General features: G+C 39.6%; 1 protein-coding gene across 2 annotated transcripts; it reads left to right on the forward strand.

The window, feature by feature from the left end:
• Positions 1 to 32,637: 32,637 nt before the first annotated feature.
• Positions 32,638 to 60,328, forward strand: LOC129761773 (dorsal-ventral patterning protein Sog). 2 transcript variants are annotated; one of them, XM_055759532.1, is made up of 9 exons: positions 32,638 to 33,841; positions 33,898 to 34,408; positions 48,613 to 48,716; positions 48,951 to 49,083; positions 52,836 to 52,898; positions 52,966 to 54,786; positions 54,857 to 55,113; positions 55,194 to 55,397; positions 58,097 to 60,328. In XM_055759532.1, exons 2-9 carry the CDS (start codon positions 34,276 to 34,278, stop codon positions 58,283 to 58,285), a joined length of 2,904 nt encoding a protein of 967 aa, XP_055615507.1. In that variant the 5' UTR covers positions 32,638 to 33,841; positions 33,898 to 34,275; the 3' UTR covers positions 58,286 to 60,328. The 2 variants fall into 2 exon arrangements, with proteins under 2 accessions (XP_055615507.1, XP_055615506.1); XM_055759531.1 differs by having other exon boundaries at positions 32,638 to 34,408.
• The last annotated feature ends 10,706 nt before the right edge of the window (positions 60,329 to 71,034 follow it).

Raw genomic sequence — 71,034 nt, forward strand, 5'->3', positions numbered from 1 at the left:
TCTATGCTTCCTAGAAAAAACCACCATCTCTGTTTTCTCCGTGGAGAATTCGATCCCTAGCCCAACGGCCCAGGTTGAAAAATTGTTCAAAGTATCTTGTAAGGGTCCTTGCAGGTCGGATTCGTTTGATCTACGACAGACACCACTCCGTCATCTGCAAGTTGTCTTAGGCTGCAATTTTGTGTAAGACAATTGTCGATGTCGCTTACATAGAAGTTGTACAAAAGGGGGCTTAAACATGAGCCCTGGGGGAGGCCCATGTAGGAGACCCGATTTACTGTCGAATCCCCGTGAGAAAAGTTCAACTGTTTCTCACAAAGCAAGTTATATAACATATTATTCAACAGAGGCAGCAGACCCCGAGAGTGTAATTTGTCTGACAAAACCTCTATTGAAACAGAATCAAAGGCCCCCTTTATGTCCAAGAATACTGAAGCCATTTGTTTTCTTTTCGGCGTAAGCCATTTGAATTTCTGAAGAAAGCAACGCAAGACAATCATTCGTCCCCTTGCCCCTGCGGAACCCATATTGTGTATCTGAGAGTAGGCCATTCGTTTCAACCCATCGATCAAGGCGAAACAAGATCATTTTCTCCAACAATTTCCGTATACAAGACAGCATTGCTATTGGGCGGTACGAATTGAAGTCGGACGCGGGTTTTCCGGGTTTTTGAATAGCTATAACTCGTACTTGTCTCCAATCATCTGGAACAATATTATGCTCCAGAAACCGATTGAATAAATTCAACAAGCGATGTTTCGCCACATCAGGGAGGTTTTTTAACAAGTCGAACTTAATTCTATCCGTTCCTGGAGCCGAATTGTTACAAGAAAAGAGAGCAAGAGAGAATTCTACCATCGAAAACTCGGAATCAAGATCGCACCTATCTAGTGGTATATCTCGAACAATTTTTGCACAGGAACGGAATCGGGACAAACCTTCCGTGCAAAATTAAAAATCCATCGATGTGAATATTTTTCGCTTTCATTCGATGAAGAGCGATTTCTCATGTTTCGAGCCACTTTCCATAATTTTTTCATTGACGTTTCTCGTGACAAACCTCCCACGAAATTTCGCCAATAAGCACGTTTTTTCCCTTTGATCAAGTTTTTAAATTGATTTTCAAGGTCCAAATACGATTGAAAATTTTCAATGGTTCCACGTTTCCGAAAAGCTTTGAATGCGTTCGATTTATCCTGATAAAGCTTGGAACATTGGCTATCCCACCATGGATTGGGAGGCCTTCGACGAATAGTGAAGCCTGGGATGGGTTTCGTTTGAGCGCGAACCGCGCTGTCATATATCAAACGAGAAAGGAAGTTATACTCCTCCAATGGAGGCAAACCATCTCTGGAATTGATGGCTAGAGCAATCGCGTCCGCATATTTTTTCCAGTCAATGTGTCTTGTGAGGTCATATGCCATGTTTATAGATTCAGAAGAATTCGACCCAATGGTGATGGAAATTTTGATTGGCAAGTGATCACTACCGTTGGGGTTCTGGATTACATTCCACTTGCAATCTAACGATAGTGAATTCGAGCAAAGCGAGAGGTCAAGAGCACTTGGGTTAGCAGGAGGTTTAGGTACACGTGTTGTTTCCCCAGTGTTCAAAACGGTCATATTGAAGCTGTTACAAAGGTCATATATCAACGATGAATGATTGTCGTCGTACTGTTCCCCCCAGGCAGTTCCGTGAGAGTTGAAGTCTCCCAAGATCAATCGTGGCTCAGGAAGGAGTGAGCACATGTCAACAAGTTGATTGCGGCTAACCGCAGCTCTCGGAGGCCAATACAAGCTGACAATACAGAGGTCTTTGCCTCTGATGTTTGCATGACAAGCAACAGCTTCGATCCCTCCAATAGGTTGAAGGTCAATTTGAAAAAATGAGTGGCACTTATTGATACCCAATAGCACCCCTCCGTATCTGTCATCACGGTCCAAGCGTATGATATTCAAATCGTGGAAAGAGAGATCATCTCGCGAAGAAAGCCAAGTTTCGGACAGAGCAAAAACATCACAATTGAACTTATGAATTAAAAATTTGAATGTATCCAATTTAGGGATAAGACTACGACAATTCCACTGTAAAACAGTGATATCTCCGACCTCTCTATTTAAATTAGACATCAAGAGAGATAATCATTGCAAGGAGGGGCCATGTTTGCATCAATTGTTGCAAAATTGTCTTTAATACTGGAAGCATTGAAACGACAATGGTTCTGATGGAGTCGGAAACATTAAAACACTTGAAGATTTGGTCCAAAAGGTCAGACAACTTTATAAATCCCGATTGGGAAGTTGAACTGGACGGAAAAACAGGGACAGTTGGGGTTTTTGATGTCCCCTCGAGTGCTGGGTCGTTCGAAGGTGAACTATTCCCACGGAAGCCAGGAGGAACCTGATTTTGCTTGTCCTCTGCACTCGATTTTTTAGGCAAGCTAACTGGGGGTATCACCGGAGGGGCTTGTCCTTGAACTTTGGGAGTGGTCACATTTTTGCGCCGGGGATTCCCTTGGAAAATGAACGATGTGCCCCCGTTAGCTGTGTCCGCTTCTATTTCGTCAACGGGCAACGTGGCGAAGACATTTTGTGTGTTGATTAGTTGTTGTTGTTGGGCCAGTGGAGAAGCGCCCTTTAAAATATCCGTAAAAGTGCGTTTCGAGCGTTCCTTCAAAGAGCGCTTCTGTTTCTCCCAGCGACTCTTGTAAGTTTCACAAACTGAGAGCTCGTGTGGGGATCCCCCGCAATATGGACATTTATGCTCAGTCGCACTGCAGGATTTCCCCTCATGTTGCTCTCCGCAAGTGGCACAGCGCTCCTTGTTGGCACAATAATCTGAAGTGTGACCAACTGAATTGCATTTTTGGCAAGTCATGGGCTTTGGCACGAAGAGTCGCACAGGCAATCTCAATTTGCCCACCATGACGTAGTCAGGTAGAGCGGAACCAGCAAAAGTTACTCGAAACGAGTCTGACGGCGTGAATTTAGTTTTTCCCTCTTCATGGGATACTTTTCCTAGTTGGCGGCTGTCCAAAATTTTAACACCCACCAACGGGAGTCTTTTAAATTTACCAACTCTTTCTTTTATCATTTCGCACGTCAGACCAGTTTCAGTTACCACCCCCGAGATTTCTACGTCATGGGAGGGCACGTAGACGCGATACTCTAGGGAGAATCTCTCGTCGATCACAATTGCATTCGCGTGTTTCCGATCACTCACGACAACACGCAGTTTGTTCGGTCTAACCTTAGAGATTTCGACCACGGAGGAATATAATCTTGCCAGATCTTTCGAAACCTGAATGACATTAATTGACTTTCCTTTTGGTTTAGGCCGGAAAAAAACAACCCATGGACCAGCTCATCGTCTGGATAGACCTGGACACGAGGAGAGGAAACAACTGAGGGGGAGGACGAGGTCGATTGTTGAACGGGAGCGGGATCAGTAGGGCTGGGAGGCAAGTTCGGTAGTAGAGCGGAAGCTGGAGCGGGAGATTGAGGGGGCGAAGAGGAAAAGTTTGCCAATTTTCTTGAGGGGGGCTTGTTAAGGTAGATTACCTCTTTCTCTGAAGAGACATCTTCTGAGGGGGGAACGCGTTTAAGCGACTTCCCAGCCCCCATTGTAGCTAGTGAGGAGGAAACAGTAGTTTCAATCTCCATGTCAACATGACCTTCTGCCATTACGGCAGATATAAAATAATATAATTTTTATTTTTTTTTTGTATTTCTAAACCTAATATATATTATACCTAAATCGCACACCAATGCGAATGAAATGAAACGGTGTCCCAATCGAACCGCGTGGCAATCGCTCGGCACAGATGCAACGGTATATCGCACCACAACACGATGATGGAATCGATGACGATGCTAAAGCACACACAGCGATGATACGGCACACGCACCGCGTCCGCCATGGAGGACTTCTTCCTCACGCTGGTAGTGATTGCTGCTCTCCTCACTCGCGCAATAAAGAGAACCCCGTTAGGGCGAAATAACTTCACCAGCCACGAACTGATAACGGTATAATCTCCACTCTACAATAGACGCGAACAAATTTGCGACCGATGTCTTCGGACTGCGCGAGCTGAATGAATCTAACTTTTTCGCAAATGAAATTTTTTACATTTAACGACTTTTTCGTAAACAAATCAAAGAAGTCTATTTTGGCTTCGAATTGATATGTTGGATATCTGAATTGGTACAGTAGTTCAAAAGAAATGATTTTTTTTAAAGTCATTTTTGGGAAAAGTGGGAAAAATTATCGGTTAACTTTGAAAAATCATAACTCAAAAGCGAAAAAAACACCTCTTTGATAGTTGGGTATGTTATATAAAAAAAACTCTAATCTTCAAAGAAAACATATTAAACTCTTGGTATCTAAACCATGTAAACTATAAAAAACAAACACAATCAATAATTAATAAAACAAAATCCATTTTTTCCTCATATGACAAATTTTATGCCAACTCGACAGGCCGTTGGCAGCACCATCTCAGATATCAGCAAAACGTTGTGGTTGTAAACACATGGGTCTTCTAAGCGACTCTCATTTGTTTCCATGGAAAATATCAAGCAATGAAAATAAATATTTTGAAAATTTTAATTAATTTTCCCAAAAACGTATTTTTTAAAAATTCTGAAAAAATTGATATGAATAGCCCATTCAATTTCCAGCAAGTCACCCAAACATACTTGTTTTTCTTTGAAAAAATACTATTAATGTTTAATTCCTTAAATTTGTATGCATAAATTATCGCGATTTACACACTCAGCTAACTTGTTTCTATTCAGACACATGTCAAACGCGAGACTTCACACACAAAAATGTGACATTATTTTTTCAGGGCTCTCCATACAAAAATGCCCTATATTCCAGAAACTATAAAAGATAGAAAGTTTCGTCTTCGCCGAAAGTTCATATTGTAATGAGATCTAAATCTTTGTCGAATACTCTATATTGCCATCTTGATTTTAAACAAAATTAGGATTAGTTGTAATTTTTTCGAAGAAAACATGAAATAGTAGTTGTTAGAAAAACTTTTTCCCTGTAAAAGTGCCCATCTTCCGATGTATGCATGACTTGTTGGAAATTGTAAGGGCTATTCATATATTTATTTGTGAGAATTTTAAAAAAATACGTTTTTGAGAAAAAATGATTTTAATTTGTCATATATTGTTTTTCAGAAAAATGTATTTTTTATGAAAATTCTTACATTTCATCGTTTGGCCTGAATTTTTCCTACATTTCATCGTTTGACCTGAATTTTGTAGGTATTATAGTTTTTGAGTTATAATTTTCTGTAAAAAATCAAGAACAAATTTTTGGCCCTTTCAAAAAAGTAGTCTAATTCTTTTTCGAATATTTCAAGTTACTTAAAAGACTTATGTGTTTACACCCACAACGTGTCGCTACTACCTTAGATGGTGCTGCTAACTCCTAAGACGGGTGGACATGAAATGACAAAAAAGTCATATGTAATATTTTTCCGAGCTCATTGGCTTCAATTCTATATATCGATCATCTGAATTGGTCCGGAGGTTCAAATGGATATGGAATTGGAAAAATGGATAAAAATATAAACCACCCTAAAATGGAAATGGGCACGCTAATGGAAAATTAAAAAATACGGATCTAATATTTAGCGATAAGGAACAAAACAACCACTTTTCTCGAAAATCTTATAACCACGATATCGGTTTGCCATGGAATGGCTGTTATGATATATTCTTTCCTTGATGATTTATAGACTTCATTGATTTATTGACTGGATGTTTAGTTGTAAGGCAATTAGTCTCTCCTCTGCGTATATGGGTGGCGTGAACCAAATGCATGAATGTACTTTATAGGGGATGTGAGGTCATAGTGGTTACCCTTAGGAATATGCCCATTTTCTGCGTCCACATACCGCTTCAATCCGATTCGATTTGAAAAATCGAACATTTTTATGACCTGCAGATGAACTGGCTAAATTATAAATCATTATTGAAATATTCGATACAAGTATGAAATAAATTTTGCCTATTCACCTAGAGCCGTAACTGAAGTGTTCTCATACATGCAAAAACGTAGTAAGAAACACATAACGTTTCACATAATGAGGCTCGGTTTAGTTGGTGTGGCATATTTTTTCAGGGTCAAAACCACAAAAGAGACCTCTTTAAGGGGAGAATGTGGTAAGGTATATCATCTTTAGTGAACAGAACAAAGTAAGTTGTTATTCATCACTGACCACTTTTCCCCCAAACATGAAAGTAATTTTTACGCGAATCAATCGCTTAGATGAAACAAAATATCTGTTCACCTCACCTAGAATATATGAACAGTCTTCCAAACTGTTGATTTGTCGAAGATATCAGGTCGAATAAGCTAAATTTCACGAGAAATTTCTTAAATACGATGCGCACAAAACTATGTTATTTATATTTGACATGCGACAGCTTTACTGAAGTACGGGGTGACTTGAAAGTCATGATGATCTTCAAACATAAGGTGACTATCAATACGGCATCTCTAGTCAATAGTTATATTACCAAACAAGCAGGTGACCACTTTGCGTTGAAAAGTTTGAAAGTTCATCATTCGTATGTAAAAAAACTGAAATTCCTTCACTTTTCCATTACTTCGAAGAAGATAATAAGCAACGCCGCTATTTTTCCATTGCACTACCCAAAAAAGAAACGAACTGTAGATGGAATGGAATGTAGAAGACCAATGTGATTTTCATCATTTAGCTAAAGAGCATATTCAACACATTCACCGCAAAGAGCCATAAGCGATGAGATATCTATCGAAAGATACGTAATGACCAATTTCCTGTAATTCATTCATGCATTCGTCTAGCTCTAGAGAGAAACAAGGGAGACGGTATGACTCCATCAAGCATGTTTGAAGGCCCTCCCCGCATATCTCTGCCTGATCAACGCTACCAATACCAGGCATATAATGAAAAACACAGATACAGAAAAGAAAGCAAGCATCTACTATCAACGAATTCATGTTTGGCGTTATTGGCGATCAAATATTTACTTTCGGAAGGAACCAATTTTGTGTGGCTCCAGCGATGAAGTTCTCGTGGGTCTTCATCGTTGCAGGTTGATAGGATTGATGGGGTTTCCCGAGTATTTGCATAGAAATATATTCTTCATAATGATTTATTTCGCCAGCCCGACGAGCTTTCGAGTGTTCACCAGAAAGTCAAAACCGAAATGGTTCTAATTTACCTATGTAAACAGCGAAAATGTGTGTGGCCGGAGACTACCCGTTTGTTGTCCGCATTTCGTTGGTCACTTATCATCGGCGTCGTCGTCGTAAACAGTGACCATCAATGGGTCCATACATTAAAACCCCCCAGGGATTTACCGCCTTCTTCACTCGGGATACCAATTTGACTAATCAAATAACGAGCAGTTGAATTTGAATAATGAGTTGTTTGCTGGATGAATGGTATTTCGCCGCTGAGCAAGCGTCTCTGTTTAGCGTTGATTTTCGTTGGTAATTCACACATATCTCGGGTTGTAGTATAACGAAACCTAATTTCATTTCATCTTTCCTACCATGCCATTTTTGTTTGTGATAAAATATGCGGACACGTTCCAGGGATATAATTCACGACTACGAAGCTGAAAGAACCGGCATGGAACAATATGATGTTGGATTTCGAGAATAAAAATTTTAGATTAACATTACCCTCTCTGCATCAAATAAATGTTCTGTGTATTTCAGGCGTGATAAACACACTCTATATTTATAGATAACATCCAAAAACCATGTGATTATGAAAGCAAACTATCAATTAATTAGGTGTAAGCATAATTATATCAAATGGCAGGGTTTATTACGAAGTTTGGAAAACTTTGAAGTAGCAGTGACGACTTTTTATTCGATAATCAATGAAGTTATAGAGGACAAGTTTATATTGAAACATCTGAGGTGGGTCGAGATCGTGATTTCTTTACACTTCTTTCAAAGTTTCCATGTGATGTTTGGGTCAGACAACTAACTCTTACTAAAGGATGCCCAACAACAACAAATATGCTGGAATTTGACACAATCGCTTCGAATGCAATGGATAATGGTAATCAAGTTTAATCTGGTAATCAATACGCTGACTCTAGTATAGCTTTTGATCGTGTTGATATACCTTGAATCTTAAAACCTTAAAAAAGAGGGATAGAAGTCAAGCTATTGAAATGGCTCGAATCATATTTAATTAACCGTATGCGAATAGTTAGATATAATGAAAAAACATCGAAACCAATATTTGTTACATCTGGAGTTTCTCAAGGCTCTCATTTGGAACCACTTTTGACCATTTCATTTGTTGATGATGTTCGCGTGTATTAAGGCACTTATCTACCCGGATGATATGAAGCTGTATATGGAAATAAAAAATCGAAAAGACTCTCAAACATTCAAAAATGAAGTTCACATCTGTTACATGAAATTAAGAAAATCGAAAAAATGTTTTCGATGCCAAATGACTTAAAAATACATAAAACGTCGAGATATGGCGTTATCTCGAAAAAAAAATTGGGACCAGAAAATCAGGGGCTTTGAAGCACCCCTAAATCATGAAGCTGAAATTTTGCACAGGTCATTTTTATGGGCCAATAAACAATACATGCATGAACGGCTCATTAAATTCGATTATTCATTTTTTTTCCATACCTTCATTGCCACTCAGGCTCCCAGGAGGTCAATTTTCGACCAAACTTTTTTTTTCGAGATGATTTTTGAGTCATTTGGCATCGAAAAAAATCTATTTTCCAAATTTCATGTTCCATTTCCCTTATTATGTGACGTAATTTGATTGTGATGCGATTTTTGATTAATTTTTGATCTGTTCTGATGGCATAGGATGAACGAGCAGGGAGAGCAAATTTCACAAAACAACATCTTACGTAATGGACGTTTAGCATAATGAGAGTCACATGCACATGCCTTCCTTCTTGTAAAAAAAACAGATTTCCAAAAAACCGAAAAATATTTTAATCAAAAACAGTCGGTCCCCATGCAGTGCTAGCTTTATAATAGTAATTTTGCTTTAGAACTACAAATCATGTACTTAGAAGCTCTGTATCGTATCGCCAAATATTCGTATGTATTCGTATCGCCAAATATTTAAATTTATAAAAACATACTCATCTCGAAAGAAATCGTAGATTGAAGTGTATTGCTGTTCTCATATATTGCACATAAAAATTATAACTAAATAGTCAAAACTCATAGACTTAATTGTTGATTACAAGTATTTCTCAATAGTGTATTTATCTTCAGGAATCAAGGGACAAAGCTTCTTGACGATGTTCACTTACCTCACCTGCTCATATTCTCTTTCGGATGAATTGTCTTGGCGGCTAGGACAACCTCGATTTCTTATCCTCGTTAAGTGGGGACTTCGCCCCATTACGTTGACCTCAAAATAAATTTCGAAAAACGAAAACGAGAAAATAAATCTATATAAATAAAATGTGGAAAAAAATGGAAAGTCAATCTGTTCGTAGGCGGAAAACCGGATATCCGTTTCATCTCTAGTATATACAGTGAAAAGAAATCGGAGACTGTATACAATCGAGCGCCCAACTCTTCTTAATTTGGCTGCAATATCGATATACACAATTCCTGGTGAATTTTCAACCAAAATCTTCAAAAATCACGATTTTTACACCACTGTACATGTAATAGTCACTTAAACTTCACCTTAACGTTGAAAGGTTACATTTCTTCTTGAAATAAGTCATATTTGAAATATATAACAAATTTTTTTTCCAAACTGTATATAATCGAGTCCTAAATTGTTCATAATCGAATCACAAATAATCGAGTCTGTATGAAATCGAGTCCGACCTGTATGAGTTTTCCACAGCAATTATGAATTTTTTGACTCAAGTATAACTCTTGAAAAGGGAGTATCGATTTTAGTTAGAGAAATCTTTAATAGTTTATACCTCAAAAACTATGAGTCGTACCGAATTAGTATCTTAGAAAGAGTTATAGAGTATTAATGTTAAAACGTTTCAAAAAATATACACTGAGAGAAAAAAAAGTATGTGGATTAAAATAAAAAAGCTCTCTATCAATCTCCTTTTAAATGCAGCCATACCCGAGATATTTGAAAAAAAAAATCTAATTCATTGTCTTTTTTAATTTAATTTTTTTTAAAGTTGCCGTATGTATTTTTTAATTTTTTTTTTGTTTCATATAAAATTAATGGTAAAATGGTAAAACTATTTTTGACGTACTTTGTGGAGAATTTTTGTTAATTTTCGAATTTTTGTATGCTTACAATCATTTTTAGCCACAAATTATGAATATGAATTGATAGTTTTACCATCTTGGACTCATTTTTTGAATTTTCTACATGATTTCTATAAATACAGATACATATACATTAGATATTGCAAATTAAAGTCTATTTGTAAATAAAAGAGAGCACTAGTTTTTTTCTCAGTGTATACTTTTTTCACATTTTAACGTCAATACTCTACAACTCTCTCTAATACACTAATTCGGTACCACTCATAGTTTTTGATTTATAAATTATCAAAGGTTTCTCTTACTAAAATCGATACGCCCTTTTCAAAAGTTACACAAAAAATTTCTAATTGCTGTGGAAAACTCACATTCGCTGAACCCAAACGGAATACAAACTTTCATTCGAATCAAAAATACATGTTTTTAAAATTTGCATTTTTAGGACAATTTCATTTGGAATTGCTCTAAAGCTGCTTGTTTTTTAATGGATAGCTATGGTATTGTGATTTCTTTCCATTGTTTTCTTCTTATTACTAGTCTTATTCTAGGTCATCGAGAGTAATAGCCTTTGCGGTGAAGTAATGTTCGTTTGCAGACTGTATTTCACGTTACACACACTGACACCATTCCATGAACCATGGCAACATCACCTTGGTATCGCAAATCATGATTTTTTTTTCTATGGAATCGCAGCCATTCCACTAACCCACTCCACCATCCACATCACGCTTACTCCTACACATTGACTGGATGTATAATTAATTTTATAGAACGAATTATTGCACACAATTTTGTGTTGCATACAACATTCACTGGAACCAAACTGGAAGGAAAAATGCATAATACATGAAATAGCTTCGCATTCGCTCGCAAAACATACCTCTTTTATTCGTGAAATTGTTCACTTGTTTTACACTTTCCACTATTGATTTTTTTTTTTTTTATCTTCGCTTATTTTTCGTCGGCCTATTTCCGCCACTTTAGTGCCAATCACCGACATCAGGGAGGCGACTCCACCTGTTCCTACCTATCAGACTCAACAACTCATGAGCCGGGCCAACTTCTTTTACTTCCGCTCCGAAGGAAGACGTAACCAGAGATTTTTCGCCTCAGAAAATCCCAACGACGCCAGCTGGGATTGAACCCAGGCCGATCGGATTGTGAGGCTGTTACGCTAACCATACAACCACTGGCGCCGTCCTCCACTATTGATGTCTCAGGCGAAAAAAAATGCGGGATAAATTTGCCATCTAATGGTATATATTATAACATACATTGTAAAAATGGTTCTGCGTGATATGCATTTGAAATCTCTTAGTTCTCGTTACATTTTTCGTAGAGTGACTCCCCTATATAGAAATTGAAGACATAGTCCTACGTCAAAAACTATTACAGGCAGCGACACTGTACCTTCGTAGATGTGAATAAGAGTTCACGTGTGCACTGAATGAGGATAATGGTCAATCGTAAATCGAATAAATGCGAATTCCTTCGAGACACTAGTCACTAGCATATTCACACGTCTTCCTTCGCTAAAACACACAAATTCACGACATTGCACCTCTCTCGGTCTGACAAATGAACATATAATCAGCTAATTTAGCTCGATTGTATTCGCAGCAAAAGTACGGCGGAAAGCATAATTGAATGTAGTAAATGTCAGCAGCCAAGCCAACGTATGGCAATAAGTGCGTCGTGAGCACCCTCTGAGGACCAGACAAGAGACAGAACGATCAGGCGCCACCGAACATAGTTCAACAACGTTGGTTCGAAAGAAAAAAAAGTAGCAAAACGCTCGATCGCGCGCGCACTTCTAGTGTCGCTGGTTTCGTGTATTGGGACTCTATTGGGCTGGCGCACCAAGCCAAGCGGGCCGCAATTTGCAGTGATTAATGTTGGAAATATTTCGCCATTTTCAGGTCCTTCCCATTTCAGACACAAGCGACGGCAAATGCAGCGAACCACGCCGTCGCACAGCCACAGTCTAGCAATTCCGCGGCAGCAATCGCGCGGATGAAAACGCATACAAGGGGCGGTGGTGACTATGACTGCTACCAAATGCCAAATCAGTTCGAAAAGTCTATTTTTCATGCGCATATTTGCACAGTAGACTTACAGGAGGGTACAATTTGACAGACCTGTGAGTTTTTTTTGAAAATGATACTATAATATTTCATTCTATATGTTTGTACAATGGTGGTGTCACCCAGTGCTTGAATTGCTTGAATGGAATGTTGGAATAATTGGCATTAAAGCAAATCAACTATCAACGTTGTTATAGGTTGAACAGCACGATTAATAGGGTTTCTCGGCGACTTTGAGATCGTGGCTACTTCCCCTCGACCAGGTAGCTACAACGATCAATATTTCCCCCTAGTTCCATATAAGCGTAAATACGAACATGTTGGTTTCTATTGTTACTTACTCAGCCAGTAAACATACAAGGAGCAGCAACTGAGAAAGGGCTCTCTGATACGGCAATATTTGGATATGAACAAGTTGTACAAATATGGCCACGCGTAAAATTGAATGCTTGCCTGGCGACAATGACACGCAGTGGAATGCATATATATGGAAGCGTCAGGAAGTTGCTTGCCGTTCACTTGGCTGATATTGTTGTCATCGAAGCGCTCTATCATGCTGTTTATGTTGACAATCAGCAAGCAATCTATTTTCCTCGATCCGAGGTGCAAGACTTATAAGATTCAACTAGTCCCAGCATGTCATGCGAAAACTTCTTCACCAGCTAATCACTTTCTTCGCAAATACAGGCCTACTTGATGATAGCACAGTGATCGCGATCGACAACAGAAAAAAAGTACAAGAACATGCACACTCGTCTTGCCTTAAACAGTGCGAACCGTGGACATACAGCATACTTTCGAGCGAAGCCCCGAAGTGGATTTGCGCGGTTGCATCGCTATGGGAATGGAATTCGATGTACTTATTTGTAAAAATCGGTTGAGCCATCGGCTCGATTGCGATCGTCAAGATTCAATGTCATCTGTTTATGGCTCTTGGAATACCGCTTTGTGGGCACTCTTCAGTATAAATTAACAAAACTTAATTTCTACTTGCAATCGAAACAATTTCCAAAAACCTGACGAAAAGTCACGTTCTGAAAGTTTGTGAGAAAAAAAACCTAGTCACATGTTCTTCCTAAGCATGAATGGTCTACGCTCCTGTGGTCCAGGAGCTTGTTTGTTGAAACATCGTCACAGAGTCAGAGGGTGGGAAAAGTCCGAAACAAACGAAAAGTTATAACAATAAATTGCTCATATTTATATTTCGATGCGTGAACGAATCGCAGATTGTTGGTAAAGACCGACCGTGGTACGTGACATTACCGGATTGACCTGCATGCCTTTGTCTACGTGATCGGACTAGAATTAAGGCTGGCACTACGTTGGCCATTGGCAAAGGCTGAATTTCGAAACATTATGCGAATTGTAAATTATGCCGATAGTTCCTTAACTTCACCGCATATGTCATATACACAGAAATTTTCCGCTTCTCGTAAGCGATTGCTTTCGGGTGGGTCTTTTTATTTCCTATTGAGATGAGTGCTTCAGTTTCGAATCCCCTTTCTGGTTGGCGTTGTTATTTCACCAAAAAAGTACTATCAAGTCGCACTGGTACATGTGTATATTTGAAAATGCCACTCAAAGTACACTCAAGGAAAATAAAATTACTCACCTAAATTAAGTCTTTCATCGGATTCTCTAAAAACTTCCAAGAAATAAAAAAATTGTGAAGATTTGCTTTACTTATTTTATTTGAATTCCTATTCCATTTCGAAAGTCCGCTTTCTTCGTTTCACCCATCAAATTTTGTACAACAAATATATGAATTTTTGATGCTTACGAAGTATTAGCCAAATATTTTTCAATAGCTCGGGCGAACCTGGTGGGTTCATCTTTTTGGCATAAAATTCCCATTGCTAGTGTCGACCAATCCAAAACATTTTGAGCGTAGTTGCAGAACGCTAGATCAGGCCAAAATAAAATTAAACATTTGTTTTTCTTTAAAGATGGACAGAGATGCTTCTGAAGACACTTTTTCTTGTATTTGACTTCTTTCTCAGTTCCAGAAGAGATGCAGGTTGCGCTGGATTCTCCACATCCGAAAACTTCTACCAGATCAGAAATTTCCTTGCACATCTCGACATTATACTTCATCGTATCCAGAACGTTAAATTTGGACTTGGCGACGTCCTATTTCTGTTCGGTGAGTCGGAGGAAGTCCTACGTTTCGTCGGATTTTATCGACATCGTGGATTTATCTGTTCGACTGACGCTCAAATTCTATCAAAACATTCCAGCTAGAGATTCATCGGATTACTTAACGATCACTCCGATTATTTTCTTTAGCCATTAGACGCTTCCTAAAGCTGTTTATCACATGGGACACAGTGGTATTTGCGATTCTACGATTAGCCAATTAGTATTTTTTTTTATACTCTGATTTGATTGGGTTTTAAGGTGATCCTACTCAACCTGATAAATGATGCGAGAAATGGTCTGGACAACCACAAAAATAAAATTAAGGAATTGGAAAGTAGAAAAAAAGACATCTGGGTGTGACTACACCGAGGACTGTCAATTCAAATATATTGTTTTATTTTCATTTGATAGAATTTTTCAAAATGATATTTTGATTTTTGCGTAAAGTAAACCACCCGAAAAAAAAGGAAAAATTAGTTGGTTATAAAAATTTTGGTGTTTCACGTTATTCTAGTTACTACAGGAAAACCTGTCTTCGTGCGGTTACTTTTTGTACTATTTTCATTTGTGTGACTGTTTAGGTGCGATTTTATAATTTGTGCGATTAGTTCGTGTAATTCAAGACCCGATGTCATAATAAAATCGCACAAAAAGAGTCACACAAACGAGAAATCACCCAAAAAGGGACCGCACAAAAACAGGTCTGCCTGTTTGTCCACGCAACAATCATCATGTGATCGAGATCCCGGCCTCTTTCTTCATAAGGTCTGCTGCATCGGTGATTGGTGCTATTAATAACACAACAATTGAAGCCTCATATCATCTCTTCTGCTGTGAACAGCTGAGACGAACCAGCCCAGGAGGCTGAAAGTCTCAAAAATGAAGAATTAAAATAAAAATTCTGCTGTAGACAACTGTGAATACTAGGAATACTCTTACGCCTAAATGGCTACTGTGTAAAACAGAACATATTTATGCCGAATTAATTAGGCTCTGTTACAGCTGAAGCCCAATAAAATAAACAGATGGGATAAAAAATATCTAAAGTATGCCAACATGCGTAATTAACTGTCGGCGCTAGTTGCAGGACTAATAATGCCAATTTGGGAAACTTGACCTAAACTCTTGGCCCCGAGAAAGGTCATTTTAGACTTCTCGCCGCCACCACCGGTTGGTTGCTAGCTGAGGGACAGTTGAATCAAAGTATTTATCAAAATTATATCTGAGATAGGAAATACATAGCGTGGCCATCAGCCACCATTTTATTATTGAGCAAATTACATTATCTTAAACTGAGACATATTTAACTATATGAGGAAACGACGCGGAAAAGGTGCGAAAAAGTAGCTTTTTGATTTCATAATTATTCAAAAATTTTGTATCAAAAAGTATATAATTTTCTTCATCTTAATAAGTTCCTAGGAATATCTTCAATCGATTGATGCAAATATCCTATGTGATCTGTCGAAAAAAAAGGTCAAGTGATGAACGTTCCAAAAAACAAGCAGTGAATGTATAGTTCGTTATGTTGCTTCTAATTCATATATCTATACAGAGCAGACGTGATTTAATCAAACTGAATGCTTGCACTGAGCAGAGCAAACCATGTTCAAACCAGCAACGCGATAAAATTTCAAATTGACGCTCAGTCTCAGCATTACAAGTACTTTATTTATTTATTTATTTATTTATTAATTTTGAACAGTTATCAACTGAAGAACACAGCACTCGCCGCTGGAAAATATTTTCTTCATATCCGACCTGAAATGCATAGTACTCTCAATCCGGAAACAATGCATGAATTCGCTTGAACTTGAATTATCGATCGGGAAATGTTACCATTAAACTCAAATCACTCCTAAATTCACACAAGCTCTCTCCCGGCAACAAAAAAATCATTTTGCTTTTCATTATTTCGCATATTATAAACTTTTTTGAAATGAATCCTTAGTGATATTTTGGTAGCCGGCCCTGAACAGGGCCATGGTTTTTCAGAACCAGCTAAAGATGGATGATTCATGATTCATTCTTGTGCTAGCAAGAATAATACACAAGCTGGCCATATGTCGGAATTTGCGTTCTTATTCCAAAGCACGGAATGCATCTCTTCTTTCAGACACACACATACACACAGTGTATCACATGCGTTTCTATATTTGTACCACCATTAACAACGCATTGAATCAAAAATGCTTGCGTGTGATTTATCCATACACAAATACCACCACTCTCCACCTAATGGTATGAAAATCTGTTCTGATGTTCTGATTCGAACAATTCAATATCACTCGCCTTCCACTCGTTTTGTGCTCCTCTTCAATCATATTATTACATGGCGACCGTGACAGGACCCGATCCTGAGTGTTCGATATTTATTTACGACACATTTGGGCAGCACTTTGTTTTAACAAACGTAAAGCTTGATATTTTCCTTTCCTCTTCCTCATTCCTACTCAGTTTATTTCTTTCGCGCGATGCTCCTCCCCTAGATTAGTGCACCAAATGGTGTGTAGAGTTTTAAGATAGACATAGTATTTAAGGAAAGATTTGTAACCAGTGCGCAAACAAATAGATACAACGATACAATCGGGACACTAGAAATAAACGATAGCTGGAAACGCGTCGCGTGTTCTGATTTGAACAATTCAATTTCACTCGCCTCCCACTCGTTTAGTGCGCCTCTTAAATTATATTATTACATGGCGACCGTGACAGAATCCATTCCTGCCTGTAATCTTCGGATCCCTAGATTAGCGCACCGAAATGATGTGTAGAGTTTTAAGATAAAAAAAAGTATTCAAGAAAAGTCTTGTGACCAGTGAGCGAATGGATAGATACACCGATACAATCGAGACACTCGAAATAAACGTTAGCTGGAAACACGTCGCGTGTTCTGATTTAATGACGTTTGCCAGCTCGTCTATCGTAATTTTTCAGACGCTCTGAAACACTTCTGATCCCAACGGACTGACAAAATGGCGACCCAAATTGTACGAAGCCTAACTAGCACCGTTAAGGTGGGCAAACTTACGTCATGGACGCCGGGATAAGGAGTTGTTCCGCCTGGTCGAATTCAAAAACGGCGTGTTTTCGTTGCGTTCCAAAAGTGAGGTACAGATGAAGATGCAATTCTTTTTTTTCTCAATTTGAAACTCGAAAATCTTAGCAATTTACGTAAACAAACTAATTCAGATGCTCATGAACGATGGTTCTAGATATCTGTAGTGAACCTGCTAATTTAGATATCGTGTACCGAGGGTTATGCTTGATCAAGGTCTCGGAACTTTCCGGACAACCCAATATATCAAAAAAATTATTCAAATTCATTCCATAATTTATTGATATATGAACACAATATACGATCGATTTGGAAATTTGATAGAATACTTTGTCATGGATCAAGAAACTCCAAATTTCCCAATCACTTGTTCGGGAGTTTCATCAATCGATATTACGCGTCAGTCAGTCACAATTGAAGTTAACCCCTATCACACCAACGATTGCACGAACGTACGGAGCCAGTTGGAGCGATAAGAGTTAATACGAAGGATTTAAAAAACCTGAATCGAGATAAGCTCAGATGGCTTCGATACCTGGTGTTCGTCGCATCTTCACATCTCCCGAACAAATTTATTGCATCGCGAGTTTCGGTTTCACCTTTTTCGTTTCCCGCAGTTTGTCTGCTTTTTTTTGGTGATGCAATTCCAGCACCGAACTGGTAAAGTTATGCGAAACACATGTATGAAATGTTTAGAATAATTAATATCAGCGTCTGTTTCATATAAAGAAACCGATATTAGTGGTATTTTGTCACAGGACCAGAACAATGGGAATCTTTTCCGAAAATAGTATTTAAAGTGATAACAGATCATCACCATTCGATTACGGTTAGCGGCATCACTAATAAACAAAAATAAGAAAAATAGTAGATCTTAATAATCACCACATCGGGATGTCAAAAGTTGTTGCTTGGTGGCGGTATTGTGTGAGTCACGACAATAATTTCCTTTTTTTGCGCGAAAGCGCCCCAACAATTGACGATAAAGCGGCATCGGTGATCGTAAAATATCGTTACTTAATGGCGAAAAATTGACGGTGAACGATGTGAGAATATGTAAAAGATTTTGCATAAACCTACCGTACAATGATGTAATAAAAATTATCTTGGAAATCAGCAACTGACACTCTACCTCTGCAGAATACAAACTCGAAAATGGTTTATATTTTGTGAGTAATGCTTTCTGCGTTCAAGATTCTTAAAACCACTTTTCCACAAGCACTTGGAGCGAGGCTCGCAACCACCGATAAGCACCATATTTGGTCAATAGTTCACGAATGATTTCTCGTATATCGATTGTCCATCAATGGTCGCCGACGTTCGCATTGTCACGAGAGACATGTCCCGCCGGAAAGACGCCGCCAAAATAACAGGACACAATGCGGTATTCGTTCAGACGCCAGGCCATTATTGATATTTGTTAATTTTTATTACACGAATTAGTTTCACAGTGAGCCCATTTTTCCCTTTCTTGCTTCAGTGACTGTGCATCATCTTTCCCGCACTTTTGATCAGGAGATCAAATATATCAATTTATATCAGTCGCTTTCACGACCTTAATATTGTTATTGTCATATCATTCAATAGATATCAACTTAATATGACATGTTTCTCTACAACGTTTCCGGGTTTTGCAGGGATCGCAAAAATTTAGAACGGTTCTAATGGTCATATCGGAAAAATAATGGGATTTTTGCATTTATCGAATTGTGGCGATGAAGTTTGGTGAAGATGTCGAAAAAAACATTATGGGAACTCGACAAAAAATGAGTCTCGGAACGGTTGACTGACTGCGTCAAAAATTGAAACTTTTTCACACAACTGTGTTTTGAACCGCAACGAATGTGCGGCTCTGTACTGCTCCGCTTCGTAATAACAATCCGGAGCAATAAATATAGTTAAAAGATGTGTTTCAACTCACTCAAGTGGAATGGCTGGTTTACCGCTGGTTGGCTGAATTGAGATGCCGCACGTAGTATTCACAAGAACCAGAATTCGAAAATCGCACTAAGACAACGATTTTTGCGTTCTTTTCCATCTTGTTTGTCACTGGAATTAAAAACTCATAATAATAGAGATATCACAACAGTATCGTGCAGACGCGCGCTTCGCCTTTACTCAATCAAATTGGCAGAATTGCCCGCGATTAACAAAAAACGTCATAAATCTAATTTTGTTCTTTTTTTTTGCAGCTGCGGCACATCTGTGCACTGCAGGGAACACTGAGGATGTTTCATGGAATTTACTATTCGCTGGGTCATAGCTACAAGAAAATAATTCAATCTATTGGAACGGAGAATCCTGGCTATTCAGGACCAGTGGAATAATTCTGCAAATTTCAATAATTCTACACCCTTTTCAATTTCGGGACAAGAAATTCTGTTTGCAGCACAAAATTTCACACAATATCTTTGACTAATAGAATTATCCATGTCATAAATTACTGAGCAAAAAAAAAGTTAACTTATTCTTAATAACGCTGTAGACAAGCTCACTGACAGATCGCACTCAAATTTGACAATAAGACCACCGACAGTAGTACCAACTTTAAAAAAACAGAAGCGGAAAGATTTAAAATTACGAACTCCCGGTATAAATTTGACAGAATGCATTTGGTTGGATAAGAGACAAAAATTGGTTTTAATGAGGAAAATTCGTTGAAACTAAACGGGCATTTAATGGTGAAAACATTTTTTAAAATTAATAATTCATCAGTAAACATTAGTCAATATTTAGTGTGCTTTCCGTTCTTGGGAATTGTTTGTAGGTTAGGTTCGGTGTTGATAAGATTACATAACGTTTCAGCAGGAATGGATCTCCAGGCTTCTCTAGCAGTAGCTTCTAGTTCCTGAACTTTCCCGTACCGCTTCTCATCGCTATGTACGTATCGTGCGAAAACTCCCCAAAGTTTCTTTTTTAGGTCTGTATTACGTGCGGACCTGTCCAAAATCTGAACCATTTGTATTGAATTTCATTTCACACCACTTTATCCCATTGATTTTGTCGTGTGCATCGAAATCCGGACACTTAAGCGCTTACGATAATAACTTCAACTACTAAAAATATTGACCTTTCATGTGATACCCATATTGATAAAGCAATTTTTTGTGCTAATTGACTCAAATATCTTCTTTTTTTTCACTCAAATATCTTGGATAGGAAAATCTGAGGCAGAACTGTCAGTGGAAAATTCAGAAAACACAAATGGAAAATGTCAGTGGAGATGCTGCAGACATGAAAAAATCCTGGAAGAAAATGACCGCTGAGATTTATCAACAGAGAGTCCTAACTTTGATAGAGTTCAAGGATACTTGTAAATTGATTAGATTTTTAATTTAAAAAATCAAATCATTTTTTTTTTTTTATGAAGTTCAATTAGTATGAAATACTAATTCTGTTAAGCTTTCGGCTGACCGAATCCGAATTGCCGGACCTTACGTTCAATTTCTGCTATCAGCCTCTGTATAAACCCCTCTTCTACTTTGTTTGTCGCAAAACGTCAGTTTGTAAACTACGCATAATGTAAGCCAGAATAACAGAAAATGTCATGACTCTCAAATACTGGTAAGCATTTGTATAATGTATATGGTATAGCTATATAAGATCAATATGAGCGAGTGACACGTAACATTGCAAATTCGCATACTTTGCCATTTACACGGCCCAGACCGAGATGGATATAGACCTCCTTTATGCTCTTCTTTTTACTATTAGAAAACACTTTCCAACTTCATTTTATAATGAGGTGTAATATTTTGCAACAGCATCAGTAGCTGTGTGGATAGCGTGGTCATGTATAGCTGCCTCGCATTCCTGCTGGCCTTGGTTCGATCCCCGTTGACTTTTTTTATCTCATTTGTTTATTTATTAGGCTCATTAGCATTTTAGCTCTAACACAGCCGTACATACAAATGTACAAATGTGAATGGTTCTATAAATTGTAAATTACACAGTAGTAGTAACCCCTTAGGCGTTAGGTTTTCTGTTCCATTACATTATGGTAAATTACACAGTAGGGTAACACGGGGTGAGTTGGACATACGGGGTGATTTGGACCACCCTTTTATCTCAAAAAGTACGGCTCAACTTGGATTTTTTATAATGTCATTTTCTTTTATTATTGAACCGTATGTAACTAACGTAAAAAAACTTTGGTAAAATTTGACAGGTGGAAGGAAACGGTAGCATGAACACAACAAGGGCTTTGATTATCAAAAAATGTGAGTTTTCCGATCGTGGTTTTAAGGTTTTTTCCCGCTTATTAAACAAAATTTTCGTGTATTGTACAGTAAAGTTCTGTTCGTCTACAGAAGAGGAACAATTTGATGCAGCGAAACTGTAGGTTTGATAACAATAAATGAAATTAATTGCATTTTAATTTTTGCATGTTGTGTGGGGTGACATGGACACGTTTCTGTGGGGTGAATTGGTCCTACAGGTTTGAGGCTTTTCTTTGATCTAATTGATTCCAGATGTCACGGAATTACAAAAAAAAAAGATGGGCAGACAAGAAGGAGGTGCTTGAAAAAGCAACTCAGGCCATGAAGAACGGATTTTCTTTGACCAACAACGAAAGTGTTTGAAAATGCTCGAACAACAGTGAAAAGATGCATGCAGAATTCGAGATGGTGGCAATCCAATTTTTCTGGTCTGGAATCTGGCCAAGACACCTGGTATCGATCCCAGGACACTGTTACTGATTGTAACTTCATCTCAAAATACTTTACATAAACATAAGTATGTTTTTTTTTCGAAGAAACACACACATCTCTTTTATTTTATGATATATTTGGTAGTTTTAAGCTTGATATAATGATTAAACATTATTGATTGAGAGAAAACAAGTGTAGCTTAGTATACAATGTGACATTTTTTATTTAGATCGTATTGATTTGGAATTTTTAGGCGATTTGCTTAGGTGGTCCAAATTCCCCCCTTTTCCCCTAGTAGCCATTTAGACGTAAGGGTATTCTTTCTGTGTTACATTGTTCAGCAGATCGGACAGCGGAGACAGTTTATATCGATCATTGTTGGGTTATTAATAGAACAACAGCCCGATGTTTCTTGCAGAGCAGAGCAGTTGTATGGATGAATCGATCTTTGTTTCACCGTGGATCGCTGATGATGGTTGCGTGGACGTAGTAATTCTATAACAACACAAAGATGGTGAATTGAGGGCCCTGAGTTTGAACTCACGATCGATCGCTTAGTAAACGAACGCCTAACCAAGTGGCTACGAAGACCCCCTTAATCCCCGTTGACATCGTATGGACTTTTTTTTTATATAATCCCAAGAGTGATGAAAAAAAGGAAGAGATGTCTGCTCCCATACATACAAACATTTTAAAGCTTTTGAAAAAGCTCATTATTTGCTCATTTGACCCTTCAGCACACGAAAAAGCATTATTTCTGCAAGCAGCAATCGTGTTGCAGTACGAAAGGCAACAGTTGTTTTTACAGATAGTGGTTCACGTAAATTTCCTGGTTGATGGTCTTGGTTGCTCATTTTTCAACCCACAGTTACAAATAGCATACCAAACCAGATATTTCTTAGCGAACTTTGATAGTTTCACATAGGGGAAGGGTGGTAGAGACGGAGACCTTAAGTAAAAATTAATTTTTTTCCTGAATTTATACATAGTTATCTCACCACAAATCGATAGTCTAAATCTCTTTTTAAAATAAAATTTGTTTTTGAGGCAGAAATTTTGCAGAATGAAAGTGTGAACGGGGAAAAACGGTCACTTGAAGGGTAAGAGCGACACCTGGAGTGGGAAAGATGGACACTAACTAAAAAGTTATATTTTCATATTCAAATTGATGTATTCAATAAGTGGAGAACTTCAAATAGGCCTCAAAAAAGATTGATTGGGTTATTTCAGCCATCTGAGCCATCTGAGTTGGCTTATTGAACGAATTGATTCAGTTCATTTTATTTGCAAGTTGGTTTTTTTTCGCCAGTTCGAAAGCCAATTTTCTGATGTCGCAGTACCTTTTGTTTCTACTGCTGACTGAAAACTGTCGAAAGTGGTCTCAGCTGTGGTGAAAAATTGGGATTTTTTAGGGGCCGTATGAGTGTTATTCTTAAAATATTGGAATTCAACGCAGCTGTGTTCGCGGTGGGTGCTCCCTTGGCCGAGTGGTTAGCGTCACAACTAACATGCCGGGTGTTCGGGTTCGATTCCCGTTCTGGTCGGGGGAATTTTTCGTCAAAGAAATTTCCTCCGTCTTGCACTGTGATCACGCGTATTCTAGAGCTTGCCACTCGGAATGCATTCAAGGCGTGTTACTTGGCATAGAAATCTCAACTAAGTACTAATAAAAATGACGCAAGTAATACTACGTTGAGACGGCGAAGTTCCTCTAGGAACGTTAGTGCCATTGAAGAAGAAGAAGAAGTGTTCGCGGTGGAATTCTCAACAGCTTTTACAGCCTCTTCCATCTGTTGGTTTTATCCATAACTTACGGTTGCTTTTGTAAACGCAGTTAGTGGGAGATAATCAATTTGCACAACACAAAATGTTCTCCTTTCCCTTCGATAAAGTGTCCGTCTTACTCGACCTGATTAGTATTTGTTTTCGTCAATATTTGTGGAGTAAAAATGAGAAAAATCACCGCTGATTCGATAAACTGGATGGAAAGTGATGATAAATCATTCACGTAACAAAAAATATCACAAAAAATTACTTTATTTTCTGCAGACGAAAATTTACATCGAGCTGCTCTTTGTAGATTACTTTTTGATTTTACTTATAATTTTAACAGAAGGCTAGGTTTACACATTGAGTCTCAAAGGTATTGACACACTGTATTGTAAGTTTACATCATTAAAATTTAAAAAAAAAGTAATTTATTAATCATGCAAAAGTCTTTCCCACCCTGTCTGTCTTTCCCGTTCTCCCCTTACTTGAAATGTCTTGGATCTTGACCTTGGATCGTTAGGCTGATTAAATCAGTACCAAAGAATCGATCTTTGAGAAATCAAACGACTTTTTTACAATTTGTACTTTTTTCCCTATATTACGAAAGCCATCTTTTCTTTAAACAGGAAGTACAATTTAATATTTCTTTTCAAACATCAAAGGAATTTCTTTTTGTTTTTAAGTATGAAAGCCACAAAAAAAAAACTTTGAAGGCCAGGAAACTTGCATTTTCCATCTTGTACCGTCATGGAATTGTTCAATTGAATAAATTAATTGAAAATTATTATTAGAAATTCAACAACAGGTATTTGTTCAGAACACAACTAGCAAACATCCCATAAAATCCTTTCGTGCCATTGGTCTGGGATGTAGTCGAAACCGATTGCCAATATTCATTGTAGAGAATAATCTGTTTTATTAACTTCAAAAAATCATTTGAACCTTCGAGCTGCCGCTACGATGTTTAATAATTTTTTTTTCATTCTAAAATTCACCGTGTCGTTGCTGAGCCGATTTAGAAGTTTATATCCGTTTTGATTATATTCAACAAACGTATATTCGACGATTGCCAAGTAGTGAGGCATAGTGAGAACGCTAGAAACATGGAATCGAAGCGTAGAAAATGCGAGCGAGCGAGTACCGTACAGAATCTGTACCAAAAATAACGAAAAAACTTACCTTTCCAGATATATCTGTACATGTGGCAACTCTGCCTGTGACCGCTTGTTCGTAAGGACCGAACTTACACAACTGTTTCTTCTGAATTTACGACTACGATTAGGCGATCTTTATAAAAAAGATCGATTTTGACGAATCGATTTTCGAACCAGCAAAGGGATCTATTCACTCTTTGAATCGCTACCACACCCAAACTAGCGTTGGCAGAAAAAAAAATCATCTTTGGCAGAAATGATGCCATTTCGTGTGCTGGAGGGTCAAATGCGCAAATAATGAGCTGTTTTGAAAGCTTAAAAAAAGGTTTGTATGTATGCGAGCAGACATATCTTCCTGTTTTCTTTTCTCATCTCATGTAGGACTGTGCCAAAAAAAAGTCCATACGACGTCAATGGGGATCGAACCAAGGCCGGCTGAAATGCAAAGCTATTTCACACGACCACGCTATCCCTATAGCTGTTTTATATAACAGCGCTGGCAGCGCTGTTATATAAAAGCGTGATAATTTTGACGTAGGATTACGTCTTTCGGGAACATATTGGGGTACAAATTAAAAATCGAAAATCGAGCACATCGTGAAAATTGTCCAATTTCAAACGCTTATTGCTCAGTCATTTCTTGATGGATTAATGCGTCAATCGATTTCGGCACTCCATAATTTTTTTTTTGTATTGAAGAAAATAATATATATCATGAAACTAACTATCGAACAATTGAAAAATCTCAACCCCTGTCCTAACGGAAATACCCACTTCTGATTGGTCGAAAATGACGGTACATGCGGCGGGTCCCTAACAGAGACATGTAAATACATGAAAGTAGGGGGAGCTTTTGCTCCCACCGAAATGTGTTTCCTAACAGAGACATCAAAACCAAGCTGCGTGGGGGAAATCGATATTGCAAATACATGAAAGTAGGGGAAACTTTTGTTCCTACCGCAATGTGTTTCCTAACAGAGACATTTACACCAAATCATTATCAAAGAATTTAACGATGTAATTCTTCAAACGTATCCAAAATCAACAGATAGCCTAACGGAATTCTACGTCAACTATGTGGTCGTGTCTCGGATACAACCCTTCTGTGACTTTTTGCATTGTAATCTACAATGCAGAAAAAATTTAGGGAAACAATCCTTTGGTTGTAACACACCTTAGAGATTTGTGCGAGAATACGCATGTAACAGGGCAATTAGAAGAAATTTCCTAAAATCTACCGACAAGTACGGGTATCGAACCCAAACCTCTCGTCACGAAAACCACCACGAATGTTCAAACGTTTCACATATTTTAATAACATTCGGCGGATGGTATTCTTAGGCAACTCGAACCGGCGACATATTCCATGACTCAATTTTTTATATATTTTGGCGGAACATTAGTGCATTTGCAATTAGCAATGCCATTTCGGCTTTTATTTTTCTAGACAGTTCTTAGATCCTATCCCTTGTTCATTTCAAACTTTTATTAATCTTGACAATGTTGACAGAAATCTCATGAAACTGAGCAAAAAAAATAGAGAGTCAGGAGGAGCAAAAACTGTCGCCACCAGGGGGATTGCTGTGGGATGCTATCAGTCCCACGCAAGTTACTATCGGTAGCTAGCCTTGTCGATCGACGCCACGATAAGCGGTATCACGTTTCGTCCACCTTCCGCTATAGCTAAAGAGATAAGTGGAAGGCGTTGTTGTTATTTTCGCGAATAACTCGTGACCTCGATTGTCTCTGTTTTGCCCTCTTCCAGTGAATGAGCGCAACGCACGTCGACTGTTGACCGACTGGCGCCAACGCATTAGCGCTAGCGTGGTGCGTAATCCGCTCTGATAATATGTATCGTTTCTTTTCTTTATTTACCGGCAAGTGTTGTCACTAGGTCGTCCAGAAAAACCGATGGCTATGCGGTAATAAAACTCCGTATGATCTTTAAAAAGCGAGAGTCAGGCTGAATATTTGTTTGTTTGCTTTAGCAATTATATTGTATATTCTTGTAGGTGCCTACAAAACATCACACAGGTAATACACACCTTCACGAACGGGGGCGTTTTTTGTTCACATCTATCCTGAGGGTGAAATTGGAATTCCCATTTTTTGCAGGTGTTAAAAGCTTAGAAATTATGATTTATGTGCCCATGTATCGAAGTTAACTAAAGACATAGATGGGAGAAAACAATTATGGTATCAGCAGCCTTGTTCGAATGCAATCGGCGTCGACATCAATCACTTCCCGCACCTATCAATAATACTCAAGAAGGATGCCTGTATGTAACACTTCATTGAACCTGAATTCTTCACAATTCCACTTATCTTACTCTGATAGAGAGTGGACAATCTTTTCCAAGCCACTAGAATCAGCCGATAAGCTACTCATATGCGTATATGCGGTATTGAGGAGCGTTAGCAATCAGATATCCCAGGTAAACCATGCGCAAATATAGTCAGGATCGTGACTAACAATTCGGTGACGAGCCGCTGATCTCAATCCCTCCGAAAATATAATCGAGATATAATGCGACAAGACATACAGTAAGAAAAAGGGATTGCCGACTTTGTGGTGTCCTCGAGCGAGGTGCAAATACGGTGTAAAGCAGCCGATTGGGGAATCCCGAAAACTAAGCTCCCAAATGGTACCTTGTAAAGGTGTCATCATTCTACCTGTCAGCGTCAGCGACCGAAACGAGTGGACATAGTTTGCTCTGCACCGAAAGTGTGAAACCTAGTATCACTACATGGGAAGCAATTATGCAAATTAGCAGTTCAATACACACTTTCCCACCTCTCTGCAATACACACGCACAACTTTTGTCAGTTTTGTAACCGTAATCTTCCTAAAGCAAACTCCTTAATTACGCTCATAAACAGCCGTAGTTATTAGTTTCTTTTTTAAATTTTGAAGGACAATAGAGGCTGCGATACGGTGCAATATATGGCCTGGGAATTCCAACATTTACGGGTAGCTACAGGTGGAGCAAGCGACAGGTACTCTCAGATGATTTCTTGGGAAACCCGATCGTAAAGAGCTTATTGTTTACACTTGGTTATCGCCAATTATGCTCACATACCCTCACTGCTACATTGAATTCGATTTTTTGATGCTGAAATGTTTATTTCTCGATATTTCAAACGCATTCCACCATGAACAGAACCATGAACGAGATCTGATTCGCGGTAAAAGTGTTAGTTATGAGTTTCATATCTGGGATTCCAGCGAGAGGAATCATCAAGAGTACATTCCATAGCTGTGGAAAGACACCAGATAGGAAAATCACTAAGGTTGAATGTCGAATCCCATCCGTCAAATTGCATGTGCTGTGCATAGACGAGACATCGTCTTCTTGGCGCGAGTGTATGAGTGTACCTAAATAATTAAAAGCAATTGACGAACAAAATAGTTAACTATTAATCATCTCGCAAGAATTCCTCTGACGAAGCTCGCAGTAAGAACGAGAAAGAATAAGCAACTAATTAACATGCACCTCGCCACGCATGCATCTGATTTCACACCTTCGCTACAATCCGATGCATGATGCAGCTCCGAGTTTCACGAAGAATACGTGTAATCCGAGAAAGAACAAGCAGCAGTGAGCACAATTGTCCTCTGTATACTCTCCGTGGTATCCCCAGACACACCTCTGCACCATCGTAGTGCAAGCCCCTGGGCGGTCCGCGTAGTAAGTAAATCACACAAAAAAGCGAAACAATTCCAAATATTTCAATCACCACAAGCAATCATTCGTATTGGCAATGCACACAAAACACTGAGTGCTCGCGGAGCAAAATTCAATTCTTCGCTCATCAACCAATTCACTAGTACATGTGTTTTACTAGTACTTGCTGTGAGTGCATTTTCATTAGCGAAAGATGAATCACACCACCACCAAAGTGTCGATCCCCATAGGGGCGGATGACGTTCGTCAGTGCAATCACGCAATAAACGGCCATTCGTTCTTGCAAACTCTGTTTGGCACTTCTTCCATCAACAGCTGTGAACGGGTATTGCCGCGTTTTGCAACGTAGTGCCTCTAATGCGCAAAAATTAGCGCGTTTCAAGCCACTTGGAATTGTGGCAACTTAACGCACCTATACACACAACCACCACAACGGCCATCGTCATCCGTTGGAGCAGCCCCAGTGCTGCTCTCGAGAGCTCAACTCAACTCCCACATATTGGCGATAACTCGCGATGCGAAAGAGCGAAACACAACCAAAAATCGGCACGCCGCAGATATTTGCATTTTCAAACCATGTTGCACGGGAATGGGAACCACTCGCTCTTCTCACCCAGGGAGGATCTCGCCGCCACTCACACCACCGATCAGTCGTGCACAAACACACCTCTTTTTCGCAGCTCGTCGGTGGTGGAACGCGCGCGCGGGTGACCGAAGCACTAGCGATCCGCTGATGGGTGCAATATAGAGAGGCGTACGTCTCGGCAGGATCACCTAGCAGCAGATTTTAGACGCTGGGGAGCAGATATTCAAACACTGCATGAATCTGGAACATGCATCTACGTTGTTTATGTACCCAAAATTATTTTAAAGCACATGTTTTGGCATCCTGATTTATTACATTAAATGAGCTTAAAAATAACAGAAAATGTGCTACTCTCCCATACTGGTGCAGCATTTGTATAATATATACGCCATAGCAATATATGAACAAAATGAGCGGCCAAACCAAGAGATACAATGCCAACAAGCACGCATTACTTTACCATATACACGCCCCAGACCGAAAAGGATATAGTTTCACGTTTATGTTCTCTTTTTTACTCTTAGAGAATACATTCCAACTTCATTTTATAATATGTTGTACAAATTTTTCAGTTATAATTCCCTGTAACTAAGGGGAGACCCCGGTCTGGAAGATCGAATGAATCGTTTTTTTTTTCATTTTTGAGAAGCTTATGTCATCAGTTGTCCTAGAACAGATTTTTCGATATTTAATTTTGTTGGAAAGTTACAGCCAAAAGTATGAGATCACCTCAAGGTATATAGTGTTGCTGTACGTACGAATTCTTATTTCTTCGAAACCAAAGATGGTTTCGTTTTCAGTGACTTAGTTATAATGGTTTTTCACTTCTTATGTACTGCTGAAAATATTGGATGAAAACGTGCGGTCACAATGGATTTCATCGTGAAGTGAACATGAGATGAGTTAATATTTGTACAATTCAGACGCTCTCCAAATGCAGGTCGTTGAGATGCTGTTTAAACAGGCTAACGTTGGTAAAGTAAGCTTTGATTTTTCGTTCCATATTTTCAGTACTAAAAGAGAGATTCAAAAGCATTCTCGTTGAACTTCAGAGATAGAGATTTTCTCATATCGTAGGACTACGTCTTACATTAAGGGTGTCAAATCAGAAAAGAGGTCACGTTTTATGAAATAAAGTTCACGTTAATAAATGCTTTTTGCTGCGAATGGATTTTAACGTTTGGCATACCAATCGAATCGGAAATTTTCTAAGATTTGTTGGATATGCTATACATTACAATCTCATAGTCTGTATATGGTTTTAATTGATGAAAATTGGAAGCATTCCCATTTTCCCATACATTTGTTCTGTCCATTTGTGTACTTTCCCGAATAAAGCTGTCAATTTATGCAGCCGCTAGAATAGGAACAACGAAGGGGGATAGTGAAAAAATAATATTTGCGAAGTAAACTCCACTCTTGCATAGTAAGTAAGCTGTCGCTAGCGCACATAATGTCCGAAATGATAAACCTACAAATTAAAAAAAAAGATTGAGTAGTCCTACGCAGGGCTCTGCATAGTCATAGTCAACTGAGGATAGTCAGCTGACTATCTGACTGACTATATCCGTATTCAGTTAGTAATGACTTTTGGCTTCTTCACGCAGTTTCTCCGCCAAAAGGACTAAACAGTCCAGTCGGGCGTTTAGTCGCTATCTCCCTCTAGCTTACATTGCTTTGTGACCTTCATCCTGAGAATCAAACTGAAATGCCTTTGATGTTTGAACAGAAATGTGAAATGTTTATTTCATGTTTAAATAAAAGACAATACTTATATAAAACAAGTAAATAAATTAGAAAAAGGCATTCGATTTTTAAAAGATCGAATCAGCAAAAATCGATTCTTTGGTACCGATTCAATCAGTGCATCGATCTCTGCACCGTTTCGAAAATCGATCTTCTTCTAAAGATCGCCCGATCCTAGACTGAATACTTATCTCGCAGCCGAGCGAGAATTTCGATCTCTGCTTGAAACCATGTTTTTTCAGCTGGTGGTATCAATATCTCAGGATCTACTCGACTGATTTGGGTGAAATGTAAGCACAAACTAACTTGAAATGCTTAATGTCCTGATGATATAACGAATGAGTTACTCTAAAGAATCAATTGTTATATCATCAGGGCATTAAGCATTTAAAATTATTATTACAGAGTGTCCGAAATATGAAGCTGTCCGAAATATGATTCAGAACGGTTTGTATGTGACATGCTCGCGAAACTTAAACCTCGAAAATATAACATAACATAACTCCTCGATGCTTAATGCAGTCGACTCGCTGTAACGTTATACTTCTAATCTTATACTTTTAATAGGCTACTGAAGGTTTTCGCCAAGGTGACTTCCTTGAGGGACGCCTGACGTGACCCGAAAGGACCTAGAGATGTCAGATGTCAAGTCAGCAACGTTTCACGTGGTGATCAAGTATACTGTGGAGACAAAATGAAGTAAAAATCGTGGTTTTTTGAAAATTCCACTTAAAATGAGATGGAAGTCAAAGAATGAATCACAGCCTAGTTCGAGAACTTTAATTTGGTTGATGAAAACAACATTTTCATTAGGCATTTTTGGGAGAAAATCAATAATAGTGTGAAAATGTTCCTTAATTCAACTAATTTGAATGTTTTTCAACTGTATCCACTACCAAATTCCCTCCTCTTACGAATGGAAGAGCAACAGAATCGCTCTAAGTAGCGATTTTGTTTTAATTAGAGCTTTGTAGCTCTGTTAAGAAAAAAATCAAGAAATAAAAAAAATCAATTTTCAAGCCGTGCTCACTTACTAAGCGTTGATTCATTGAAAAAAAAATTCAACAACAAACTACCTTTTTAAATAAGGCTCAATAGATTAATAGTGACGTTCGTACACAACGTGTTGTCGATTGATATGTCATGTGAAAAATCGAAATTTCAATTGGAAAAAAGTTCAAGTATATCCGTTTTGTGATTACAACGCATCTCAACGACACCAACAGTAAAGACAAAAGTGGAAGTACCTGGTCACCGTTTTCTGTTTCTCGCAATGCAACAGACCTCATCGCGTACAATTTGTATCACCGCGGAAAAATGTATTTGTACAACGAAACACCATAAGGGAAAAAAACATTTGCAGCTGAGATGATATCCCCAGCGCGTACGTAATATACACACACTCGTAGACCTAATTGGTGGAGGAAGAGAATGAGTTGAATTGCGAGAGCGCTACAGGCCCAGTTTAACCTAAGGGTGACTTAAGCGCGGCAGTCACCATTAGCTAACCGCGAGCGACATACACAAAATTCTAAGTTCGCGCAAAACACTAGCCGTCATACGGGGATATAGTCCGCTAAACAGCCAGACAAACAACATATGAACGGATCACAGCCACAGAGGAGTGCTGAGAAGAAACATAATCCGTCAGCCGTCAAGCCAGAGAGCAGTCAGTCTAGTTACGGTTCGATCGGTTCTTTCGGTTCAGTATAGTAGCAGACACTTCCCAAGTCGCGCATGCGTTCACCTCGCGATCTCACTTACTGGCAGAACAGGAGAGGAAAAGCGAAGACGAAAAACCACAAATAATTTTGCTTAGCACAAGCAACAACTCCGCTGAGACATAAATATTACTTAAGAAAGGTAGCCTTTGTAAAGCTGCTACGAAGCTGAAACGAGTGCGTAAAAATGCGTTCTATAGCAGTAATTAAGTGTATCCAAGTGCCTCCCAAACGACACTTGTCGTGAGCTGTGTGTTGAAAGTCTGGATTACGAAGAAAAATATATAGTGCTATATTCCGAGGAAGAATCCCATATATCTAACCGTGACGAAACTGTATTTAAAAAACAGCGGACGAAGTAAGAGAAAAAAAAGTGTCGTTGTCACAAACACCTAGCCGCAAATTTGTCCGAGCAGCGGAGATAAAAGCGAAACAGAACCGCGAGATTCAGCCACTGTGAGACTTTTATGTAACATGTTATCGCGAAAAAAAAGAAGTAGACGAACCAAAGTGTAAAGATTCCCGAAACAATAATTTTAATGGTGAGTAGAAAAGTCCTTGCGGGGTCTGCTACCACGTGCAGTTCGTGTAGTAAAGGGGGTGAAAAACCCAGGGTTCCCCTGACAGCAGTCAGTGCCACTGTAATTGTGCTGGCGAAGGTCCGATGGACAGCTAAGTGTGTTAACAGTGTGAAAATCAAATAAGTGACGAACAGAAGGTAGTAAAATCCAAAGGACGATCTGATCCTAGGAGAAGGAGCAGAGGAAGAGGAGGAGGAAGAGGAGAAGAACAAGAAGGCAGTAGCGAAAAAGGTGTGAAAACTAACAGTACCTGCTGCACATACATAGATTCGGCACACTCTAAACACCGGGGGGAGAGCGTGAAAGCATGAGAGAGCAAAAGGAGGCAGTATCCTAGCCGTGCGGTGCATTTCAGTTTCGACCGAGCGACGAAACACAACCCTCGAGGCCGCATATTAGAGCAGGTCATGATTGTTGTGTGACGATTACTTATTTATATTTATTAAACACATCATTGTAGGCGTCTACACATTCGCGCTACTACTTGGTGCTGATGCTGCTGCTGCTGCCCTCACACCGCTCGCGTATATGTACACATTTTCGCGGTGCACCATAAATCGTACCACAGTGACTTATTTTCTGCTATCTTGCGATTCACGCATAAATATTTTTTTTTTTGAACGCGACAGTTTGGGTTCAATTTAAGTGAGAAAGTGATGTGTTTTAGCAGTGAGAAAAAAGAGAAAACGAAAAAGTAATGAACCATAGAGTGTAATAAGTGCATACAACAACAAAAAATCCGATTGTTTCAGTAATTTGAATGATTGAAGTGCTCAAGAAGATTAAGTGAAAAACGCAACGTACAGTTTGGGTTTTACCGTTCTACAAACCGACCGAAATGGCACTCTCAGCGAAATTGATTATATCAGCGCTTATGCTGATTATAGGACTCACATCGACGCTAGTCAATGCACGTCGCCATTCGCCACTTTTGGTGGAAGAAGACGGAGCGCGTAGAAATCGACCAGCCGGTAAGTTGCACTAATTGTGTCATCATCCATAATCTATCAGCTTACCATATGACGGAGACGGGAAGAACACACCCCCTGACTTAAACCGAGCGCGTGAATGAAAATGCCAAAGGGCTACACTGCCTTCGTCTGGGTTATTTTAAAACGGTATCGGAATGTGCACTTCCTCAACCACGCAAGCTAAAAAGAGATTTCTCATTGAAACAAAAGGTATATTTACCTGTGACTCGCCCTCCCCCAGTAAGTGCTTGTAGACACATCTGGTAAATCACGCGATTGACCGTGACGAGATTGTCCCACTGCACACCGTTGATCGTTGATGTCATCTTGATTTTGCAGAATGTGTATATTTTTGACTTCCGTTTGATGAGAATGTCGGAGCTAGTCTGTAAGTATATCAAACTTACAGTACTGGACAAAATAAAGTACGCGCCTCTGATATTTTCAAACTTTCTTGATTTTGGTAGAATCTATGGCAGATGGATATTCAAAGTGTTCTAACAAAAGACAGTACTGGAGGCGTACTTTCGGAATATGTTGGATACAGTGACATGTCGTTCTCATGTTCACATGAACTCAAAAAGACCATTCATTGGGGAATTGTTATTTTCCTGGTGGACAACATAAAGTCCGCATTACAGTAAATTATCATGCAAACTGATTCTTCTTTACATTAGCATTTAGTTTGGCCACCTTCACCTTCAATCACAGATTGTAGGCGTCGAGGCATAATTTCAACGAAATTTCTGTTAGTATGGAGTTGATATTAATCCAGGCTTTTTCCAAAGCTTCAAACAGTTTGTCGCGGTTGGTGACATCTCCCTTGTTGACATTTTGATCCAAAAATTTTCCACACCACAAATTTTGTATTGAATTTTAGTCAGAGCTTTGTGGTGGCCATTCCAATAGCTTAATACGTGACTTAAGATTCCTTTTCGAAACGCTGATGTAATAGTCTGCTGTCATTATGCCAACAATTTTCTCAAGATTATCGACACCTGACCAAGCAAAGCACCCCCACACCATGATACTGCCATCTCCGCGCTTGACAGTCTTTTGGATATTTTTGTCGCTAAGTTTCTCGCCAGGTTTTGTCCAAACTCGTACTCATTGTTTGCAGTCGAAGAGTTCAAATATACTTTAATCGCTCCAGATAACCTGTTTCCTGAACTCCATCAGTTTGTCGATGTTTCTGACGAATTTAAGGCGTCCCCTCTTATAACCCAATTCCTGCAGACTTCTGCTCATAGCTCGCTCGAAGATATTTACATCAGAATTTTCACGAATCACTCGGCTGGTAGCGAAAGGATGTTTAGCTACTTCTCGAGAAGTCACTGGATGTAGTCTTGCGCTTCCTTTCTCTACTGGTTCGATCCGCTTCGCTTCCTAGTTCTTCATGCTTTTTGCATATTTTTGTGCTCTTGCTTCATTCAAATTGTATCGAATAATAGGAAAGACTTTTCTAACGGGTTTTAAATATGCATTCACGGATATCTACGGAAAATTACTTTTCCCCCATATCATCAGATTGAACCGCGCACTAATAATGATAAACAAATAATCAAACACATTGTTTTGACATTTCTCCACGTATCTCTTAAGGCATTTCTCCACGTGACCACGTAATTTCTACTCGATTCGGAGTATTTCGCGGTTGTTCGTAGTTATTCATTCATCAGCGTCCCTCTGTAGGTAGCATGCAAAGTCAGTACCCTGAAAATAAGGTGAAATCAGTTAAAAATCTTTCTACCATCATTCTTCATTCACTTGTATGGAGCTAGCTCTGTTGATGAACAAACAAATGTAAATAGACACTGCATTTCTTTACGGTGGTATATTTTTTTCGGCATCTCATATAATAGACGAAGGACGAACAGAAAACAGATTATCAGAAACAGATGTATTTTGAGCTACTGACTAATCTGCAAGGATAATTCCTAGGAATTATGTGTGTCCTTCCAAGCGCACCTAATGCGTATAATTAGGGCTTACGGGGATCTTGAAGGAAAAAAAATCATCACAATATCCAGCATTGGTTTCCACTGGGCCATGGAAAATTTCACTTTCGGCTGTCTCTCGGGAGCACGTAAAATTTTTAAACTAGCTTAGACCATTTCCCAGATCGGTCACAGTGCAGGCGAGAATTTCTTTGATGCGTTGCTGATTTCTTTTATTAGAATGCACACATACATTCCGTCATGACGCGCCCGTGGCGTAGCCAGTGTATTAAATTCAAAGTTTAAATTGCAACTATTTTGTGGCCTTCTTTCACCGCCATCTCTATTCATCTCGCGTGCGCCACAGCTTCGCCGCCAGCCAGAGCTCTAGCGGCGAGGTGTACTCTCGGGTCCGATTCCGCCATTGGTTCAGTATATGACAGACAGACGGACGGACAGACAGTTGTCTGTCATTATTTAACATCAAAATGTGGGTAATCGGTGGTGGAGCTGGGGGAGGGGAAAGGATCTTATGGAACTACATCACTCGCGAAAGCACGCTGCTGTATTCGAAAATAAACATGAGAACACTCGGCGGCGAAAAGCTATTTATTAAACCTTAATTGGCTGGAATAATTTTCGCCCCAATTTTCGCATCTTCATTTGTTTCCCTCATTTTGTTTAAAATGTTTACTGCTGCTGCAGCCATTACGTTACGACTGATGCAACTGGGAGGAATAAATCAGAGTCTTCTGCAGTGCCGGTCTGTTGGCAAATTTGGATTTTTAGTGGTCGCCTTCTCCTTGTTGTCCGTCCGAAGGAAAATAAGTGACTTCGATTGTTTATGGGGCCGATTTGTTATGATGTGATTTGGCCTAAAAATAGTACTCACCCGTGATGACCACATGACGACGCTCAATGCATCTGATTTGGGTCGTCAAATTGACAATCGTTAGACGTTAACCCCAACCGTCTCACTTGACTAAATGTAAACTTTTACACTCATTGCTGCTAGGTGGACGCGCTGTGGGTTTCGTCAGCCTTCACCGCGGAGGTGTTGACTAATGTAGTTGTTTCGCTAATCAAAAATCTTTCTTTATACGTTCCTGTCACTTGTGCAACTTTTTTCCCCGACTATGAATGGTGCATCGCGCGAAGCAACGACTAAAGGATGTTTGTCTATTAATTATACTCCTCCAAATGCCAGATATACATAGAACTTGTTTGCTCTTCCATCCTGTGTGGGTTATGACAATCTGCGCCTACTTCGATCCGTTTCTCTCTGCTATCTTTCGCGATACGCGCGATAGTTTTTCGTCTTCACGAATTAATGTCATTTCCCAAAGACACACTTTCTATGTTTGTCATCCCACACCACGCATCGCAGGCGGCTGCCCACTGAGGCTATGTTTGTGCAAGTGGCGCTGCGCATCACGCGATTGCTGCAGCGCGGAAACACGGAAATCGTGATTTGTACCTTCTGTCGAGTTTTTGAAATTAGAACCTCATTTGAACCATGCAACTCGGATCGGCTCCTACAGATATGCAATATTCCACTGCACTGTCGAAGCTAATTATTCTTAATATTCTTGAATTATCTCAACCTCTTATTTGACTCTCGCAAAGTTTATGACCAAAACCTGTAATAACATGTCTACGAATAATCCTTTCAAAATGTGCGCTGCAAGCGCACTCGACAGGAGGCGCCAGGCTATCGTAAAGCTGGCGGCGACGAACCAGTGGCCCGTCCGTCAGCAGTCAGTTTCGCACATATTTTCTAGCATTTTATTGCAATCGTGTCGCGGTAGGAGTCCGAGAGCTAGCAAATCGGGTGCGCAAGATGCAATCCGGACGATAAGTACATCGGACGGTTTTTAGTTTTAATCTAACTTGCATGCAGAGTAGTCAACATTACATAGTCACCGTTGGAATGTCTTCGGTCAAAACTAGCCGATGAGTTCATTCATATTATTGCAAATGCAACCCCCGCCACAGATGAAGGTGAATAGTTTCAATTTTCAACTGGTCATTCACTTGAACGTTATGTGGGATCGGAACATTCCAATAGCGCTAAGCTATTCGTGGAATGTTTCCCTTTAAAATGCAATCCACCGGAAACGCAAGAGGTATATTCCGAATAGTTCCCTTACCGTAACTAACACTGAAAAGCGATAAATAAAACGCCGCCCATTTGGAGAGCGTAGCAAATCCTAAAAGATGCAACTCAACTTTGAAACATTTTCCTCCGATAGAAGAAAGACAGAGTGGGTACATCGGAAGAGAATTCACCGCGCGCGTTCTTCGCCGCAATCCATATCACAAGGTTCGATCGCCTTAATCGATCTTCCATGTATGAAGCGATCCCGATGCTGTTTCGTTGCATCCTCCACCCCAGCTCCGGTTGTGGTCATCGCCACCGGTGGTTGTTGCGTTGGTGGTGGTTATGGTGGGGCAAACATGAATTTGTCATTAGCCGCCACTACCTCTGTATTCTGCAGAAGCAAGCAAGCAGATCATAACATCATTTCGCACGCATTTTTGCACGTCTCGTGTTCGCCTTCCGGATTGGAACTCGTTTTATTTCGGTGAGAAATCTGCGGTTATAGTTTGTTCCTTCTTTTTCTCACGCGAATCTCCTGGTTTACTCTGTTGCATTTCTGCCTAAGCCGAAAGAGCCCAAATTTTACAGTCATCGTCATCGATTGACTTGATCCTGGACACAGCTAATTTATTGACCGATGATGATGATTTCCGTGTCACAGATCTCAACTGTTATACCGTTCTTAATCATATTTCGGACGCTTAAGGCCCTTGATGCAGAAAACAGATCTAAACTTTATGCACAGGAATTATTTAATCGATAATTTTAATAAATTAGTTCATTATGCTTCCATTAAGCTTCCTAGGTACCTATCTGATTGAAAACATCAGAAATTATCGAATAAAAATGTTTTTAAATTGAAGCGAATAAGAATCAAACTTCGGACACTACTGATGAAAAATAAAATTTCGGGCACTCTGTTTGCATAACGGTTTCTTGTGGTTTTAAGCTCTATTTATGTTTCTGTACAATCACTAATGCAATAAAATGATCAAATATGTGAAAATAACATCGACTTGGACTGTCTAAAAGTGTGCTGCAAACTTCCATGTACACAATATGTCTTAAAAATTGTCTATGACCAGGGCTGCCAACTATAATTTTCAAAATTCATGAAGAATGAAAATAAATCGGGACACGACGTCTATCGCATTGACTAATTCTTATTACATATTATATATTCTCGTATAGTTTATGAATCATATCCATTGCACTTCGTATAAAATCAACGAAATGTCTGAAAAGCTATCATCCTATAAATATCATGCTGGAGTGTGAGAAAAAAATGTCTCTCAATACGGCAGGGATCCAAGCGATATTTGCAAGCAACCCCTTCTCCTATTTTCCCCATAAATGCTTGTATTTTTTTGATGTTTCTTGATGTTGTAGCTTAACGGTTTGAAATACCGTGAGGGTTATATGATAATTATATATTTGAATTCAAGTTATTTGATGTTCAAAATAATGAAATAATTCAAGGTTATTCACGAAGCTTGAATCTTGATTCACAATTTTTGTTATATGACGGGTGTTCAATAAAGAATGAGAATTCCTTCAGTGACATAGAAAAAATGAAAAAAATCAAGCAATTCAGTATTTTTTTTATTAAAAACATAACGGTTGTTCTTCAGAAAAAGTCAGTGAATGTTAGCAAAGGGACCGCCTTGAACCGCCTGTATGTCTTAGCTGCGAACACACGTTTTTTCTTGGGCCATCTCGAATGCGCACTCATCCATGTTGAACACCCGACTGGGGACGGTTAATACTTCTAATTGATCTTTTGACGCCAGATATGTCTGGACTTCTGCGAACCAATATCTTACATTCGCCTCAGTAACGATCCTTTTCTTCAAAATTTGATTCGCGATATGTTCGGAAATAGCAAGATGTCTCTTAACAAACTATTTGACCCATCCTTTTGTTGGCGTTGGCGCTTCGCGTATTGGCCTACACTGATTCTGAGGATTTCCTCGCACACGGGAAGCTCGGTTACAGCCATTTCATCCACTCAAGCAGTAATTTCTCCTTTTTTGCTCCCGTCAGAACGATTGGTTTTCCGACAGTCGAAAAGAGGATGTACAGATGGATGATCTTGCTAAAATAGCATTCAACTTTGTCCTTATTGTATTTACACTTTGCATCCATAATAAACCTTAAAACTCACATTCTGGTATCACCAATTTTAATTGTCGAAATACGAATCGTAGGGAGAAAGTTCGATTCAAATTTCGGACATTGACTTTTTAAAGAAAAATTACATTATACTTGATTACATTTTATAGTCAACTGCGGGATACTTGCCAAGCAATAACAGTAAACTGATAACGATGAAGAGAACTGATGAAACACGAGAAAAACTTAAATATTAATGAACGGTTAAATTCTACATGCTCACTCTAAGCGAATGTCAGACACAAACGATAATGAGTAGTGCTGTTAGATTTTGCCTACTATGTCACAATTTAATATAATTCTCATAAAAAAAATATAGTGGAACCAAGGGATTACTCTGAAGATTCAACTGTGATTTTAATTTTGTAGTTATATCATCAGGACAAAACAGTAAACAATATACCACATAAGCTCGGCACAATATTACACTATCGAAAAAAAAGTACCATCAACCTAACCGATGTCGCAATGTTTAACAACTTTCCGTGTGGGTTTCTATTGTATCTCATAACTGGCCGCGATAGTTCCGACGATTATCTTGCTCAACCCCACACTAGTTTGGTGGAACCATAAAAGTGTCATCCAGCCGAACAGACAAGAACCCCGTTCGTGTGTGCGATACAGACACAAAGAACTATGTGTGGGAAAGTGGCATTACTAAGTGAAACGGCGGCTCTTGGTCTGGTTCAGTTCGTTCTTTAATTCTTTCGTCGAGTTTCCTGTTGCCAGACACCCAAAGACTCCTGCAAACGAACACGAACGAAGCTGGAGCTAGGAATGCACAAGCTGGAATTTGATGAAATGCACAATAAGCTCAGAAAAATCTTCTCGGTTTGTTAACAAATTTATTGTGTGCTGGGCTCTCGGCCCCTCGTGTGTTTGGTGAGACAAACGACGATTACTTCACACTTTGTTCAGACGATTCGCCGCAACTTAAAGTTTAACCAACGCGCTTTGGACGGTTTCAGTAATGGCATCCCCAATAAATAAGGTAATAAGGTGATATTTGACGAACCCGTTCCGTCACACCTCGCCTATTTGTTGATCGATCTGATTGGAAACATCACGCCGGCAGCCGGCGATAAACCCTGCAGCGGTTTGTGATGAATGAAACGCATGTTTGTCGAGCTGTCAACGACCTGAATCCGAGGGAGATTGATAGTTGCATTTCGGATGCACACACGAATCGTTCCAGTTTTATCTATCTGTACCTGTTTGTATTATGATTTACTGCTTACATAGTTTTATGCTCGGGTTTTTTTCCCTCTGGACTCACCACAAGAAACATCGACAGTTAGGGAAAGCAATAAATCACTTGTGTCACTTCTGACGGAATCATCTTCCTCTTCGTCTACTGAGGCATCGACTTATCGGATGTGATACGATTTTATTTGCTTCTCCAACTCGGTCTGATTAAAATGATTTCTGGATTGATAACTACGTTACGTCACTCATCTCGTAGATGATTCAAAGCGAAAGAGGAAAAACCCACCTAGAATTGAAAAGAACCGCAGCAGTTGATCGAAAACGTATCCCGCGCTCGGTTCGCCAGATGCCATTTATAGAACATTAATTGATTGATAATGCATATTATTGATTTTAATTGAGCCCGAATTCAGCGATTGTACGAAAGTGGTGCCGTGCCCTGAAGTCATCTCTATTTTCGTTTGATGATCGCATCGATCGTGTAGTCGCAAAATATGTATTTATTTGACTAGCAGCGAACAGACCGCAGCGCACAGGCTGTATTGTGCTAGCTGCTACCGCTAAAAGAATGCAAATACGCAATAGTCCTCTCAGCAGACTTCATTTTCCCATTATTCATGCATGCATCATACCAAGAGAATCCTTCCTTCTCTCTAATTCATAATTCTATTCACATCTATCTTGACCACACTCGGTTCCCTTGTGTACCGAAGACGCGACCAGTTCGCCATTGCCATCGTCGGAGACCCCCTGTCACCCTGTTCCACCCTTTACTCCTGCGCTCCATCGAACAAATTCAAATGATTCATTACATATTTCTCATACACACATTCTCGGTACCCGAGCAAAGAGCTCAGTACGACCCGTTTATCTGCTAATAAATCTTTAATTCATAGAATGAGATTTTTCCATTCCTTAGAGTCCATTCGCCGACATCGCCACTGCCACTGCTACCCCTGTCCAGACCGACGCCTGTCTATCCCGTAGTCCCGTAGTCACCACCCGTCGGACCAAATGATTTGATTTCGTTTACACGCTCAAAATGTATCTGTACTCTGAACGCGCTGTGTACGTTTGCAAAGCGCGGCTATGGGCCAAAACTGTGTATGTTTGGATTGGATGACGACGTGATCGAGCAGGGACTCATGAAAGAACGACTAATTCTTCGGTTTATGAATGCTGAGCTAGCAATTATTTTTTTCCACATGGAATTATATTTTAGAACAATTCTTGGTCCAATCGTTTCGCGCACGCCTTTATAGAAGCGATCGCGCTCCGATCGCGCGATCGCGTTATGCTCCGGCATCGATTATTATTCAGAGCCTCGAAGAGATACGTATCACCCATCTACCAATTGACCTTGGTCTGTGTCCCCTTCTTGCCATTCATCGATAAACTGGAAGAATTTATGAAAAATGGTTAAATCAATCCCGATTAGATAGCGCACACTTCAGCCGTAATTGACATCAATTTAGACAACCGCGCATTTAGTCTTTTTTCGGCGCACAATCTCCTTCACTCTCCAACGAGATGAAAGAAAAAAACCATGGAGATAAAACTAGTTTCGATTATTCGTTTCCTCCTGGTTTACACGTTTTTGTTTATATTTTCGTCCCAGTTCAGAAAAAGATACTCGAAGCAACCGCCGGCTGTCGATCGATCATGAAACCCGAATCTTTTTCTCTCCGCAAATTGTATGTAAATTAGACCCCGGTCTTGTGTGTTCATCCGCTGCATTGAATAGGTAGACAGACAGACAGACAGACAACACACGAGCAACCAACAAAAAAACACAACCCAACAAAACTGGATCTCCGATCTCGCACTTTTTTGTTCATAATAAATAAAAGCTGAAAATTTTGCGTCGTTTTCAGCGGTAGTGCCACAAGATAGGAGAATTGCCACCACAGATAAAATTATAAGACTAAGGAGAGGAGTGAGGAACCAAGCAAAAAAAAAGCTGTGTGCGTCTGCGTGTCTCAAGTGTGTGAGCCAGTGGTAACAACTGCGAAGGACGCACTCTGATGGCGCCACCAATTATCCATTTATAGATTTCTGTCCCCGTCCCCTCGCGGCTCCACTGCTACTACGGTTCGGGACCCCACAGCCGTCTCTTCATCTAACTGATAGTGCTGCTCGCGAATGGTCACTGAGTGTAAAAACTCGCTCATGTTTTGGCAGATTTAGGGAAATACACATAGGGATCGTTTGCGGCGATCGTTTCCCATCCACACAGGCTTCACGAGGACTTAAGGTCGCTTATGGCGGGGCCCACTGCGGATTCATTGTGATGGAACCAATTATGGGTTTTGATTTTTTGTCTTCCCGGTTGAAATTGAACCAAGACAAGACATGGAGAGCAACTTAGAAATGTTCCTGAAACAATAGGGAAAGTAAATCCACGGGGATCTTAAGTATCGTAACACACCTCGGCTTTAGTTACCTTCTGAAGAAAGGTCCCAACCGCTCAACCATCATATTATCTCTAGTCTGGGTCATCGGCTACGACGAATGTTCTACGTCAATGATACTGAGTGAATCGAAAAGTAACTTCAAAATTCATCAACCCAAAATTAACAATAAAAACGATTAAAATAATCAAACAGCAGACTTGCTTTGAGATTATCATACAAAAATAGCATAACATCATGAATTTCAGACGAATAGTTAGTTTCTGAAGTACAAACGAATTCTTCATTTAATATCACTCATCAGTTTTGCACAGTTTCTTCGGTACCGCAGCTGCATATGGCCTGCCAGATAAGCACCTTTTGCCCAAATTTCTCCACCCGAATAAACTTCTCTGAGTCAGAAATATCCTCTCCAACAGCTTTTGTGTAAAACTGGGTCCCAGGGCGAGCTCTAGAGTCCTACTCGACATACGTTTCATCGTCCATCAAAATGCAGTGCTGATTGTTACTCACAATTCGATCATACAGTTTTCGCGATCTTAGTAACCACTAAACTTTTTGTTTGTCACTTTATTCAGCAATTTTCTGTTTCTTAGACGTCTTCAGATTATGTCTAGCTTTGATTCGTTGAATCATTCCGTGTGAAGCTCCAGCGTATAGACATCGATTTATGTTTGTTGATCAAATTCACAACATATTTTTTCGTCCGGATCGTGGCAAGTCTTCAAGCGTATTATGTATCTCGAATTTCTCAATAATTGCTTTCACACTTGTCGGTGCAGCTTCTACTCGTTTGGCTTTTTGTTATAAGTAATACCCTTTAAACAACACCAAATGTGCAAGATTTGTTTTTTCACTTCGATTTTGATTCGCGTCATCATCTAGAATTCTCTCTTGCTCTGCTTTCATGTAACAATTCTGCTCCGGGATCGGATAGAATTAAGTTCAACTTGCTGAAAAACCTCCCTGATGTGGCGAAACATCACTTGTTGAATTTATTCAATCGGTTTCTGGAGAATAATATTGTTCCAGATGATTGGAGACAAGTACGAGTTATAGCTATTCAAAAACCCGGAAAACCCGCGTCCGACTTCAATTCGTACCGCCCAATAGCAATGCTGTCTTGTATACGGAAATTGTTGGAGAAAATGATCTTGTTTCGCCTTGATCGATGGGTTGAAACGAATGGCCTACTCTCAGATACACACTATGGGTTCCGCAGGGCCAAGGGGACGAATGATTGTCTTGCGTTGCTTTCTTCAGAAATTCAAATGGCTTACGCCGAAAAAAAAACAAATGGCTTCAGTATTCTTGGACATAAAGGGGGCATTTGATTCTGTTTCAATAGAGGTTTTGTCAGACAAATTACACTCTCGGGGTCTGTCGCCTCTATTGAATAATATGTTATATAACTTGCTTTGTGAGAAACATTTGAACTTTACTCACGGAGATTCGGCAGTAAGTCGGTTCTCTTACATGGGCCTCCCCCAGGGCTCATGTTTAAGCCCCCTTTGGTACAACTTCTACGTAAGCGACATTGACAATTGCCTTACACAAAATTGCAGCCTAAGACAACTTGCAGATGACGGAGTGGTGTCTGTCGTAGGACCAAACGAATCCGACCTGCAAGGACCCTTACAAGATACTTTGAACAATTTTTCAACCTGGGCCATTGGGCTAGGGATCGAATTCTCCACGGAGAAAACAGAGATGGTGGTTTTTTCTAGGAAGCATAGACCAGCAAAACCAAAGCTTCAACTTTTGAGTAAACCGATCACTCATGCTATGTCATTCAAGTATCTTGGGGTCTGGTTCGACTCCAAATGTACTTGGGGGGCCCATATTAGGTATCTGAGTAAAAAATGTCAACAAAGAATAAACTTTCTCCGTACAATTACCGGCACCTGGTGGGGAGCCCACCCCGAAGATCTTATAATGTTGTATCGAACAACTATTCTCTCAGTGATAGAGTACGGCAGTTTATGTTTTCAATCAGCTGCCAAAACACACCTCATTAAACTCGAGAGAATTCAGTATCTTTGTCTCCGTATCGCGTTGGGATGTATGCCCTCAATACATACCATGAGTCTCGAGGTTTTGGCAGGCGTACTCCCACTAAAAAATCGCTTCAATTTATTATCTCTTCGGTTCCTCATCCGGTGTAAGGTTATGAACCCATTGGTGATCGGAAGTTTAACAGTTTAACAGCTGATCGAGCTAAATTTTCAATCTGGGTTCATGAGTCCATATCATGAATTCATCTCCATGCAGGTTGATCCTTCTTCGTATATTCCCAACCGTGTTTGTTTTCCTGACTACATCAATTCCTCTGGCATTTTGATCTGTCCATGAAGCAGGATATCCATGGAACATTAGATTATCAATTTTAGTCTGAATTGCTCCATGGTTTGGGAAACTGTTCCCTCCTTCTTGAAGATCCTTGTCACAATCTCCCAGTAACGTTCAGTTGGTCGGAACTCTGGACAATTTGGTGTATTGATGTTTTTTTTGACGAATTGGATATTATTGTCTAAGAGCCACTGTAATACTGGCTTAGCGTAATGTACAGATTCCAAATCCGGCCAGAAGAGAGGGGGAGACTGATGCTTTTTATAGAAGGGGGCAGCAATCTTTTCTTCAAGCATTCATCTTGGTAAATTTGAGCATTGATTGTACCTTTTGTGAAGAAAATAGGACCACAAGTACAAATAACTTACCATTTGAGAACCTTCACTCAAATCTTCCCAGCGCAATCGTGCATTCAGCATCGTCCATCTCCTCCTCCGCCGATTTCGTGTAGAATTGCGGCCCTGGAAGCGCTCTTGAATCCTGTTTGACGTATGTTTCGTCATCCATCAGGATGCACTGGTTGCTGTTGTCCAGTAGCCGATTATACAGTTTTCGTGCCCTTGTTTTGGCTCGAGATTGTTGTTCTGCGGTTTTCCTGGGCACCTTCCGCTTTTTGTACGTCTTCAAGGGGTTCCTGACCTTGATTCTTTGAATCATTCAAAGCTGGTTTCAAACTTTTTGACCAAATCACGCGCTGATATCGATCGGTGTCGTTTGATGTAAACCAACATAGGCTGACTGGAACCAGGTTTTTAACCGGATCTAAGCATACCATTCAAGTAGAACTTGTTGTCATACTTGTGGAGGATAATTTTCACACTTGTGTGGTGCAGTTTAAACCGTTTTGCGATTTGTTTGAAGGTAGCAGGTTCAAGTTGCGAGGTTGAAGGTTCAATACACCAAGTGTGCAGAATCTTCTTTCTTGTCTCAGGATCAATTCTAGTCATAGCGAAACCGAACAACTTAAACGGAATGGACCGATTGCACAAACTTTTATTGACATGGAAACAAACTTTTGCTTGCATGCACTCTAAAACAAATTCAACCCATTTTTAAGTAGCATTATTATAAAAGTTGCTAATTACTTATCGATACAGTTCTTATCCGTGGAGCACTGCAGCACTGCATGTGCTGTTTCTGTTTCATAAAAACGCACCCTGTATTCTGAATTGGCACCAATACTAAAAGACGTAACCCTACGTCAGAAAATAGGTCATATATTTCTTGGGTTTTCGTTAAAATAAGCAACATCAGAAGAGACTGCCGGGCCGCAGATTGAGTATGGCTATTCTAAGTCGTTCAACATAAAGTGTCTGTTCAGTTACTCTTGCGGTAATTGCTGACGATTGGTATAATAAAAATAGTCAAGTGTGTGGACAAACAAACATATCGGAGAAGACCCAATATGTCCCGACTGGCTGGTGTGTGGCGATATCTTCACGACCCATTGATGATAAACAACATGCATACATTAACAATCGATTGATTATTGCCGACTAGTTGGTTTGTCGTCGCGCGCGTTATAAGAGTATGACACAGATCGAAAGCCAAGTGACCGAAGGACGACCAGAGGCGACCGAATGCGCGGGGGATGGCCGATTGTGCGGCTCATAAATTTTACATGAAGATCGGAAACTTTAGTGGAATAAAGCTGGCGTCAACACATACATTATGGTGGTCTCCGCAAAACCCACCCTATGTGGGACTGCTAGCGGGCACGAATCACAGCTAGTTTCATTCATAAATTTTACTCTCGCTCCTTCATCCCAAACACATAATACCACCAACGAGAAGAGTGAAACGACAATGACCAAAAACCGCAAAACTGGTTGACAGGTGGGGCCCGTGCAACCTTTTCCCCTGCCTCGCCATAGTTTTGGGGTTTTTTGTGTGTGTCTAAATGATTGTTAATTGACACTACTAATGTCGGAAGAGTGGCGCCATGTGACAGAAAAAAATCATAATCACATCGTCTGATATATTTGCCAAATCATTAAGCAATTCTTCTATCTTTGTTTTATTTTGCAGAATGTCTTTTCGGCAGAACGCTGCGCGAACTTGGCTCAACATGGTTCGCCGATCTAGGTCCCCCCTTTGGCGTCATGTACTGCATCAAATGCGAATGCATTCCGGTAAGTTTAGGTCCGCCATTCGGAGCGAGGAGCGGTTCGCAAAATAAGTTGAATGAAACGTTTATCAGCGAATTTTCAGTCCCATTTACTTGGCGCCTCCCAGTGCGAGCAATTATAAAAACAATTCGTTATCTCTTATCGCAAACAACCTCGCTTCGAAAAGATAGAAATCCACCCACACTCCGCTGGCTGAAATAACAACATTATTTTCATTGTTATTCTCCTCGTTTGCAGGTGCAAAAGAAACGGCGAATAGTGGCACGTGTTCAGTGTCGCAACATCAAAAACGAATGCCCAAAGCCAACCTGCGACGAACCAATCCTGCTACCGGGGAGATGCTGCAAGATGTGTCCAGGAGATTTACACAGTAAGTACAAGTTCTAGTTCCATTAGATGGATCTTCTACCGGATACATAGGACTCGAGTGTAGTGCTTCGAGCAAATAAATAAATGAACGTCCGCTACGAACATAATTCCCATCCAATCGCACGACCATGCCGACCCGATGAATGTGTGCTAAATGGTCAAAACACAATTTATCATCCATGAGTATACGCGCTCGTAAATTATCGCACGAATAATTACCCGATGAGCACGTGGTTCCCGCCGACTCTAGGACATGGACGGAAGCTTTCGACGGTGCCGACCGTCGCCAAAAATTAATGTGATACGGCGTCCCGACACAGCGTGTAACCTTGAACGTACACAGAAATGTCTCGCTAACAAATTGTTTACTTTCGTGTGCTTGAAGCAACAACAAAAAAAAACAAAAAACGATGGGAATCGGATGAAAATGTGTTTCACACTTGATTTGTTTTCGGTAGAGAAATATGCTCATCAATTCACTGGGGTACAGGAACGCAGGCTATCGTGGCTTTCTTCTTGTTATCAAGAGGGTTGCTTATTTTGTGAACCATATCGAGAATAAAAGAGAGCAATGTACATATAGTACCTTTCAATTTTGATTAACAGCACCGCGCTAAATTTTCTAGGGAGGAATGTGGACACCGCATCAATTCAATTCAATCCTCATAAAATCAATTACTGCCAGCCAGTTCTCGTGGTGTGACGTGACAAGGAATTCGTTTCCGACCAATTGACGTTGATAGATGCTAACAGCGAGATCTGCGATGTGCGAAACAGAGCTGAGCTTCGTTGATACTTCCTACAAAAGATTGGGATAGTTTCCACCCCCCAAATCCCAAGCCGATGAGTGTTCGATGTGTATGGTTGCTGTCATGGCTGCTCACATCTCAAAATGCCAAACAAAAATCGACGAATGAAAATAATACATCAAAATAAAAACAAACTTTCTTGTGAAAACAACGCACAAAACATCCGACAAACGTTGCGTTGTCAGACACTTTAATTTATTTTCATCAATTCAAATTCTTTCCCGACAAAGTCTGACCCAAGCAAAACGTTAAGCGTTAAGAAAGCCAAATACATAACTCCGCGCATCCGCCGTGAATCTGTCGTGTTGGTGCCGCGCCGGCCCCGATCGATCGAGAGTCAGAAATAAGCCACATATTTATGAGTGGTGTGCTCTCGATAATTTATGCTTCGGCCCCGGAACCTTCAAGGCATCATACGCGACGACAGCGGCGACGGCGGCAATATTTGTTTGCTTGCTGGCCGCCCGCTCAGTGTCCTCACTCGGCGGGCATGCTCAATTTAGGCAACAATTGAATTGTTCATGCCAAACTAAAAGATTGGAATTCAACTAAATTTTTCACTTACTTCGTGACAAATTTGAGGTATATAAGGTCTATCCTAAAACTATAAAGAGTGTCTTCCGAATAACAAACCGCGTCACCATACACTATAAACAATGAAATGGAAAATTTTAGTTTTGCATCGCTTACTGGCTCACGGAATGTTGATTCACTAACGCCGCGACGAGGAGTCCCGGCAACATAAATACTTTATTTTTGTATTTCCAACGTTATCCAGTGTCAACCAAGTTGTATTTTCGTATCGCCGAAATTGGCTGATTTTTTTTTTCAATAAATGTATTTTTATTCAATGCTTGCTCCCGAAGCCGAGTGGTCAGCGTCAAACCTAACAAAATACGAAATTCGAATTCGGTTCGAAATTTCCCCCGTCTTACACTGTGGTCGCGCGTATTCTAGAGCTTGGCACTCAGAATGCATTTAAGGCTTATTATTTGGCATAGAAATCTCAACTAAGTACTAATAAAAATGACGCAAGTAATACTACGTTGAGACGGCGAATTTCCTCTAGGAACGCACAATTTCACGATTTGCGAATGAGAGAGAGAAACGATTTCAGTCTGTGGAGGAGACAGGGAGAGAGTTGGTATTCATTTCAATATACCGTGAAGTTCGTTTGACGGTGAAAAATTTAACGAACACGGACCGACCTAGAGTAGATAACGACTAAAGGACCCACATGATTTTTAATTTATGTTGACAGAGAATCTGCAGGAAGAAGCAAAAACTCATTTCCAATTGAATGCGGAGGCTGATGGCTCGATAGTCCTGGTTCGCCAAGGAAGACAACTTAGAAAGAGTAGAGAGCAAGCTGATGGGTCGATAGCTCTTAGGAACAGATGGATCCTTCCCTGGTTCCAGAACTGAGATGACTTTAGCTAACTTCCAAACTGAAGGGAAGCCAAAACCTGGGTTTTTCATATTCCTAAATCCGTTGGTCAAGCCCATCAACTCATTCGCCATGACTCTCGACTCCAGCATGGTATTGCTCATTGGTGTTGTTACATCATTATTTCTAGTATCTAATATTCTTGCCTGGATTTCCCTAGTGAGACTGTTTGACAAATACTAATTTTGTTTCACGTGATGCTTGTTCTACTTCAATTTAAACAATGTAACGTTAAAAGACAGAAGTCTTAAGTTATGAAATATAAATACATGAAATGAACCGGTCACCAGTTTACTGGCATTGCCTTCGGTACGTTTTTCGCAAACTAATAAGATATTTGTTGGTGCTATCAATATGAAGAGAGGTACTCACCGGATTTTGTTAAAGTGGGACAGCTCTGTTACGGTCGGAGACAATCGCTTGCTGGAGGTGTTCCAGCACCTGGTCTATCTCCACCGGGGAATCCAAAGGGATCAATGTTTATGTTGCTATCAACGATCCGCTGGAACTCAGCCCAGTTGGCTTGATGGTAATTTCGTCTGGGTTGACTGATAACCGTTTCGGTAGAAGCACCCAAATCCATCACCACAGGGTGATGGTCGGACGACAATTTCTCGAAAACGACAGGGACCTCGGGGATAGCCATATTGGATAAGAATATATCCAGGATCGGATTGATTCCCGATCTGGAGATTCTAGTTGGATTCTCCGGTGCCAGAATGTTATAATGGCCGGCCTCAAAGTGCTCTGCCAAGATGATGCAATTTTGATTTCGTCTTCGGTTGCCCCACCACTCATGCCGGGCTCAATGCGCTCAGCTTCGCCAAGTCGCAAAGCAGTAGGGAGGCAGAACCGTCCTGGGTCCTGGTTTTCTTGGGACAGTAGGCCGCGAAACTGGGAAGAAGGCATCATTTGATGTTTCTCAATGGCAACTCCTCCCCCGGAACTGGTACGATCAAGACTCACTAGCCGAAAATCAGACATTATATCCGACATTGATATCCGGTTTAAGACATTGATATCCGGTTTAAGATGCGTCTCAGTTATAACGTCAATGTCGATGTTCCGCTTTAGCGAGCAAGATTTGCTGTCACAAAATTATCGTATCAATATTTGATTGCGAACACAACAAGATATGTCGGTCAGGGAAGCGCGTATCAACTCTTTCTAGGATTGATAATATTTTTAGCACAGCCGCCGTCTGTGTTGCATCGTGGATGCAGAAAAAAACAGGCTACAGCATCAGTCGCTGCAAATATTTGCCATTCACGATTGTTGTGGACAATAATATATCACCTCGGTGGCTTGCGCGCACACACACACCCCCGTTATCTCTCTGCTCTCCAGCGACCATGTGTACATATACAGCGTAGGTGATGATAATAAGCGATGGGTTAGCTCACGTAATCATCCTGTATGTGACATTTACTCTTTTGCTGACGGTGTCAAGATTATTAAGTAACTGGTTTCTACCCTTTCCATCTCTTTGCTCCACAGGTCCTGACATTGTACATGATCTCCCCCAAGCGGTGATGCCCGAAGACGAGGAACGTAGCAAACGTAAGAACCAATCAACAAAACAACCCCCCAATCGAAGTCTACATATTTCAATTCTTCTCTTCACCAGATTTTGCTGCACTCCTCACCGGTCGCACGTCATCCATCCTGAAGAGGGATGACATGAAATCGATTTACTCCACCATCAATCCCCTGAACATAGTTGCCACCGGACGATTCGTGTTCCACAAGAAGAACCTCTACTACAGCTTCTACATCTCGGATAAGGCACCACGCCCGCGAGCGATCCAATTCGTCGACAATCAGGGCAACATTCTCGAGGAACATCCCCTAGTCATCCCGGCCGAGGGACCCTTCAGTGTGTACCAGAACGCGACGGGAAAAGTGTGTGGCGTTTGGCGTCGGGTACCACGTGACTATCGCCGTCTGTTGCGCGATGACATGATGAACGTTGTTCTGCTATGGGGTGGCAAGTATCAAGCGGAACTTGCAATCGCTGGCCCGATTGGCAAATATCCTGCCTTACCCCAGGAGTTGTTCAGCTCGCTGCTGGAGCCGGCGCCGGGTACAAACCCCGAACAAATGAACGGCGCAGGAGGAACCGCAATCGTGTCAACGAAAAGCGGCGTCACCTCATCCATCTATCTGACCATAGTACTGAACGGCGTGTTTTCTTCCGATGACATCGCTGATGTGCCGCTGAACATTCGTCTAGAGATGCAGAACAAGGATCAGGTTATATTGGAGGAAACGCAACGTATAAAAAAACCGGCCCATGACATTAACATCATTGAGGTGTCCTCGCCGCTGTCAGTCAACGATCTGAGACTTTTGACCCGCGGAAAACTGAGTGTTGTGGTTGAGTCAAAGCGCAAACCGGAGGCGCTGCGTATTCATGGTGTCATCCAAACTCGAGTGGCTTGTGAAGTGTTCCAAACACTGTTGGCTTCCCACAATCCCGAAGTTCGCGCTGATACCAGTGGTTTAGCATGGATGTACCTGAACAAAGAGGGTTCGCTAGTGTACAACGTACAAACCCACAATCTTCACATGAGTCACAATCCGGTAATCACACTGATCGAAAACAGCGCAAAGAGGAAGGCGGAACTTGAAAGTCTGGGTTTCAGTTCGGACCACGTTACTGGAGTTGTCGAGCGCATGGGTCCCCGTGTTCTTGAACCACTCTACTCGGGTGATTTGGCTATCAATGTTGCGAACGATTTGAATCCCAATTTGATCCATGGCAAATTTTTATCACGTCCAGTTGCCGACGCTCGCGACTCCAGTGCACCAGCACTGCTGAAACGTGCCGTGAACTCAATCGCACCGATGCACTCCGTGGGCATGGCTTGGATGGCTGTGGATAACGAATGTATCCTACACTACGAAGTGACACTGACCGGCATCCCCAGTGCTTACCACCCAGTACAATTGTACTTAGAGGAACTTCCCATCGAAGCTGTGAATGCACCAGTTAGCCGTACCCTGCTAGAGGATTTCAACGGCAACTATCTGGAAGGCTTCGTACTGGCTATGCCATCGACGGAACTAGCGAAGCTGGAAACCAGTGTCATTTATTTAGAAATCCGGTCGAAATCAAAAGACGAACCAATTCTGAAAGCAAAGCTGAAATCAATCAAGGTACCGAACCACTGCACCGGTAACCATTACAACGACAATGATGTGCAGAACAATTCAGTCATCTCGACGGCACACAACGATAACAATCTCCCGACAGGAGAAACGAAGTGCTACCACTCTTCCCGCTTCTACGACGAAGGGGAAATGTGGCAAAGCGCACTAGAATCGTGCACGATGTGCTCTTGCGTACACAAGCGTGTCAAGTGCGAACCAGTTCGTTGTCCACCCCTGAAATGCAAGAAGGAAGACATCGTGCAGAAAAAGGGCGATTGCTGTCCAACCTGTACAGGTAAGGCGAAAAGTTTTTCTCAAATGCAACTCACAGGCTCATAATAATCTTTTTTCTCTAATGATTACAGTTTCCAAACCTGTCGAAGAAACCACCTCATCGGCCACAACGGTGCGCGGATGTAATCTGGGCGATCAGTTCCATGATGCTGGATCGACATGGCACCCATATCTACCCCCCAACGGGTATGACACCTGCACTGTTTGCACTTGTGATGCTCTCACCCTAGAAATCAACTGTCCCCGAACGCAGTGTCCACCACTAAACTGCAGCGATAAGGCAGCCTACCGGCCAGATAGGAAAGCTTGCTGTAAAGTATGCCCACAGGTAAATCCAAAGCACATTGAAATTCTCTGAAAACCATGGATCCTAACGATTGTTTTTTCTTGCCCACCCTCCTAACACAGATCAAAGAACGCAAACCGGTGCGGGTTGGTAATCCGGAAGAGATGGGTGACCAGGGCAGCATCAACGGTTCGTTGAAATCAACTCAATCGATACTTGCGAATGGTGGCTGTTCGTACAACTCCAACATCTACGAGAACGGACAGGAGTTCCATCCCATTCTGGCGACACATGGTGAGCAGAAATGTGTCAAGTGCTCGTGCAAGGTAAGCAATGTCTATTCGTACTTCAATGACATTCTACTGTCAATAACGTAGCCCAGCGGTTATACTAATACACGGACCACCGCGTCTCCCTTTTTCTACGAATTTCCGACAATTCACTCACAATACAAAGCCTTCGAAATCATCCGGAATCTGGCGAACACGACATTCCTGCTGCTCTGCAGAGATATCTTTCGGTTATTCCTCTAAATCGAAACCTTGAAATCCTTGTTTATCTTCGTCGTCCTCCGAGCTTAGTTCTACGAACATTTGAGGATGCGGTGATGTCTGCATCCATTCGGGGCCACCAATCCCACAAGGATTTCTTTATGTGAAGGATCCAACATCCTCTTCCGCAACTGTTCTGGTATGGCTAGCTTGTTCCCAAGTACTAACAGATCTTCAACAAGTTCTAGCTCGTTCTGGAAAGGCTCAAATGACTTAAATTCCTGTCGAGTTTATGATCCAGATCGCATAGCATCAACCATCAATTGCAATAGCGGATACCAGTCCACTGCGTACTCTATTTCTCCAACATCCAACTGCCGATTCCGTAACTGCCAGAACAAGGAACTTATTACCTTTTTCAAAACTCACCGCGTTATCCTCTTCTACCAGCCGAGAGAACGAATTTGCTACATTGTTCAAACCTTTTAGATATTTAACTTTGCGTTTTAGTTCGTTCTGGAGTTGGCGTCCGTTAAAGGAGTTGTTAAAACCTGATCCAACGCCCTGTCGTGTTCTTCGTCTGTCTCACCGAAAATAACGATGTCATCAATATAATTGACTGCAATCTCACAACCTGCTAGGATCTGCTCTAAGGTCTTCTAGTCTTCTTTAACATTTTGGCCACACAGCTAACACCGAACATCAGCCGCTTGAAACGATTAAGTCCCTTATGAGTGATGAACGTCGTCATGTCTCTGTAATCTTCCTCGAGCTGTACTTGGTAATAAGAATCCTCAAAGTAAAGCCGACTAAAGAATCTTGCCACTTTTAGTCGAGATAAAAAATATTCAATAGTTGACATCATGAGGTGTTCTCGACGTATGACTTGATTTGCGCGACGCATATCTACACATAGACGAAGATCCCCATTATCCTTCATGACCGTAGCTAGCCCCAGTGACACCCACTCGCTGACTTCAGTGTGAAGAGCGACGAGTGGTCGTCTAACCTGTCGTGTAACAGGTTACACGACAAGGGTTTAGTTCTATCGGTTCTATAGGAATCTTCAGCTTGACATTCTTAATCTTTGAAGATCTCTCTTCCTCCATAAGCTGCTTTACACCAGATTGCATACTCGGTAAACCAATAGACAAAACTTTTAATTTTGTAGCAGTCAACTTGCCTAACAAGGCTTACCAACATCATCAACAGAAATAACCGCCTCAAACATTCCACCTACAGTCAACGGTTTAGAATCGCGACCAGATTCGTGGAAAGTTTGATCAGTTACAGTTAAAATTTACTCCTCCAACTTTTATCCAAAGAGATTCATCCCATTCTCAATATTAAAAATTAAATTAGGTTTTGGTAACTTTTTCCTCGCTATTGCTATCTTGAACTCACGTAATGCCATGTGGTTTTGATTTCTTCGTCCGCCACTCGTTAAGGTTATCCGCGTCTCGTTTCTGAGGAAATGTTATTCGCTTAACAGTACGGCACCTTTTAGAAAAAAAGGCCGGTTATGCTACATTTGTTGTACTTTTGATCTCTAGCAGGACACTTGGTGTCATTTCCCAAATGATTCTTACGCTCGCATTGGTACCATTCACCAGTTGCGTTTTTCGATGAACCTTCAACCTTGTAGACTTTCACACTATTTCCTGTCCAATAACTAGAAGTTGAACGATCTGCACTCGATGATGCAATAGCTGCGTTCATCTGCTGTGATTATTGCTTCACAGCTTCGTACGAACTGATATTTCGAGTTAAATCTTCTAGTGTCAAACTCTCTCTTTGCAACAGCTTCCCCTTCAGCTCCGATGGCGAAAACAAAATTGTCTTGTCAACGAAAGCGATTGCTAAGACGCTAAAAATAAATATGCGCTTATGCCCGTTTGGAAGCACTTTCGCCGTCTGTTCCTGCCTTCCTCGACCTTACAGTTTTCCACTTGAACGGTCTTCGTTGAACTCTCTTTTTACAATTTGTTACGGTCTTTCACGATCTGACGGCTTCCTGAATCAGATTCCTATTAGAATTAAAGCAACCGCACGTTTTCTCTGGTTCTTTCTATTTTATTTCGCTTACTTTGCATCGATGGTGAAATTTCAATCATTCACCAAATCGTATCTTAGAAGCCTCACCTGCAAATTTATTGAATATCTATCCTTCGTCGCCAGATGTGATAACTGTATGAATCCCCAAATGGATAAGAACTCTTTATTACTTATATAACGATTGCTCTCTCCTGCTTATTATGCCCGCTGTATATCTGTACTTCAATGACATTCTACTGTCATCGCCAGCTATGCCGCAGCCCAGCGGTTATACTAATTCACGGACTACCACAGTTTTCAAAGCTTCTTCATTGTATGCACTGAGAGAAATAATTAGTAAACATAACGAATTTTTTGGTGAATGCTACGAATCTATAGTCATTTTCTACCGTACTAATAAACATTATGTTAAGCAGAACCATGATTCGTAGTTTTATTCTAAGTGTGCTAACGTTGTTTTATTTCTATAATTTTTGCAGGATGGAAACATCAAATGTGAGCGGAAACGGTGCACGCGCTCGCTCTGCAATCGACAACATGTCCGTAAGAACACCGTTGTCGATGAATGCTGCCAGTGTCAGAAAACGGGCCGCCACCAGCACAAAAGGCGGCAGAATCAGCAGAAACAGCACCACCAACAGCAAGCGGCCATCTCCGTGAAGAGTTGAATCGATCCGTAGTCTATCTTTTCTTTTCTTTTTGTGTATGTATAGCTCTAAGAGAAGGGTTATAATCAGTGATAATGTTTAGTGTGCCAACGCATTATTTTTTTTGTTCATGAACGCGAATGTCAGAGATATATCGAGTGTTTGTATTTATAAAGATATACTACTTCCACAACAGTATCAAGAGAAGAAAAACGTAGGACTAACTGGACGCAAATGTGTACTGAGTAACTATGGAACACGTAAACCGCTAAGTCACGAATGCATATCTAGGCTTAAAACAATATTTCTAAGCAATTTTCTTCGAAATTTTGTAACCATATATCTATTTAATGCTTGTAAACCTATATGAAATAACAATGCAGGGTATTTGGGTACAGCGAGACAGTGGGAGCGACGATGGAATAATTGGAAATTTCTTATTTTCAAGAAATTTTTCCAGTTGAAACAGTTTTTGTATCAGAGAACATATTTATATTTTATACAAATAGGCATAGTGTCACTATACGCTAGATACTAGTAGTTAAGCAACATATTTATTTAGACGATAAGTGTTACTGGTCAAAGAAGCAGTAATTGATTAGGTCATACGCATTTAAAATATTACATCGTAAGAGCAAAACTAAACAATGGAGTGTAGAAAGTTGAGAATGCTTTTTAAGGTAATCATACAAAAATATTTGAGATTATTCAGAGAATTGATAATGATGTACATCAGATTTCAGAACATACCGTTAGTTAGCGTTTGGAACTCCTTTCAAAAATCTTTCAATAGAATACCATTTTCTCAGAGCAAAATGTTTTTTTTCCTATGAGCAACAAAACAAACCTTTTATCGCGAAGTTCTCACAACAAATCCTCACCGAGGAACGAAGAAAGTCAAACGCCTACCACACCAGTCATCCGGAGTATTTTGTTTTGTTTCGGAGCAACATTGTTTCTAGAGAAAAAATAATCTAGTCACGTTCGTTCACGCTGTTCTGAAATTACGGGGGGACACAAATCCACATTAAAATCGCTGATTGCTTCCAAGCCCCAAAACATTGTGGAAATCCGTGAGGGAAGCTACAAGTTACAAGTTACAAGGGGAATTTTAAACTACACCAGAAAAATAATCAATTCGATAGGAACTGCAATTGCTTGCTAACTATACTAAGCAAAACAGACAAACTTAGGTCGACAAGAAAAAACAAACTTTTAACTGTTTTTTTCCTGTTACCACGTACCAAAGAAGACTGATATATTAAATCCTGAGAATAAAAAAGAAGAAAATAAATCAATAAATCTGATAATACGAGAAAAAATTAATATGATATCATCTTTTGAAACTTAAGGAAGAGAAAACTGTCGAAAAATCAACAATACACAGGTATACTATTTCCGATATTTAATATCTAAAAGAGTGGCTGGATTTGATTATTGAAAATCATCATAACACATCATACTTTCAACCAAAATTTCATAGAATACAGTATTGCTGCTGCCGGAGATCATCTCAATAGCTTACACTCTCAATTGTTTCTGTTTCTTCGGGCGGGCAAGTTTGGCAGCTGAATCACACTTAATTTATTTTTAATCACCTTCTGTCGCACGTAACGAACATTACAAAGTGGAAATGCAAAGCATTTTAGAATCAGAAAGAAAAAAACAAACATGCCATAATTTTTTTTTCATGTTAATACACATAAATTGCATATAATAAATTTTCTCTAGGGTGAACACACACTTATCAATTAATGTAGGACTGAACAAACTGATGGAAACCTGTGTTCAATCGAACATTTTGTAAAGAAACCCCCATTTGTAATGGAAGACGAAACCTCGTCAAACGGTTCGCATTGACATGTATATTGTTTTTCACATTTTGATTTATTTATATAGAAAGAACAGTGGTTAACGAAGCATGATATAAGAATAAGGACATATGTACAGTATAATGCCATGCTATATTCAAACACGAAACAAATGCAGCCTCACGTCATTTTATCAACCAAAAAAAATTGCAACAAGCGCAGCACGGAATAAAGCAGACATACAAGAAGATAACTATGGTTTTTATTTGAACACATTTCAGGCTGTGAAAGCATTTAAACAGTGACTCTCTCCCTACTCTCCAGAATATACCGATCAATTCATTAAAAAAAAATAAGTAAAAACTACTAACTCCTTATCCTGAAGAAAAGTAATTTTAGATTCCAGAGAACAAATCTATACAGAGTGAGGGGGACTTGGTTTATTTTGGAACGCAGATAATTTTTAATCAATTTAAGCTTGCTGAAACTGCGTTCGCACGATGCCTTTGTAACTGGAAGCATCAGAAAAAATCGCATCACCGTCCCGATGTTGGAATAAAATGCTTCGAGAGAATATCTGAGAATAATGTTCAAGATGCCTAAAGGCGTTGAAGCGTTCAGGTCAGGGAATAGGCTCTTCTTCAGCGACTTGAGCACTTTCATCTATGATATAAATTCCTTTGTTTCAACATCTGAAGAATACTTCCGTCCGAAACATAAAAAAGTTATTATTGCGATTCGTCGTGTTATAAGGATAGCAACCAGAAATCAATACTTTCCATCAGCATCTCTTCCAAGTTTTTACTTTTAGCTTCTGTTCTACTTATAATTGCGTTTTTCGACAGCAACTTTTTTTATTAAAGCAATTATTTCAGATTCATTGTTAATATTTTCGAACAATATTTCTCCTGATACAATACTCCTTTGCTGTCTTCAAAGGGCTTCTCATGCTTTAATAAAATTTCATATCCTTCAAATGATGCAATTGTAGCTGTTTTCGACTCTATTTTCGATCTCGAGAAAACTCGAGAATACAAACTCTGCAAAACATTCATTTGGAGCCAGCGATACTTTCCTTTTATTTTCGTATTTTTTGGGAACGACTCCTGTTGTACATGACGGATTTTAGTAACGTGTAAATATCAGACAGGCGGGCGACTGAGAAGGTCTACGCTTTGGCCACTCATGCGCTATAATTTCTCCACGTTGTTCCAACTGTATGACCCCGGTCTGGAAAATCGGGAAATTTGATTTTTCTGCATTTTTGGGAAACTTATGCCCTCAGAAATGTTGTCCTAAAAGGATTGTTCGATATTAGATTTCGTTGGAAATTTACAGCTAAAAGTGTCAGGTCATCTCAAGGAATATAGTGATGTACGAATTTTTAAACGCGGTTTTTCTCGAAACCATGTTTTTTTCAGTTGGTGGTATCGGTATTTCAGGTACTCAACCGATTTGATTGATTTTTTTTCAGCATATAAAAATGGATTATATAAGAATGGATTATCTAAAAAGGATTATCTAATAGTCTTTTTTTGATATTTAATTTTTTAGATTTTTGATGAGCTTTCAAACACCGATTTTGCAGCTCACTTTTAACAAAAACGGTCACCATTTTGTCTTTTTTTTACGAATTTTCAAAAACCCTATATGACTCTTTAGGTTTTAAAATGTTTATTGAATTCCGTTGCCCCAGAACCGATACCACCAGCAAGGTACCGATTTTCAAACAGTATCTGCGCATTCACGGCTTACAGAGACAAGGCTAGTTCTTTAGCGAGTAAATTTTTTTTTTGATGACGTCATCCGAGTCGTCAGTGTAAACAGTCGCCAGTTGTGTTTTGTTTTCCGACTTACGCGTAAATGTTCCTGAAATGAAAAATCGAAAATGGTTCAATGCGCTGTGAGCGGGTGTATAAATTATGAAAATGGCATTATCGGGCCAAAAAAGAGATTCTTTCGCTTCCCGAAAAACCGAGAATTATGTTCTTTGTGGATAAATGTTTTATCAAATTATTCATGGTGTTAAATATAATCAACAATATTATCAACGCACAAACTTACAAAGCACGAAAAATCAAAAATAAGAACACATTGTTTACTTCAACGACTCAGATGACGTCACTAAAAAATGACTGATCCGGAGTAGCTAGCCTTGTCTCTGTAAGCCGTGCTGCGCATTTAGCTTTCAACATCGTTATAATCATTACTCGTGCACTCAAAAAATAGAAAATACATCTTCAAATATACCTTAAACCAAGGCGCGTAGAAGTATATCCTAAGGTGGGCCAACTTGCTAAAACCACTCTTTAGCCATCTTGTAAGTCTACTGTGTTTTGTTTGTAAACAACGCTAGTGCCGAAGCTCGCTCCTGATCAGTCTGTCTCTTTCACGCTTCAAGGAAATAATTCCCCTTCTGCTTTCTTCCGTACTGTTTTCATATACCGCTCCCCTAACCAACTTAGTGACGAAACGGCCTCACCTAGTACCATAGACCCGTCTTGCCTTAAACAATCACCAAAATACCCGAATACTTCCCAGTCTACTTTGTTGTGTCAGGTTGGTCCCAACAAATGGTGTCGACAACGATACTGATATCGTGCCATTTTGCAATGATTTTGTGGACCTATCCTTCGTATTTGACAACCAATTACGGGCCAACACTGTGCCAATCTGGCACCGCGTCGACCGACCGAAAAACTACTCGACTCTATTATGGTTTTATTTTGTTTTTCATGATAATGAGAATAAAAAGTGATGACAAAAAATAGACCGTTGATGGGAATTATTTATTTCTTTATAAATATAAACAAATATATTACACATTACATTTAATTGTATATGATATTGTATGTAAGTTATCGACAGGTCCACAAGTTATCGCCAGGCCCATATAATCAAACCAGCAACCATACCCACGGCATAAGACGTGCTGTGACTGTAAACAACGGAACCGGATCGCAGCAGAGACCAACCGCGGAGGCATCAAATTATGCCGATTCAACATCTCTCCAAGTAATAATGATTTCCAACTCGTATTGTACCAAAAAGAAATTGAATAAAGATTCAGATTAAATTAGTAAGCCGACGAGAACAGTCGCGTTTTCCTTTCTAGCTTTAGCTTAGTTTAGTTAGTCTTTTTTTAAAAACTCCACTTCCTCACATGGGAAGTTAAGTGGCGCAGTCGGTAGGATTAGTTAGCGCCCCGTGTTGAGTGTTTAGTGAAAGTGTTCCCTGAGTGCATATCAGATACAAAACGCAGCAGCTGACACATCACGGAGCTAACGACCTGCTTCTACATAAAAAGAACCTAAAGGATATGGGACCATTTCTTTTTCTAAGGTAAGAATTTTATTTTATTCTACTAAATAAATAAGAAAAATAAAAGTGAAATAAAACAATACATACCAATCACTCAATTACGATTTAACTATCTATCAAGTGCCAAAATAATTAAAGAGTTTATTCTATTAAATAAATAAGAGATATAAGTGAAATAAAATACTTTCAAAAGAACAATAAGTACACCGTAAAATAGTGATTTGATTATTTACTTTTATCAAGTGCGGAATTAATTAAAGTAAAAATGGATGCGCATATTGCAGAATTGCAACAAGCCATCATGGACCGAGATGATCAAATTCAACAGCTTCAGCTTGAGATACAAGGCGCCGTTGAAGCAGTACGCGCTGCTCAACATGCCGCCCCACAAATTGTTGCTCCGCAAGCAGCACAAATTATTCAACATCAACCTGAACCTGTGAACGTTCAAAACGATGTTGCCAACAATTTTGCCAGAACAGAAACAATCATAAAATCTTTGCAAACACCACAAATCATAAGGGACATCGCTTGTTTCGATGGAAACCCAGTGAAACTGCACAGTTTCATCAAATGCATCGACAATTTAATTCCACTTCTGGCCGAAGCTAGAAATTCCCCTATATTTCAAGTCTGGATGCAAGCCATCCGTAGCAAAATAATAGGAGATGCCGATACCGTTCTGGAAATTTACGGCACCTCGACAGATTGGGACGATATTAAAAACACATTGATTACACATTATAGCGATAAGCGTGACGAAATTTCCCTCACGCGGGATTTATTTAAATCGAACCAGAGCACTACCGTAGAAGAATTTTATAGTCGGATTTCTCATTCAATTTCACTGCTAGTGAATCTTCTCAATTTGAACGAAAATAATGCTGACGTGAAAGCAGCGAAAAATTCATTTTATCAAGAATTAGGTCTAAAAGTATTTTTGGCAGGATTAAAGGATCCACTTGGACCAATCATAAGAGCGCAATGTCCAAAAACACTAAAGGAAGCGTTACGACTCTGCCTCGAGGAAGGAAATTATAATTATGTTAGAAACCCTTTTAAAGCTGCACCCCCAATTCCACCAAGACCCAACAATTCGATCCCAAATTTATTCCAACAATACCCTAGATCATCACAGCAACATTCTAGGCCATTCCAATTACAACATAGACCATTCCAACCACCACATAGACAATTCCAACCACAACATAGAGCATTTCAACCACAACCTAGAGCATTGCAACCACCTTTCCATCCACCTCCAAGAGCTCATCACTCACAATCTTTCAATCAACCACGCTTCAACTTACCGAACCCCCAAAGGGACGCGTATGTACAAAGACCCAACGATCAACAACCGAGACCGGTACCGATGGAGGTTGACCACTCCATGAGAACTCGTCAAGTCAATTATATGAATAGACCCAACTTCCAAATTCCTGAGGAATTAAATCCTGAAAATTACTATTACCCCAATAATGACGAATACTATTACGCATATCAAAATTTCGAAAACCAAAGCAATGAGATTTGCTCAGAAACCCAGCCATCAGACCAACAAATTGAAACCAATAACGAAGAGAAAATCACAAATGAAATCGATGACCTAAATTTTCGACAGCAGGATGCAGAATTCAATCCAACGTAAATAATTTCATACCTTATATCGAAGTTCCTACTTTGAAAGGAGTTTTAAAATTTTTAATAAATACCGGGGCAAATAAAAACTACATAAGCACCCGACATGTTAACTTTGAAAATTGCAGACACACCGATCCAGCCATTGTCACTAATATTAACGGTTCTCATACAATTAATCGTTTTGTAGAATTCAATCCATTCATTCAAGTGCCTCAAACACAAAAATTGCAATTTTACGTTTTTGACTTTCATCCATTTTTTGATGGACTGATTGGTTACGAATCTTTACAAATGCTTCGAATCGACATTCTCACAAATACAAATGAGTTACAATTTCCTACTGGGAAAATAAAAATGAAAAGAAAATATCCGTTTGCTACTGAAATACAATTGAATCCTGAAGAAACGAAAGTAGTGAGCCTTCCAGTAACAATCAGTGAAGGAGATTTCTTCGTGAACACTGACATGAATATTTCCGATACCACATTTATTCACTCTGGAATATACAACGCCGTAAACAATCGTGCTTTCATGACAATTACTAATTACTCAAAGGAACCTACTAAAATTAACATTGAGAAACCCTTTGAATTCGAATTGAATAATTTTGAAACACAAATTCGCTCAACAACTCCAGTTCCAATAAACCGAAGACTTTTTGATCAACTAAGATTGAATCACCTCAACTCAGAAGAAAAATCGAAGCTACTGAAAATAATTGCGGAAAACCAAGATGTTTTTCTATTAGAAGGAGAAGCTTTATCATTCACTAATGCTATTAAGCATAATATTCAAACAAAAGACGATTTACCAATTTATGCCAAATCATACAGGTACCCTTTTTGCCATCGAGAAGAAGTGCAGAAACAAATATCCCAGATGTTACAACAGGGTATTATAAGACACTCAGTTAGCCCGTGGACCTCTCCAGTTTGGATAGTTCCCAAGAAGCTAGACGCCTCTGGCAAAAAGAAATGGAGATTAGTGATTGACTATCGTAAACTGAACGATAAAACAATCAACGATCGGTACCCAATCCCCAACATTTCCGATATTCTCGATAAGCTTGGGAGATGTAATTATTTTTCTACTATTGATTTAGCGTCTGGTTTTCACCAGATAGAAGTCGAGAAAACAGACATTCCAAAGACGGCTTTTAGTGTCGAAAATGGGCACTATGAGTTCTTACGAATGCCATTTGGACTCAAGAATGCGCCATCCACATTTCAAAGAGTGATGGACAATATTCTTAAAGAGCATATTGGTTTGCGATGTTTCATCTATATGGATGATATCATCGTTTTTTCTACAAGTTTGCAAGAACATTTAGACAATCTAAAGAAAATTTTTGATTCATTGTCTAAATATAATATGAAAATTCAGCTGGATAAGTGCGAATTTCTAAGTAAAGAAGTCGCCTTTCTGGGACATGTCGTCACATCCGAAGGTGTGAGACCCAACCCGGATAAAATCGAGTCAATTCAAAATTGGCCTTTACCTAAGAGTGATAAAGAACTTCGAGGATTTCTAGGAATACTCGGTTATTATAGAAAATTTATAAAGGACTTTGCAAAAATTGCAAAACCTTTGACTAACTCTTTGAGAAAAGGTGAAAAAATAGTTCACAATGAAGACTTCGTAAAGGCATTTGACAAATGCAAAAACATTTTGACCAGTGGTGACATCCTTCAGTACCCAGACTTCACAAAACCTTTTATTTTGACCACTGACGCGTCTAATCACGCAATAGGTGCCGTACTTTCGTAAGGGCCAATAGGTAAAGATAGGCCAATTGCCTATGCCTCTCGTACTCTTAAAAAATCCGAGGAGAACTACTCCACCATAGAAAAGGAGCTATTAGCAATAGTTTGGGGTTGCAAACATTTCAGACCATACCTTTATGGCAACAGATTTACACTTTATACTGATCACAAACCGCTCACCTACAGCCTAAACCTCAAAGAACCAAATCAAAGGCTCATTCATTGGCGGTTAAGTTTATCAGAATTTGATTTTGACATCCAATACAAAGCTGGCAAACAGAATGTGGTAGCCGATGGATTGTCCAGAGTTTTCCACGAACTTAACATTAATGAAACTGATTCATCTTCCGACGATATCACCGTGCATCCAGCGAATACTGATGATTCAGAATTCATACAATGCACAGAGGCTCCCATAAATTATTTCCATAATCAAATTATACTCAAAATTGGTGAAGAAAGTACTACTTTCGAAGAAGTGTTTCCCAGAGTTTATAGGCGGACTATTACCAAAGTAATATTTGGCGTCCCGTTCTAATTAAAATGTTTAAAGAATATATGGACCCTCGACGCACAAATTGCATAATATGTCCAGAAAATCTCATAAACCAAATTCAAATAGTTTATAAAAATTATTTCAGTAGATGTCGTACTTTCAAGGTTAGAATATCACAACGCTTACTAATAGACGTGAGATCCGATGAGGAGCAAGATACTTTAATTGAAGAAACTCACGAAATTGCACATCGTGGAATTCAAGAAAATCTGGCAGTAATGAGAAGAAGATTCTATTTTCCAAAAATGAAAATTAAGATAAGGAAGTTTATCATATTATGTAATACCTGCAATCGAATGAAGTATGAGAGAAAACCGTATAAGATTCTTCTAGGCGAAACCCCTATCCCAAAGCAACCATTGGATATTATCCACATTGATGTGTTAATATCCCAACTTAATTTATTTTTATCAATTATAGACAAACTGTCTAAATTTGGATTTCTACTTCCTATTAAATCAAGAACCACAGTCGACATTAGAAAAGCTATTGTCAAATTTATTTCATTATACGGAACACCTAAAATGATAATATCTGATAATGAACCAGCATTCAAATCCATTGAAATGCGGGACATGCTAGACAAACTTCATATTCAACAGTATTTTACACCAACCAACTACAGTGAACAAAATGGAACGGTAGAACGATTCCATTCAACAATAGAAGAAATTTTCAGATGCAATAAAGACAAATATGAGAATGTCACCAATAAGGAAATGTTTCAAATATCGTGTAGCTTGTACAATAATACAATTCACAGCTCTACCAATATGAGACCTCGCGAAATATTCTACGGAATAAAAAGCGAAGAAGAACGACCTTTAGATAGAGCCCAGCTTTTGGAATACCGTGACAAAATTTATAAAGAAGCAGAGGCTAGAGCTACTGATACACAGCAGAAAAAACATCAACAACAAAATGCATCTAGAGAAGACCCACCATTACTTGAAGCCGATCAAACAATTTTTAATAGACGGCAGGGTATTAAAGCAAAAACTAAAGAATGGTTTCAACCTGTTAAAGTTGTCGAAGACAGGAACCAAACGTATGAAGACGATAAAAATAGGAAACTACATAAAGCAAAAATGCGTAGAATAAGGAAGTAATAAAATGAACTCTAATCTATTTTTCTATTTTAGGATATGGACCGCCGTCCGAACTCTCTTATTTCTCGTTTTAGTATCTGGAACTATGGGCAGGCAACCTACCATACAAATAATGGAACTTAGTCACAATCCAGGTCTGCTAGCAATAGCATCAGGTAAAAACTACATCAAAGATGGGGAACACAAAATTTACCACATCATAGATTTCGAAATTTATCACCCCACTTTGATAACGATAAAAAATATGATCGACGGAATAAAGAATATTTGCAATACATCGGAATTGAACGAAATTATCCTTTCAAAATTTAATAATCTTAACTATCTTTATCATAGCCTTCAGAATAAACCACGACCCAAAAGAGGATTATTGAATTTTGTGGGGAGCGGAATAAAATTTATCACCGGAAACTTGGATAACGAAGATTACAATGAAATTATTAAAGATTTGGAGGAGCTAAGAATTAAAGGCAATCAACTTATCAATGAAAATAACAAACAATCCAAGATAAATTATCAATTGAATAACAGAATAGATACAATTATAAAACAAATTAATAAACAGCAAGAAATCATTGTCAAAAATTTCAATCAGGCTCGTATGGATAACACAGCAAAACAAATACAAATAATCAAAGATGTAATGAAAATCAACATGTTACTAGATAACTTAATCTCACATTTCAAGGACATAGCAGAGTCGATTCATTTAGCAAAACTTAACATTATCTCGAAACATATCCTCCACCCAGAAGAACTTTTGTTTTCAATAGAAAGATTAGAAGAAAAAGGCATAGAAATCAAAAATATAGAGCAAGCTTACGACTTCCTTGAAATATCTGCATTTTTTAATTCATCTGAACTGATATTTGTAGTCAAGATACCTTCTCTTCAAAATGTAACATATAGTAATTTGATACTAGAAACCTTACCAGTTGGAAACAAGATATTGAACATACCAGCAAACAAAGCAATGACGAGCGAGATAGGAACTTACTTCATCACGAGAGAATGTCAGCAGATCGAGCAGAACAACATTTGTAACGAAGACATGCTCCTAAACTACAGCGATGATAAATGCTTCTCAAAAATATTACGAGGATTTACTGGAAATTGTACGTTTGAAAAATATGAACGGAAAAATGAAATCAAGCTTCTAACTGATCACCATGTCGTTTTAAAATCTATGATTCCTCTGGAAATCAAAACAAACTGCGGAATTACTGATAGAAATTTATCTGGATTATTTTTGATTGAGTTTCATAACTGCAGCATCGAGGTGAACAAAACAACATTTACAAACACAGAAATAATCAGAAACGAAATTCCAATAATACTCCCTTTCGATGGTTTGAAAATCGAAGTACAAATTACCCAAAACCAGACCGCTATTGAAGATCTACACATTATCAACAGAAATCATCTGGATTCATTGGTGGAAAGCTATAAAATTCACCATTACTCATCAATGAGTTTATCTATTGTCAGTATCCTGGGAGTTATAATAATGATCGTGCTGTACTTAATAAAATCCAAAAGCATCAATATCAGAATTCTTGGAAAACCTCAACCACACGAATCTTTCTTAGATCGTTTACCAAAACCAGCAGAAAATCCCATAACAGCATCCGAAGAAGCTAAATCATCCTTAGTGAGCCGGGACGTCTCATTCTTACCAAAGGGAGAAGTTATCGCCAGGTCCACAAGTTATCGCCAGGCCCATATAATCAAACCAGCAACCATACCCACGGCATAAGACGTGCTGTGACTGTAAACAACGGAACCGGATCACAGCAGAGACCAACCGCGGAGGCATCAAATTATGCCGATTCAACATCTCTCCAAGTAATAATGATTTCCAACTCGTATTGTACCAAAAAGAAATTGAATAAAGATTCAGATTAAATTAGTAAGCCGACGAGAACAGTCGCGTTTTCCTTTCTAGCTTTAGCTTAGTTTAGTTAGTCTTTTTTTTTAAACTCCACTTCCTCACATGGGAAGTTAAGTTGTATATGATTTTCTATGATCTTTTTTAGCATATTGCATATTGCATACTGCACCACTGAAACAAAACATTAATTGATTAAATTATATCTGATTCAATTCATATTTTACTGCACTATATACTTGCTATCGTGACGGTATTTCTCGTCGTATCACGCTGATTGCGTATAATTTTACGGATGTGCTCAGATATTGTTTTTTTACAGCGTGGCGAGGGGCAGGAGTGGGTGGCCACCAACTGCTGGATGCTGCTGTTACTTACTGCACGGCAATGGATTCTGCATCGTGTGGGTAGTCCACTCTGGTGAAACCATTTGTATGCGGAAGCATGTGTCCCATCCGAAGACCACGAAACGTTCGAGTGTGAACCAACAACTACTTAATTGAAGTACTGTGGCCTCACTGAAATGAAAATTGTATTCACAGCAAATATCGAAGAAAACTATATACATTGAAATTTTCCTTACCCCTGAAGGTGATAGGTGATAGCAGAACCATCCCAGACACTCCAGCTCCATCAGGGAGGCGATCTGGCGTAGTGGTAACATCCATACCTCTCACGCTG

Source organism: Toxorhynchites rutilus, chromosome 1 (assembly GCF_029784135.1).
Source record: "Toxorhynchites rutilus septentrionalis strain SRP chromosome 1, ASM2978413v1, whole genome shotgun sequence".
Taxonomy (NCBI): domain Eukaryota; kingdom Metazoa; phylum Arthropoda; class Insecta; order Diptera; family Culicidae; genus Toxorhynchites; species Toxorhynchites rutilus.

Bases quoted from the DNA above. Each gene is read 5' to 3' on its own strand.
- LOC129761773 (XM_055759531.1), top strand. From the start codon at position 34,276: ATGGCACTCTCAGCGAAATTGATTATATCAGCGCTTATGCTGATTATA. The intron at 54,787-54,856 runs GTAAGGCGAAAA...TAATGATTACAG, and splicing joins TTGCTGTCCAACCTGTACAG to TTTCCAAACCTGTCGAAGAA. The intron at 55,398-58,096 runs GTAAGCAATGTC...TAATTTTTGCAG, and splicing joins GTGTCAAGTGCTCGTGCAAG to GATGGAAACATCAAATGTGA.